Genomic DNA, 72089 nt, shown 5'->3' on the forward strand with positions numbered 1-72089 from the left:
TTGATCTGAACCATCGTTTCGAATTTTTAATGGATCTTTATTTCTCATGTTCAATAATTTTAACCCCATTTATTACAAATTTTGACCACATTTTTGTTTAGGTCAATCAACACTTTACACTTCTTTTTAGGTACCTTATAGTTCATGTTAGGTTTTGACTTTGTAATGTTAGCAAACCATGACAAAAACTAAGTCTCATTGAGTTAGAATGGTGTACTTTCAAGTCCAAGACAAAATAACACAAGTTCAGGGTGAAAAAAGTGAGATACAATTTGGTTCTCTCTATTGTTATTCGATTGCTGTTCAATTCCTCTCGATCGATCGAAAGTTGCATATCAGCAAAAAATCAGTAAACGTAAAAAGCCCGTAACTTGACCATTTCAAGCCCAAATTGTGATCCATTTTTTCCAGTATTTAAAATACATTATAAGCTAACCCTAAAGCTGGTTTTTAGAGTGTAAAGAGTGGATCTTGTGCCTCTAATTGTAGATCTAGGGTTTTTGTACCCAAAGCATTCTAAAGCCTTTTACTAACAAAATTCTTTGAAGAAACTCAAGATCCGGTATTGTAGAAGTTGCTGCTATAAGATCAACTATTGATAGTGATCTGAAACCTTTGAGTGGGATCTCAAAGTCATAAGCGTGGACACTTATGTGGTGAAAATCCAAGAGAGAAGAAGTCCGTGAATTTGAAGCTTGCACATGGTCGTGTCAATAAGTTACTACTAGAGGTGGCAATAGATTTAGAGTTAAATCTTATTGTAAAAACTTCAATTCTCTATAGTAGATTTGTTTTACCCTAAGGATAGCTAGTTAAATCCTCCCCAGGTTTTTACCTTGAAACTTTTGGTTTCATTGGTTTTCTTGGGTCATCATATCGTTGTGTTCTTTATTTTTCCGCTACTGTGCATGATATGATCTATCCTTGTTTAACCTATGTTAGGTTTTAGACCCCTTAACACAATATGTTTAACCTAATATTAAGTCAAGTTGATTAACAAGTTTGTTATTTAAGTCTAGGTTAAACAATTGTGAGTAAAACAAATATAATGTGGAAAGTAAAGAACACAAAAATCTGATGACCCAGGAAAACAAAATCGGTAAAAAACCTGGGAAGGATTTAACCTAAATATCCTTAAGGTAAAAATAGATCCACTATGAAAGAATTGAAGTTTGTACAATAAGATTTAGATCACAAACATCCTATTGCTACCTCGTGATAGGGCAAAAACGTATTGACCCCTTTGGTAAATCAATCAATTAATTAGATTCAATTACATTCAATAAGCGTGTTAGCACAAACAAATTACCAACTAAGTTAAATGCAGCGGAAAAAAAAAATTTAACACAGATGATTTATTTACGAATGGGGAAAACCATTAAGGCAAAACCCCACTAGGTGAATTTAAGATCACTACTCCCAAGAATCCACTATTATTAAAACAAGTAGTTACAAGCAAAAGGAATCCCAGTATCTAATTCCAACCTACAGTTGGACCCTTACCCTAATACCCAATTGGACTTATGATGTAGCGATAATCTCTTCGTTCAATGCACGAATCCCAGTACGTGACTAACCAATGATACACATATCCCAGTATGTGACTAACACACCAACTTGAGGAAGATGTTGGCTGCAAAGTTCTTTAGTTCATCCAACACTGAAGATCAAGAAGCTCCTTGGTCACAAAACTCTTAGCGCAAAGACACAGTAGCTTTTAGAGAGAATATGATGAATTAGGGCAAATTGTCTCCAGTCATAATATGCATGTAACAACAATTGCAACAACCTTTACATCACTTGAGACAGCCCTTAAAATAATCCTTATATATGTCTAAGGTTTTGAGAAAAGAAACCCTACAAAAATACACATGGATATGTGTGAAATCATATTTAAAAATTCTAATTTCGTAATTCTCAATAGATACAGCTTCTATCGTTGTTGTCGAGCTACATCATTAAACCTTGATAGAAATGATTCTATCAAGCTATCTGTCGAGCTTTAATGAACAACACTTTTTCACTTGTTTCTTAGATAGATTTGTATGGCTTCAATATTAAACTTGAACTCTTGTTCTTTGAATACTAAACTCATCCTAGATCTACCCAATTACAAGTAAAGTGCGTTTTGTCAAAGGATTAGCCAATTTACATAACATATGTCCCTAACAAATCCACATATGTCCTAACACCTCGTGTAAAAAACTTACTACCACGACCACGTGACAGCTCTGAGTCCACAAACTACTTCTTTCCTTGATCTGCAGCAACCACAAGTTCTCTTACTTGTGACTTTGAGACACCTCTCAAAGGTTTTGGATCTTCTTGAAAGTTCTTTGTGCAGCAACTAAATCACCTACCAATTCTTAATGTGAATCTTGATCTTGGTAGAACTATGCGTGTGTTCTAAGGTAAACACCTCTCAGATTTCACAAAAGATTAAACACACAACACAACAAAGACCTTTAAAACGTAGCTAGGGTTTTTCCTTTTATATTAGGAGTGAAACACTTAACCCTACACGTCATATAGGCTTGGGTTGCATTTGAAAATTTTGCAAAAAGTTTATGATCCACGATTCTTGATCAATCAAGTCTATTCTTCGATCGATCAAGCCTTGCAGAAATTGAACAGTAATTTCCTTCAATTACTCGATTTCAAACTTACATTAAACCAAACTTTAAGCAAGTCTAAACCTAGACTAAATGTTTTGATCATGGTTTGCCAACATATACAAAATGAGGTTCTAATACATTTAGTTCCTAAAGTCTTAAAACCTAACAACCTAGATCTCATAATTAACCTAAGTAATCATTTGGCTAAGTTATTAGGTTAAACAATCTACTTTAAGGGGTCTAAACAAACAAACAAGTGGTATCAAAGTGAGTTCACTCTGATTTGGATTAATGTCCTGAGTGAGATCCTTGATCCTTGCTATCATAGATAATTTTAAGTGTTTTACTGTATTTAGTTGTGATGTTTTGAATAAAAAGGACACTAATGTTTCCGTTGATTTTATTGATGCCTATGAAACTCTCCATAAGGAATTATTTAAATCTATGAAAATGGCTAAGAAATTCAAGGAAGAATTAAAATTGGCTAATCTTCAAAAAGAGGAATGGATTGTGAGATTAGATGAATCTAATAAAAAGAATGAATTTTTGAGAAATCAAATTTCCTCTCAAGATGAAAAGTTTGAAACAAAAGTTAACTGAGTTTGAAACTAAACTAAAAAAATTGTCTAGTACCAAACTTGATGTTGATAACAAATCTTTTTTTATTTCTGTTCCTCCTAAGCCTAAAGATGACAATGTTTATATTTCTCCTTTCAAGAGGAATCATAAAGAAAAGGTTTATGTTACTAGGTTAGACAAAGGTAAAAGTTCTGATGTAAATGTTGAAGTTTCTAAATCTAAGTATAAACCTACTGTTGGAGTGCATAAGAAATTTGTTTTTGTGCCTATCTGTCACCTTTGTGGTGTTGTTAGCCATATTACACGAAATTGTTATTTGTTGAGGCAAAAACCAAAATCTGATACTAGATTTGCTATTAGGAATACTGATGTTCCTAAATTTGTTTATGTCTGTCACTTTTGTGATGTGTCTAGCCACATTTGTCCTAACTGTCATAAATTGAATTTAAGCATTTTGTGTTTCAGTCTACGATATGTGATGATATTTCTCCTGTTGGGTCTCAAATAATATTATCAACAATATTAGCAATTCAAAATAATAATCACACACAAGAACACAAAATTTACGTGGAAAACCCATTCTCTTTGAAGGGAAAAACCACAACACAATTTCTGAATAATTTCACTATTATCAAATCAATTACAATAATTCTCGTGTAAGTCTCACGGCTAAAGAAAAATCCCTCTTATTTTTCTTTGCTCACACACATGCATACACTAATTATCTCTTTCAAAGACATCAACACTTTGTTCTATCCTTTCTATTTTCTTCTCCACACACAGCTTTCTCTTGGCTGTTTTCTTTTCTCTAAGCAGCTCACTCTTGGCTGCTCTCTCTCTTTTTTCTTAGACGGCTTCCTCTTTCTTTGCTTTTGCACATACTCTCTTTGTGTCTTCCCGAAGGTGGCAGTACCTTGCTCTCTCCTTCCTCTTGCGTTCCTCCCAAGTGAAAATCCTTTTTCTCTCTCTTGGTTTCAAGCTCTATTTTCCCTCTCCCCATAGGGAGGACCCTTGGGCCAAAGGTAAAGCCAAAGCCATCAAATTCTTTAGGGAGGACCCTTGGGCCAAAGGTAAAGCCAAAGCCATCAAATTCTTTGTAGCATTGTCTATTTATAAGACTCTTTTGCTATTCCCTCTTGGACTAAGAATACATTACCTCTTTAACAATGAATAGACTTCCTTCCATACCAAGGAATAGTCAATCCTTCTACAACAAGGAAACCCAAATTAATTTTTCCTTCTTCAACTAGGAAACCTAATTGACTTTCCAAGTCACAATTGGAATTTTAGGCAATTTCCCAACATCTCTTGCCATAAGTCTTGATAAATTATTTCATATGCTTTTGAAAAATTTAAGCTTGTTGACTTGTGAAAGGAAATTGCAGGATTTCAATCTCTCTCAGAACAAGTTTGTAATCCCTCCAATACACTCTGGTTCTCATTGTTTTTCACCTACAAAGCCAAAGACTCGTGCTGTATAAGTGAGAAAATATTTGCTAAGGTGAGTGTTGTTTACTTGTCCTTGATTTAATTCTTTCAATTATTTGTGGACATGTTTATTTTCTGTTTTTGGCTGTCTTGTTTTTTAGGTTGTTTTGATTTTTTTTTTAAAAATCCAAAAACATTGAAAATTTTCAAAAAGACAAAAATATTTTATTTTGTCTAATTTTATTTTTCTTGAGGATTACATGAATTATAATATCTCTCTCTTGATTTAGAACATACTTGATATTGTGGAGAAACATAGAAAGTGTGTGTGTTACATAACTAAGTGCATAAGCTATTTCTGATTTTGTATCAATATGTACTAGTTTGTACACGTAATCATGGGTTAATTAAGAAATTGATATTTCTTGTTTGTGTACCCTCTATAGCTTAGTTGAGAACTGTCATGCATTGATGTTGCATTTTATTCATTTGGCATAATGTGTAGTTTTTGTTTTTGGTCATTATGAAAATTTGAAAATCCAAAAACATTTTTTTTTTTTTTTTTTTTGTATTACCCATCACTAAGTGTGTAATTAAGGTTGGCCAATGAAATTTGCATTTCATGACTATGTACCTTGTTTAGCTTTTGTAAGGTTGAATTTATTCAACCTTATACTAGCTTTCTTCTGTGCTAAATTTGCTTGTAATTTAGCAATTAGATATCCTGTATTTAGGTGGGAATCATATAAGGGTTTTGCGAGTGATGACTCACCAAAATGTCACACGTGTGAAGCATGCAGGAAGCTGAAGGGTCACGGCAGCTAGAGCACTACAAGACAAAAAAGGACAGTCTAGCCAGTTAGTTATTTCACGACTGAAACTTGCAACTTGTCCCAGTCACGAGTGAGTCGCCAGAACATTCTGTTTTACAGAAAAATGACTTTTCACATTCCTTACATATCCTATTATAAATACCCTTATTCACACGAAATGTAGAGGGCTTCCAGAGAGAATTTTGAGAGAGAAACCCTAGAGAATAACAAGATTGACTCATCCACAATCTTATACCTTTAATTCTTAAATTTCTCTACTCTCACCCTCTTAATTGACATACTCTTAAGATGTTCATTAACCAAATCCTTATCTCACCATACCCATATCAGTGAGGAGGTTATTTGGTGCTTGGGAAGCAGTTCAAAGAGGACCAATTTATTTGGTTGACGCAATGGGATTATTGCGGGATCTGGAAAGCTAGCAAAGACACAGTTAGGCTTAATCTTGTTGGAGCAAGAAGCTTGGAGCGCTTAGGTGCATTGGGTAGATTAGGCTTTAAGGGTCTATTGTTATTCGTGTATCCCAACTTTATTCTCTAGTAGATCATTTTATAGCTTGGAGGGCGGCGGAGAGGTTTTTCGCTGAGTTCTTCAATTTCCTCTTTGATAACACGTGCTGGTGTTATCTTTGTATTTGCATCTCTCTGACCCTTACTCTTACCTTTTAATTGCTACTGTGTTGTGATTAATTATGGTTTAGAGTAGTTTGTTTATTTGGGTATTGCTTATACTTATCATTCTGCACATATATTGTTTGAGTATAAACTTGTGTTGGTAATTTTGAAATTGGGGATCTAAACATTCACTAGTGTTTTATACACCAAGTGAACATTCAACTTTGATGAGCTTATTTTTCTGCACTTTGCTAGTTTATGCTATGTAGTGCTTAAATTGTGTAAGCTATTTATGTTTTTTAAACACATACTCTTGATTTTGAAGTCACAATTTTTTTATTGTAAAGACTAAAAAATCCTAGGAGAAAGGCATAAATAACCATCTCACCACTGTTACTCTCCAATCATAAACACCTGTGTGCAAATTATAAAAGCCATGCTCAGTAAGGTGTAGCACTTGCACAGCAAAATTAAACGAGGTGTTGATTTCAAAAGAATAAGAAAATCAAAAGAAAAAGAAAGGCAAAAAGAAAAATAAAATGCTTTTACATGATTGCAAGCATGTTTTCTAGGAGACGTGGGAGTTAAATGATGTAATTTTTTAGGTGATAGTCACTTTCAAACTTATGTGATTGATGATGTAGAAAATTTGTTTAATTGCTATCTACATATCACCTTTTCTGTACTTTGTACACTTACCAGTTGCACATACTAGCAAATCTTTGCTAAATTTTGCACATATGATTGTGTGTTAATTAATCTGGCCATCCTTAACTGCCTATGATCTGATGTGTAAATGCAAATCTTTTTTATTTTGGTCGGGAATTTGAAGAAAAATGTGTTTAGAAGTTTAAATCATGTGGTTTTAACTCCTTGATTGGTTTTAATATTTGCATTTAAGAGACATCATGTTTTTAAAACTTCTCTAGATCATGTTCATCTGCGTAAAGTCATAAAAGCTGCTTTCAAATTGTTTTTCTGCATAAAATTTCCAGATTTTTAAAGTTTTAAAATTTACATTGTTCGACTGATCAAAAATCTCCCTCGACCAATCGAAAATGTTTAGGTTTTGAATCAAAACTCTCTGCCTCTCTCAATCGCTGCTTGATCGATTTTGACCGATCGAAACTGGAAAATTTGAAGTTTTTAGATTCTTGACCTATCTGTCTTTTCATGCATCATTTGTGATAGGATTCACATGCATTGCATTATTTTCTTTATCCATATTGCGTTTTTGCAATCATATCTCTCATTGTTTTTACACACAACACATATACACTTTGCTAATTTGGGTATTCAACTCAATCTAAAAATTGATTGATTAATTTTTGAGTTCTGTACATTATATAGTATAGGCTATTTTTCTTGATGTTTGAACTACTAAAAATGGGGAATATTTTTTTAAAGAGATATGATGGATAACCAATGTGCAAATATTTTCTCTACTCTTAAGGTTGATTTAAGTTCAAAATACCTTGACACATGAAAACATTGCATGCTAAATTTTTATATTATTAAGATCTATTTTGTATAGTCTTAACTAATTGTGCTTGGAATGTTTGCGTGCATCTGTTTATGGGTCACTTAGTATCAAGTTTGCATATATAGAAAGAGAGAATATTTGTTTTCATGTGTATCCTCATTTTTTTTTTTTTTTTATAGTTTTCCCCACCTCATAAATTTTCCCCAAAATTGTTTTTTCCAAAACTTGTTTTGCCTTTCCTTTTTTTATAGGGGGAGAATTTTTTTTTTTTTTTTAAAAACCGATGTTGTTCATAGGGGGAGTTGTTGCTCTTCATAGGGAGAGTTGCTCCTATTTTCTATAGAGCTGAATTCTTTTATGTTCCCTTAGTTCTCTATTTTCTCTTATCCTCTGTTGTGTATGTTTACTATCTACTCTTTATTTGATTTGTCTTTGTCAATATGTGACAAAAGGGGGAGATAAATAGACGAAATTTGGGAATCCTTGTTAGTTAAAAGGTTTTTAGTTGTTTTTATTTAGGGGAAGATGGAATTGTTTTTGAAAGGGGGAGAAATTAAAAAGTTTTTGATGTATCTAACTTAGGGGGAGATTTAGTTTGCATATATAGTATTTTATGTTATTTCATATTTGTTATTTGTTGTTTATCTGTCTTTATTTCTACACATGCGTTGATGTTCTCTCTTGAGTGTTTTAGGAAAGACAGGTACATTATGATCAAGACCTTCTACCTCTTCTAGCAACTTTTGGGTTAGAAGTCTTAGATTGGGATTTGTGATGTATTTGGACATTTTTTTGTATATAGTCATTATGTTGTATGTATGTTTTGTCACAGATTGTCAAAGGGGGAGATTATTAGGTTTTGAGTTTGTAGTGCTGGCAAACCATGACAAAAACTAAGTCTCATTGAGTTAGAATGATGTACTTTCAAGTCCAAGACAAAATAATCAAATTCAAGGTGGAAAAAGTGAGATACAATCTAGTTCTCTCGATTTCTATTCAATTGCTCTTGATTACTCTCAATCTAGCATTCGATTGCTATTCAATTCTTCTTGATCAATTGAAAGTCACATATCAGCAAAAAATTAGTAAATGTAAAAAGCCCATAACTTGACCGTTTCAAGCCCAAATTGCGATCCATTTTTCCAGTATTTAAAGGACACTATAAGCTAACCTAAGGGTGGTTTTTAGAGTGAAAAGAGTGCATCTTGTGCCTCCAATTGTAGATCTAGGGTTTTTTTACCCAAAGCTCTGTAAAGTCTTCTACCAGCAATATTCTTTGAAACTCAAGATCCGGTGTTATAGAAGTTGCTGCTACAAGATCAACTACTGATGGTGATCTGAAACTTTTGAGTGGGATCTCAAAGTCACAAGCGTGGGTGCTTGTGTGGTGCAAATCCAAGAGAGAAGGTCCATGAATTCGGAGTTAGCACGTAGTTGTGTCAGTAAGTTACTACTAGAGGTAACAATAGATTTAGGGTTAAATGTTATTGTAAAAACTTCAATTCTCTATAGTGGATTTGTTTTACCTTGAGGATAACTAGATCAAATCCTCTTCAGGTTTTTACCTTAAAACTGTTGGTTTCATTGATTTTTCTGAGTCATCATATCATTGTGTTTCCGCTGCTGTGCATGATATGATATGTTCTTGTTTAACCTAGATCTCATAATTAACCTAAGTAATCACTTAGCTAAGTTATTAGGTTAAACAATATGCTTTAAGGGGTCTAAACAAACAAAAAGTTCATGCAATTTATTGTCTTCTACCAATTTGACTGATATAGTACAATGTGCATCTAGCACTTTCTGCACTATCTCTTGGCATCTTCCAAGAAATTGTTAGTTTGGCAGACTCCCCCTCATACAAACCGATTCCATTGTCTGTTGACTAATCGATTAATTTATATGTTAAAGAGAGAAAAACTCATGGATTGATCTAAAGCTAGAACACAGACTAAATCATGTAGCCAAGACAGACAAAATAAATAAAAATTCTAAGTTTCTAACCCGACTTCACTTTTGACCACTTTTGCCATTGCTCCATCAACACTTTGCACTTTATCTTCTTTTGAAAAAACCTTAATATAACTTTTTTTATTAGTGTAAATATGTTAGTTAAAAATATTTTATATTTTTAAAAATACAGCATCATTTTAGTGTACATACGAAAGTTCATCACAGTAATTGAAAATATTCCCGGACAAACATATTAATAAACTGTATAGGCTAATCTATACAAAATGTTTGATTTCTTCAAACGTGTTTGACGAATTGTGGCTACTATATATCCAACTACTGTTCATCTCTAAACATCACAAAAGTGATATATAAAGCCTATAAGCATTCACATTGGGCATTATAAATGGTATATGTAGGGAAATTTTAGCATCAAAGTACAAAATAACCCCATTAGGCATTATTCAGTCTTGTACTTGTAAAAAGTTTTACAATAGTGTTACAGTGGACTTCTACCTACACAAGTTACTGTTCACCCATTGTAGAGTTTGAAAGTTCAAAAACGTGTACAAACACCCTTGAACGTTTAGACCCCCAAATTACAACTTAACCAATTCAAGCAATATGTCAAACAACAAGTGTGCGGAAACTTAACATAAGTTATAATATGGAATTGGTTAAAAACTATCTAAGTCAAAACAAAACACAATCCACAGCAGATAATAAAAATGCTAAGATAGAGAGGAAGGAAGATGTAAACACAAAGACAACACGCGATGTGTTATTGAAGAGGAAACCGAAGCCCTCGGCGTAAAACCTCTCCGCCACCCTCCAAGCGGTAAACAATCCACTAGAAAATACAGTTGGGATACATGGACAGCAATAGACCCTCCAAGCCTAATCTACCCAGTGCACCTAAGCCCTCCAAGCTTCTTGCTCCAACGAGGTTGCGCCGAACCTTTTTCTTTTCTAGCTTCCCGGATTCCGCTACTAGACCGTAGCATCAACCAATGAAGATTGGTTCCTTCCTAACTGCTTCCCAGAAATCCAAACAGCTCTCTCACAGTAATGATAATGGTGAGAATCGGGTTTAGTATAATGCCTCTCAAGGATTTGACAATGGAGAGGAAGAGAGTTGAGGAATTTGAAGAGACTCTAATGTATAGATTGTGGGTGAATCAATCTTGTTTTTCTTTAGGGTTTCTCTCTCAAAATTCTCTCTGGAAGCTCTCTCACAATCGTGGGTAAAAGGGGTATTTATACTGGAGTGGGAGAGGAATGTGAAACGTCAGGTTTTACAAAACAGGGGTGGCTCGCGGCTTGACCTCGCGGCTTGACTAAGTCGCGAGATCCAGTCGCGAGATAACCGTATGGCCAGTTGTCCTGTTTTGTCCTGTAATGCTCCAGCTTGCATGACTGTTCACCTTCCAGCATGCTTGGCATGTGTGCTGCGTCTGGCGGCTTGCAGTCGCGAGTCACCCGCGAGGCCCAGCCGCGAGTCTCTGTTTTCTTGCACACTCTTGAGCAATCTTCACTCTATCTCACTCACTACCCTTACATCAAACCCACCTAAATACAGGGTTACTAAATGCTGAATTACAAGCAAATTTGGCACGGAATAAAGTCAATTAGATGGTTGAATAAATTCAACCTTACAGAGTTAAATTTCATTTTTTTTATTGGGTGGTATTTTATTTTATTGAGAGAGAGAGATTGGATTTTATTATTTTATTGGGTAGTATATATTATTTTAATGAGTTAAATAGGAAAATAAAAGTTAAGATGTTGGGTGTATTGTAAAACAGTATGATATAATTGATAAAATAACTTTTGAGATAGTAAAATAAAATAGTACGAAAATTGCGGATGTGAATGCTCTAGCTAATTCCATAACTCAATTTTTTTCAGCATTCACATTGGGTCTTTCAAATACCATATGTTGGTATGTTTTAGCATCAAAGCTCCAAAAACTCCCATTACTTGGACTTGTAAATCCAAAAAAATTTATAATTGTGCTACAGTACCATCACAAATTTGTGATGGTACTATAGCACAGCTGTAAAATTAAATAATACCTTTTTAATGTGTAGTAAGAGAAATAGAGATTAGAGAGAGAAGTGAGAAATATTTTTATATTATTTTTATTTTACTTTATATTATTTTAATGTGTAATATGGTAAAATAAAAGTTAGGATGTTAGGTGTAGTGTAAAATGGTATGATATAAATGATAAAGTAACTTTTGAAATGGTAAAATAAATTTTTTTTTTTGTAGAAACCATATGTGAATGCTTTAGTCATCAAGGACTTCAACCATTGGATTGGGTATATCCGGAGTCAACTTGACTGGCTTTGGTCAATAAAAATGTAGTAGTCTTCCTCATGTGGCACTTTGTGCTCTATCTAGTCATCTTCCAAGAAATTGCTCCTTTATTTCGTTGTCTCTTGTTTGTATACCCTATGCATGGGGCACTTTCTGCTCTAATCTATCTCTTGTCTTCTTCCAAAAATTTGGAATTATATTTTGATCTTTTATCCATTTTTATTTAAACGATCAATTTATCGTACTGTTTAGAGAAAAAAACTCATGGGTTGATCTAAGCTAGAAGTACCAGTGACTCCTTTTAATTAATTCCAGTAGTTTTAATTTGATCCAATCTTGACCTTGGATTGAGATCCAATGCTATTGTGCCATCTAATAGGAAATCAATAATTCAAATTAAAAGTTGCAAAAGTCACTTTTAATCTCAACTCTTAAGTAAATTTTTTTTTTAACACTTAATTTTTTATCATTTTATTTTTACACTTATTTTTCCACCTTTCTCTCTCGTCACATGGTTAATTGCTTTTGCTAGTACATAAGATCTCAATCCCTTGGTCTTAATCTATTAATTTAAGTTCAAACCCAAACTCAATCATGTAGCCACGTCAGACCCAAAAATAAAAAATAAAAAACCCAAATTCACCTCCACGATTTTTTTTTTTTTTTGGAGAGTCACCTTCACGATTGAATACTTTTCAGCCTTGCATTATTGTAACTTTGGACCACTTTTGCCATTGTTCAATCAACACATTGCACTTTATCTTCTTTTGAGGTATTTCACACCACTTGTCCACTCTGGCTCTTGAGTCTTGATGCCTTCATGACTTAATCAATTCACCTGCTTATATAATTTTCAGCCTTATATTATTGTAACTTTTGACACTATTCAATTAAATAGTTTTCACTTTATCTTCTTTTTTAGAACTTTACATGCACTTGTCTTCATCGTCTCTTGCCGACTATGCTCTTGTGGCTAAGCTTGTTTGCAGCCTTGCAGGGACAGACCACAGCCACACTAAGGGGCCGTAGGCCCATGGCGCCCCTGAATTTTTTTTGTTTCTTTATTTTTGGGGGAGGATTTATTATTTATATTTCCCAAAAATAAAAATTATTCTCCTAAAAAGTAAAAAAATATAAAAAAAGTTTCATTTCAAATTCATTTTTATTTTTAATTGAATGTAAATTTTGAAAATTTAATAATGAGATTGTATATTCTTATTATATCCTTCTTACTTGTTAAATTTAAAAAAAATTAAAATAAAATATCAACAATGATGTCATTAATGACATATTTAGATTTCAAGTTTTGTGATAAAGAATTATACATAAAAAATAAATTTATTGATCGAATAATAAATAACACCAAATTTGAAAGAAATTTAATGTGCATGTTAAGAACATAAAGAATATGAAATCCAATTATTAGATTTTCAAAATTCACATTTAATAAAAAAAAATATAGAGAATATTTAAATGGTTTCTCTCCAAATTAATTTAAAAAAAACTTTGTTCAAAAAATATATAGAAAAAACCCAATAAAAAAAAGTTAGGCATCACATCTTGTAAGACCAAATCTGCCAGTAAGATGTGTTGATTTTAATTATTAATTAATTTTTTTCCATTTTTGTTTTTAGAAAAAAAAATTCCCTTTATTTAAATGAATTTTGTTGTTAAGTTGTTTGTGATCCAAAGTTAAAAAATTGATTTTTTAAAATTATTTATCCTTTGTAATTTTAATTAGGTTTTTAATTCCAAAATATTTCAAATATAAATATTGCACATCCAATCACATCATATGGTTAATAGCTTTGATCTCAGTCCTTGACCTTAATCTATTAATTAAGTTCAAACCCAAACTCAATAATGTAGCCAAGACAGACCAAAAATAAAAATCAAACCCAACTTCACGTTCACGCTTGAATACTTTTCAGCATTGCATTTTTGTAACTTTTGACCATTTTTGCCATTGTTCAATCAACACTTTGCACTTTATCTTCTTTTGAGGTATTTCACACCACTTGGCCACTTTGGCTTTGGAGTCATGATGCCTTCACGACTTCACTAGCTCGCCTGCTTAAATAATATTCAGCCTTGCATTATTGTAACTTTTGACCATTTTTGGCTTTATTAATCAAACAGTTTTTTAGCTATAAAATTAGTTATAATTTTAGGTTACAATTTTACTCAATTATAGTTATAATCTTAGATTACAATTTTATTCAAATTTTTTTATTGGAAGTAAATTTTAATAAAACTACCATTAGATTACATCTTCTTCTTATATTTTTCATGATTACAAAATTTCTATAAAATTAAAGATCAATAGCTATATCATCAATAAATTGTTTAAATTGTAAGTTTTTGTAGATTGAAATTACGCATAAAATATATGCTTATATATTATATAGTAAATAATATATGATTGACACAAAATTTGATATATATATATATATATATTGAGAACATAAAAACATGCAATTCAACTGTTAGATTTTAAAAATATTAAGTAATATTAATTTTATTGAGTAAGGTTGTAACCGTAGAGCACTAGCATCCGTGGATAGATACCAGTTTTTATTTTACACCTTAAAAACTTATTTTATCTATTTTACCATCTTATTTTACAACTGACTAATATCCCAATTTTCATTTTCACCTACAACATAATTAAATAATCTAACAACACCATAAAAGTGATGAGGAGAGAAAAAGAAGAGATATTTGCTAATAATATAAATATATATATATATATATTTTACATCCTAAGCTACAGTTGGTTCTCATATATGAGAACCAACTATTCTTGGATGGTAAAAGAAAATAAAAACCCACCCCCAGATGCCAGTGGCGGAGCCACATGTATGCTTGGGGAGCCTTGGCCCCTCAAAAATTTTTATTTTTTTTTTAATTTTACAATTTAGGTATATTTTATAAATATTTAAAGGTTATATGAAAAATAATAGGAGTTGGCCCCCCCAAAGAAAATATTGATCAAATAATCTAGTAATCTTTCTCAAAAAAAGAGAGTTTAGAGTCGATATACAATTGATAGAATGAAATAATTAGGTACTAAGTTTTTTAGTTCAATTTCAAAACTTATTAATGCATTCAAATCATTCAACAATGATAATATATGCAATTTGGTTGAAATTTCTTATTCTCAAGATTTTATAAAAAAAAAATAAAAAAAAATAAAAAAAAAAAAACTAATATGAGACTTCAATTATAACATTATGATTTTAATTTGTCTAACATGGATGAAGTTTTGCAAACAATTTATATATTAAAAAGGAAATTATGAATAATTTTGCTATAAAAGTAATAATTAATGAAGTTTATTACGTAAAGTATTTGTGGGGCCCAATAATTCATGGACCAGGCCCATTCGCCCTTAGAGAATCCAAAGGCCCGAGCCGAGAAGAACTACGGCCCAAACTCTACAATGCAGAGCACCAAACATTTTTGTGGTGCAGCCGAGGACAACTCAGTCCTCGGCAGATCCAAAACCTCACCAAAAGAAGAAGGATAAAACCGGTATAGGGCCAAGCTTAAAAGAGAATCTAAGAATATCCGGGAAAGCTGCTCTCATTGCCATTCAATGCGCTGCCCCTGACAGAGCCGTACTCTTTAGCTTTATCAAACCATCCCCAACAATTCCGGGATTGGACTGATGGGACAAATGTCAGTTTTTGTAAAGATTGACTCTACACGTGGACGAAGGACAGCGAATGCAAGCTAGTATAAAAGAAGAAAGTAAGTAAATATGAAAGAGAGTCCCATCCCACCTCGGAAAAAGAAAGACTACATGGGGGAGAACCTCTCAACAACACCGGACTTCACTGAAAAAAGTCCGTCGTTGGATAACCGGGATAAGGCCTCAATGGTCCTCGGATCAACTCCGAGGAGTCCCATCCCATAGGGTGCGACGCCTTAGGGCTTAAATGTTCAAGCCCAACTCCTTTTTTCTACATGAATTCCTCTAAAACCAAGACCGGGCATCGCCCCGTGACCAACGGCTAGCTTTTCAAGCCCACCCTCTACAAATCATATTGTGAAGGATCATTCATATGCGAGCCCAACATCATTATTGGGCCGCGAAGGAATTGTGTCCTTACAATTGGCGCCGTCTGTGGGAAAGCTTGCGCTTTGGCAAAGGTGGCGTTGGAGTCAACTCTCTAGCAAGCAGAAATTCTTGGGGTTTCCTCCGTCTCCGGCGACATACAGTTGCTGCTCCGGCACAAACTTCTGCTAAGGGCTACGCCTTGCAGTGCCAAGGGCGTGGGCATCTCTAGGGGCTTCCGGCCTCAAGCCACCTATTTCCGCCCTGGTATAGGGGCTTATTGTCGAAAAATAAACCAAAAAGAAAAAATAATAAATCTTACAAGTTTTGGACAGAACCAAGGCCTTGCATGGTCCTCGGACTCAAGCCTATGGGGAAACTAAGTACAAAAAAGAAATCTCACAAGTTTTGGACAGAACCAAGGCCTTGCATGGTCCTCGGACTCAAGCCTATGGGGAAACCAAGTACAAAAAATAAAAATTACAAGTTTTGGACAGAACCAAGGCCTTGCATGGTCCTCGGACTCAAGCCTATGGGGAAACCAAGTACAAAAAATAAAAATTACAAGTTTTGGACAGAACCAAGGCCTTGCATGGTCCTCGGACTCAAGCCTATGGGGAAACCAAGTACAAAAAAGAAAAATTACAAGTTTTGGACAGAACCAAGGCCTTGCATGGTCCTCGGACTCAAGCCTATGGGGAAACCAAGTACAAAAAAGAAACTTACAAGTTTTGGACAGAACCAAGGCCTTGCATGGTCCTCGGACTCAAGCCTATGGGGAAACCAAGTACAAAAAAGAAACCTCACAAGTTTTGGACAGAACCAAGGCCCTCGGACTCAAGCCTATGGTCCTCGGACTTGCATGGTCCTCGGACTCAAGCCTATGGGGAAACCAAGTACAAAAAATAAAATTACAAGTTTTGGACAGAACCAAGGCCTTGCATGGTCCTCGGACTCAAGCCTATGGGGAAACCAAGTACAAAAAAAAATTCAAGTTTTGGACAGAACCAAGGCCTTGCATGGTCCTCGGACTCAAGCCTATGGGGAAACCAAGTACAAAAAAGAAATCTTACAAGTTTTGGACAGAACCAAGGCCTTGCATGGTCCTCGGACTCAAGCCTATGGGGAAACCAAGTACAAAAAAGAAACCTCACAAGTTTTGGACAGAACCAAGGCCTTGCATGGTCCTCGGACTTAAGCCTATGGGGAAACCAAGTACAAAAAAGAAACCTCACAAGTTTTGGACAGAACCAAGGCCTTGCATGGTCCTCGGACTCAAGCCTATGGGGAAACCAAGTACAAAAAAGAAACCTCACAAGTTTTGGACATAACCAAGACCTTGCATGGTCCTCGGACTCAAGCCTATGGGGAAACCAAGTACAAAAAAGAAACCTCACAAGTTTAGGACAGAACCAAGGCCTTGCATGGTCCTCGGACTCAAGCCTATTGGGAAACCAAGTACATAAAACAAACCTCACAAGTTTCGGACAGAACCAAGGCCTTGCATGGTCCTCGGACTCAAGCCTATGGGGAAACCAAGGAGAACTTCCCGTTAACAGTTGGGCTAATCCCTAAACCGCACGGGTCCCCAACACCAAAGGGATTGATGCAATATAGTGCAATATATTACCCGAAAACACAATCGAAGTCCCTCACTATTCGGCTACACTCTCGGACAAGTTATTCAGAGTTCATCGACCTCGGTCATTTGTTTCGCACGCATCGCTCAGTGCCCGGCCGTTATTCCGGTTAGTTTCCAGAGTCTAATTTACTGATAATTACCATTACGATACTTGATAACATCGATAAGTTTAAAGACGAGCGTGTATTTAATGTTCATGCACTAAGTAGTTGCTGCAGAAAAGAAAAGTATTTAGAAAGGAATAAACTTATCTCTTATTAAGGCATAGAAATAGTACAGTGTACAATGAAAAGCTGAAATAAGCTTGTGCTAAAGCTAACTACATAAGTGAAAAGAAAAAATACAAGAGAATGAAGGTAAAGCCGAAGAAGAAGCACGGATGAGAGGTTGGCTACTGCTTCAAGACCTTGTTCTTCCTCAATGCTTTTACATGCCCATAACTCAGGCAGCAAAAGAACCCAGCTCGGAGCCTTGCACCGCTGAAGGAAAGGTGCAGGGAGCCGGAGGTTGAGGAGCCTTCACCAAAAATCTGCCTGCAACGAGGCAGAGGTGCTGATGGTGGAGAATCTTTCTTCTGACACACCAAAATTCTGGCGTGAACAGAACCTGCTTCGGATTTTGACTAAAAGAGGGAGGGATACCATCTTCCTCCCGTCAAGACGGAGGACTGGCTTGAATCTGTGCCATCCTTGTCCATACCGTATCACCTTGAGGATTCGGCACCTCTGAACCGTGCGGAGACCTTTCATCCCCACCCACGCCTCTAACATCTTGCTTTGAGGCAGTGGCACTAGAAAGAGAGATCGTGGATATGGAAGAAATATGGTTCTGAAGGGAACAGGAGAGTTCATGTGCAAGTAAAGTGATCCCCTATCCTATTTGTACCCAGAAGTGAACTGGTGGCATTTAATTCATGCAAGTTCCCAAGGAACGCTACGGATGAAGCAGACTTGGCTCAATTTCCAACTTCATCCTCAGCCGTAGGATTTGAAGATCCTCGAGAAGGCGCACCTCGAACACTGGGACACCAAAAAGTACCGCGTGACCAAAGAGTACGGAAATGCCTCTTAATTTGTGGGCCTAGTAAACTCGCGGCCCAGGCCCGTACAGCATAGGGGCCCAGGGACAGAACCAAGGCCTTGCATGGTCCTCGGACTCAAGCCTATGGGGAAACCAAGTACAAAAAATAAAAATTACAAGTTTTGGACAGAACCAAGGCCTTGCATGGTCCTCAGACTCAAGCCTATGGGGAAACCAAGTACAAAAATTCCTATTATTACAAGTTTTGGACAGAACCAAGGCCTTGTATGGTCCTCGGACTCAAGCCTATGGGGAAACCAAGTACAAAAATTCCGATTACTACAAGTTTTGGACGGAACCAAGGCGTTGTACATTCCTCGGACCCAAGCCTACGGGGAAACCAACTACTCGGATAAGAAAAGGTTTGAATTTCGCAAGATGGGCTACTTGATAAAAAGGTCAGGTCACTTCATCCGCGGCTTAAACACCCTAAAGGGTTAGGCCCAACGAAGGTGTAAGGAAGGTGCTAGAACGCCCCAGTATTCATTGGCCTAAGAGGGCTGTTCATCTGGTGGGTGATATGTCTTCAAATGGTTATTTCTCACACGGCATCAAGCTTTCAGTTCTCTCCTCGGCTAGCATGGGTAATTATTACTTTTCACTGGTCGGCCTTATTATGCCAAGCATTTTTATTAAAGTTATGGCGACATCTTTTTATTATCAAGTATTTTGGTCTTAGTTGACATTGATCTAGATGCTATATTATTGTGCCAAGCGGCGCTTGCAAATTTATAAAACAGAGACAAAACATGCAAAATGAAATAGAAACAACTTTTATTAATACGAAAAATTATTACAATGTACAAAAAGGGGCTTCAACAAGCCTATACAAAAGAGGGGCTGCCGAAACAGCACTAACATCCACAGTACAGATAAGCAAACGGTCAAGCGCCTTTTAAACTTGTCTTCAAAGTCTCTCCAATCTCCGCCTCATTGTTGCTCATACTAAGAGAAGAACTCGCTTCAAAAAAAAAAGAATGAAGAAGATGGAGGAGATGAATGAAGAAGATGGAGGACATGAGTAAGAGAAGGAGGAGAAGAAGAGGGGGAGAGATGAAGGGACAAAGAGAGGAGCAAAAGAGGGAGAATGACAGCACCAGGGCGGAACTGGTGCTGGGAAGACTATAAGAGGAAGGTGGAGGAGGGCACCAGTGAGCAAAGAGAGGGAGAAGCAGAAGCACTTCGCCCCTGCCTCAGCCCTGACTCCTAACACACTGGTGCCATGTTAGGTACGCTCGTGAGGAGCCGGGTGGTGCTGATATTGGGTGTTCTCGACTTAGTCACGCCGAGAATTCGACGTGACGAGCCCCTGCTTCGGATTTTGGCTGAAAGAGAGGCGGGACAGATCTTAAATCTGCGCCACCCTTGCCCTGATCGAGCCATTTCAAGTTTTATCAGAACATGGTGTTTTGAGGAGGGGCATGGCTCCTTCATCATTCGTTATGGTAGGCGTATACTGATATGGTGTATAACAAACGGGCTAAGTAGACGCTAAAGGAGGCTACGGGTTTCAGATCTCAGAAGGAAGGAAAGGAGTCTGCACGAAAGTGATGGCCTCCTGCTTGCCTTCTTATAGGAAGGGCCAAACGGAGGGTATTAAATGCATTCAAGTTTCCAAAAGAATCTGAAGAAAAAAGAGACGTCCGTTCCATTTCCCCACCTTATCAGATGAGCCGCCGGACATAAATGAGCCTCGTAAAGGGGATTCATTAAGGGCGCGTCTAGGACAGCCAAGCGGCAGGAGTAGATCACGAGCAGATTAAACGGAATCCCTTGAAAACCGGCTAACTTCCTGGACAGGTGGAGAACCGCTCACATAAATGCGGGGTTGAACTAAATAAGCTATATTAAGGGCCCGGGTTTGCCAAAACCCTCCTTTCCAACCTGAAAGTCGGATAGAAGGGTTTTGAGGGGCTATTGTGGGGCCCAATAATTCATGGACCAGGCCCATTCGCCCTTAGAGAATCTAAAGGCCCGAACCGAGAAGAACTACGGCCCAAGCTCTACAATGCAGAGCACCAAACATTTTTGTGGTGCAGCCGAGGACAACTCAGTCCTCGGCAGATCCAAAACCTCACCAAAAGAAGAAGGATAAAACCGGTATAGGGCCAAGCTTAAAAGAGAATCTAAGAATATCCGGGAAAGCTGCTCTCATTGCCATTCAATGCGCTGCCCCTGACAGAGTCGTACTCTTTAGCTTTATCAAACCATCCCCAACAATTCCGGGATTGGACTGATGGGACAAATGTCAGTTTTTGTAAAGATTGACTCTACACGTGGACGAAGGACAGCGAATGCAAGCTAGTATAAAAGAAGAAAGTAAGTAAATCTGAAAGAGAGTCCCATCCCACCTCGGAAAAAGAAAGACTACATGGGGGAGAACCTCTCAACAACACCGGACTTCACTGAAAAAAGTCCGTCGTTGGATAACCGGGATAAGGCCTCAATGGTCCTCGGATCAACTCCGAGGAGTCCCATCCCATAGGGTGCGACGCCTTAGGGCTTAAATGTTCAAGCCCAACTCCTTTTTTCTACATGAATTCCTCTAAAACCAAGACCGGGCATCGCCCCGTGACCAACGGCTAGCTTTTCAAGCCCACCCTCTACAAATCATATTGTGAAGGATCATTCATATGCGAGCCCAACATCATTATTGGGCCGCGAAGGAATTGTGTCCTTACAGTATTATTATTGAGCATGATTTTGATGGAAGATACTATATTCACTTTTTTTTTTTTGTTCTATATATTTGTATGTTGTATACCCAATTATATAATGTTTGTATACGTATTAGAGTTTAAGAAGATTATAAGTTTCTCTTATCAAGAAGATCTTGTGCCTAAGTGTGTATATATAGATATTAAAGTTGATAATTTTGTGTATATGTACATAACTTACTTTAGAATAAGAAAATTAAAATTTATATTTTCATACACACATATATATTATGTGGATTTCTTTAGGGGAGTGTCTATTTGTGATTTGAGTTTATCTTGACAGAATAGTTCGGCCCCCAAACTCAAAATTTCTGGCTCTGCCACTAGATGTAGCTACTTTTTACCTTGTTCGTTGCTAAAAGCGCAACTGGGATATTTTTACAACCCCAATATTAGTGCTCTGAGGCTCTAATCAATTTTGTAACTAAACTTCATACTTTTACTTTATCTTCTTTTTAAATGTCTGTTTGAGATCCGTTTATTTTGCTGAAATTGAAAATTTTTTGCTAAAAGTAATGTAAATAAAGGCAAAAGTTAGCTGAAATAATATAGTGAGACCTATAAATAATACCAAAAAGTGCAGTGAAACTCATAAATAATAGCAAAAATAAACTAAACAATAAAATAGGCTAACTTTTTAATTATTGCCAAACACACACTAAGAACTTTACATGCAATTGTCTGCATCTTCTCTTGCTTACAATGCCCTTGTGGCTATGCTTGTTTGCAGCAACGGCCCCACAACTACACTAAGGGGCCTTGGACCCATGGCGCCCCTTGAATTTTTTGTTTCTTTATTTTTGAGAGAGGATTTATTATTTATATTTCTCAAAAATATAAAGTTATTCCCTAAAAAATAAAAATAATTTTTTTTAAATTCATCTTTTATTTTTTATTAGATGTGAATTTTAAAAATATAACCATTACATTACATGTATTTATTATATTCTTTTTGCTTGTAGAATTTCAAAAAGTTCAAACATGAATAACTATATCATCAATGTCATGTTTAGATTCCAAGTTTTTGTGGTAAAGAATTACGCATAAAAAAGTACTTTTTTGATCAAATAATAAATAACACCCTATTTGAACGAAATTTGACATACATGTTAAAAATATAAAGAACATACAATTCAACAGTTAGATTTTTAAAATTCACATTTAATAAAAAAATAAAAGATAATTTTTTTAAAAATTATTATTGTTTTTTAGGGGAATAACTTTATATTTTTGAGAAATATAAATAATAAATCCTCTCTCAAAAATAAAGAAACTAAAAATTCAAGGGGCGCCATGGGTCCAAGGCCCCTTAGTGTAGCTGTGGGGCCATTGCTGCAAACAAGCATAGCCACAAGCGCATTGTAAGCAAGAGACGTTGCAGACAATTGCATGTAAAGTTCTTAGGGTGTGTTTGACAATAATTAAAAAGTTAGTTTATTTTACTATTTAGTTTATTTTTTATTAAACAATTATAGAGAGAAACCTTGTTCAAATAATACGTTGAAAGAAGAGAACCCAAATAAAAAAAAAGAAAAAGAAAAAAGAGTTAGGCATCACATTTACTCGACTGATTTGTAAGTCAAAATCTGCTAGTAAGATGTGTTGTTTTTAATTATTAATTAATTTTTTCCATAGGTTTTAAACAAATAGAGTTTAAAGGATTTCTCTCCAAACTAAGATAGAGAGAAACCTTGTTAAAAAAAAAAAACGTTGAAAGAAGAGAACCCAATAAAATAAAAAATAAAAAAAAAGAGTTAAGCATCACATTTACGTGACAGATTTGTAAGTCAAAATCTGCTAGTAAGATGTGTTGTTTTTAATTATTAATTAGTTTTTTCCATAGGTTTTTTAAGAAACGTTTGTTTGCTTTTTTTTTTTTTTTTTTATTCAAATGACTTTTGTTGTTAAGTTTTTTGTGATCCAAAGTTAAAAAATTTATTTTTTAATTATTTATCCTTGGAAAATATTAATCAGTTTTTAATTCAAAAATATATAATAGATAAATAGATAATTATAGAAATTTTATTTGTTTGGTAATTTATGGGAAGTATAACTATAATATTTGGCTTTTTCAAAAGAAAAATAAAAATAATCACAAAGTAATTTTGTTTATTTTCTTTTATTTATTTATTATTTTTGATGGGATGCATTTTTTTAAAAAAAAAGTATTTCCTTTTATTAATTGGTCAAAGAAATTTATTTAGAGTAATGCTACAACTATTTTTTTTTCTTTTTTTGAGAATCAATGTATCAATTTTGAAAGCATAATAAAAAAAGTATTATGTTGTTTATGTGGCACCAATCATATTTATTGTTACATCAATTTTTAAATATTTTGTAATAAAGTTGGAAGAAGGTTTGGTTTTTTAATTTATTTATTATGTTATTGATGTGGTAGTAATCACGTTTATTGCCACATTAGTTTGTAAATTTTTTATAAAAGAACAAAAATTATGTATGTTCTCCAATTAAATTCAAATTGTATTGACCAATAAAATACAAACATCGTTATATTTTTAAAAGGCAATTAATTTCAATATAACTATGTGTATGAATAAATGAATTTAATTGGGGAACCATACGTACAACTTAAGTAACTATATTTAAAGTTTTACCATTTGTAAAACTAGTAGTAGTAGCTTGATCATTTTTCTTGTTGATATTTTGTAGTTTTAGCCTTTTTTTTTTTTAAGTTACCCAAGTTAATTAAGATCCTAATTTTGTCTCTGCTTGTTTAGGAGTTTTAGGACCACAACTTTACCAAAATTTTAACGTGATAAATTGAGAGTTGTTGCCTATCAATCACTTCCACGTGGACTCATTATTTTTTCTTCACCGTTCAAAGATTATTACATCAAAATTATGACCAAAAAAATAAATTGTGGTCCTAGATTTTCTTTTGTTTGTTTGCAAATCGTCTTATTTAATGGAGTTTGGCTTCCCTCTGGTCCTTTTGTACATTAGAAGCAATACAAAACAAACACGCACCATAAAATAGCTACGTTCCAATCTTGTGTATCTTGTGCACAAGATGGAAGCCTCGGCGCCTCGCCTAGTTTAATAAACACTTTACATTTTATATTCTTTTTGGATAATTCACATGAACTTTTCTACATGGCTCTTGATGCTTGTGTGTTTAACTAAGCTTGTTCCTAAGTCATCTTATTTGCTTAAAATTAATTTTTTTTGTCCCTCCTTTAAATAAGTTGGCCAAACAATGTGCACATAGCACTTATTGGCTTATTGCTTTTCCCTTGCCATCATCTCAAGAAATTATTGGCACTCAACATGCTCATCCCCCTTTCACGTGAAGAGCTAAATCATGGATCCCATATAGAGTATTGATTCTCAAAAAATGTATCAAAAGTATTATATAAGAATAATTGCAGGGATACAGCCAATCATATGTCCAACTTTATAATTTGATTATGTTATATAATTGTGAGCAGTGGACATTTTTTCCTTTGTGCAACCCACGACTTTACATAAAACCGCTCACAATCGCACAACTTCGTAAGTTGTGAAATTAAGTATAGAAATTGTTGTGTTTGTAAGTGGACTCATTAGATATAGGCAGCAACACTTCAAGGCGTTGATGTTGTAGCATTTGGTGTGTGTGATCAGACGTGTGAGGGATTTAAAAAGCAAAGTTAAGGGTTTGATATGGTAGCATTTAGCGTTTGTGAGGAACTTAAAAAACAAAGTTTTGGTTTATGCGTTACTGTGAGAGCATCTTTCAGTGTGTTAGAGCATTTACAGTAGCCTCCTCAAATATTTAGCTAAACTAATCCAAAAAAACTCTACTTTTGCTAGCTTAGCTATCTATTATTTTCATACAAATACATTAGCCTCAATACTTTATCAACATTAAAATTCAATGTAGTGAGAATAGAGGCTCACTACATGTAAAAATGAGACTATTCTCTTTAAAAACTTTAGTTAATTTAGTGAGGCTAATGCACTCTTATTTTGGATCAGTTTAGATAAATTTTTGCTGAAATATTAAATTCGTGAAATCGATATAAATGCTCTAGGAATTTGGTTTAATTTATGTTTCCGACAGTTAGTGAGTATATGTGAAATTTTTATTATTGATAATGTATTTTTTTGGTTAGCGTTCCATGTTGATGCAAAAGACATCTCAAACTATGTAACATTGATGGAGGACCATCCAAGTTTTATAGAGCAAGCTATTTCTCATGATGTACTGATTTCATCTTATGAATAAAATTTTTATAATTTTCTTTAAAAAAAATTAATACCAATATCCTTAATAATCAGTCACTTCCCTAAGATGTTTAAAGGAATCCCTTTGTCATCCAAAGTAGAACTAGTTATTCTTTTTTCATGACATAAATCCCTAGGAAAATTAAACAACCTAGGTAGCATTACACCTTACCTTGGAACTAAGTTTTCAGGTTATTCTCAAAAAAGGTTTTCAGGTTGACCTCTGACTTGGTTGGATCTTGGCGAGACTCTTTGACAATATCCAAAATATTGTTTTAAAGACTATGACAGAAGATTAAAAATCTTAATTTTAAGAGAAGTGTTACATCCACAACATTTTCAAAACACTTTCAAATATTTTTTAAGTAAAACTAAAATTAAAATATAGTCCTTAAAAAATAATGAAATAGCATCGTACATTAGGTTATTATACTTAAATTGTGATCCAAAATCATTGTACAATTATTTTTATTTGATTATTAAAAATTACTATAATTCAAAAAAAAAATTTGAGAAAAAAAATATTTTAAGCATTTTTTTTTTCTTAAAGGAGAAGTATCCTAAAAATTATACTATGAATATTAAAAGATCGATTAATTATAAAAAAAAAAAGAGAAAAAATGGACATGGCCCTCACAAACAACAATTTAATTGAAACCAAATTAAAATCACATCTTCAATCCATTTTTTTTTCTTCTGATTTTTGTTCTAATTTTTAAATATCAGCATATCACATCTTCAATTCATTCTTTGGGTGATGCCATTCTAATTATAGTGGAAGAGCCATATGGAAATTCACATTATTTTGTAACCTAAAGAATGATAATTACACCGCAATGCCGCATGAAACAAATGTCACTAATTTGAATCTCTTATTCCATCTCTTTTTCTTGCTTATCCAAACAAAAATGTGATCAGAGAAAATATGCTCTCAACTATTGCATCTTTGGCTAGTTTCGGGTAAAATATGTAAGATTGATAACCCAAGGACAATACTGATAACTTTAAAGCTATTATACTTAATTTGTGTGTTAATTTTATTCCAAGACATCCACTGAAGCTAAAGTGTTCAAGTGCATCTCTCTCTCATAATATCTCATGTCCTTCTAAATTTCCATTTTTATATATGCTTAAAATTCCCTCTAAAGGCGATACAAGCTTGGTGTCAAAAGTGGAGGGTGTATGTAAGGTTTAATATTTGATTGCTTACTCAAGAAATAGTTTTTATTTTAGTTGTATAGTCATTAAATAATACAATGAATTCGTTTTAATTTGTTATTTTACATTAAAAAAATAGATTTTAAATAATAAAAAAACTAAAAGTTAAATAAATCTTTAACTTTATTTGAAGAAGTTGCCTTGTAACCCCACAATGTCTTAAGCGAGCCCTACAAAACTGGAAACTAATTCAACCCAACTAAGTATGCATTTGGATTGGGATCGAAAATTAAAATTATTTTACTATTCAGTTTATTTTTGCTACTATTTATGAGCCCCACTGCACTATTTGGTACTATTTATGAACTCCACTGTACTATTTCAATTAACTTTTACCTTTATCTATAATACTTTCAGCAATAAGTTTTCAGTTTCAAGAAAATAAGCAGTATCTAATCACATCCTAAGTCTTAATTTCTCCTCAATTATTACAAATTTTGACCATTTCTTCTCAATGAATTGTCTACCATCGATTCCATTGTCTATTGATAGTGGGCACTTTCTGCTTTATCTATTGTCATCTCATCTTCCAAGAAATTGCTCCTATTGCAGACTCCTTTTAGATGCCACTACTTGGAATAATAATATTTTGACCTTTAGTCCATTTTTTATGTTGATTAATCGATTAATTTATATGTTTAAGAGAGAAAAACTCATGGATTGATCTAAAGCTAGAACACAAACTCAATCATGTAGCTAAGACAGACAAAACAGATAAAAATTCTAACACGACTTCACTTTCAACCACTTTTGCCGTTGCTCAATCAACACTTTGCCCTTTATCCTGTTTTGAGGTATTTCACATCCACTTGTCACGTTTGAGTCTTGATGCCTTCATCATTCATGCCGATACGTTTAATGCTTATTTGTAAGAGCAATGTTTATTGCACACAAACTAATTTATACAGTCTTGCATGCACGTCCAAACTACAGAACTTGTGCAAGTCAAAATTTTCAATTGTGCGTCCCAAAACTGTGGATTAGTTTGTGTGCAATAGCATTTACCCTATTTGATCTTATTTGCTTTTAGAAGCCCCTTTCTTCACCATGATGCCTATTGCTAATGTACCAGGAAAGAAAATAGATAAGGCATCAGAATATGATGAAGTCACTGCCTATCCAATATTATTCCAATCAATTATCAGAAAATTATCAAGGATAAAAAAAAATATAATAATAAAATAAAAAAATAAAACTTAAAATAGTAAAATTGCTTACCAAAATCCATAACTTAATCTCAGGAAAAAAAAAAAAAAAAGCATCAAATTCAAGGCTCAAGTTGCTTTTCCTTATTGGCCTCTCCAATTTCTTGCACTAGTCTAAAGACAGAATTTTAAATTTTATGTTATTTTTATTTCTAAAGTTTGAGCATTCAGATAAAGATATATACGATGATAATCAATATGTAAGTCTAATCATAAATGCATACCTCATAATCTAGAAAAGTGTTGAAGTCATTGCTACGGAGACTTTAAGTAAGAAGCCACAACATAAGATTTGAAAAGTGAATAAATTGTCAATAATTCTGTACATTCAAGAAAGAATAGAACCATTTCTCATGACATAGATAGGAAATGGAAGCAGCCATGGCATGAAGTGTAAATGCTAGGAAAGCCTTGGCCTTACTTGATGCTCTGTCGATGGTGATGCCTAACATACCCAATCAACAATTGCAGATACATTCAAATTATGGTTCCAGTTGACCTACAACCATAAATTTTTGAGGAAAAAATAAAAAGAAAGAAAACTCAAGACAATAAAATTTATGTAGCTTGAGAATCACAGCAATCTTGAAGGAATCCAATCACGAGTATCAAGTTGTAACCCTCTTGTTCAATTTGTTTTGAATATCAAGTTGTACTTCCATATAGTGTACACTGTACAGTAAGCCAAACTTTAAGGGCATCTACAAATATAATCAAAATAGAATAAACAATTTATCACAGATTTTTACTCAAGTTCAGAACTAACTTCATATGAATTCAGAACATTAACAAATGTTGGTAAAGTTTCAAAATTTGAATAGATAAAGAGCACTTAACAATGAAGACAATACGATAATAACTAAAGATCCCTAAGCAGTGTATACATTGTTAGTAGACCAGATTAAACAATTGTTGGTAGAACAGAATACATACACACACAAATAATATCAAGAACTTAAGAATTGACTGTGCAAAAGAAAATACTAGATTTCTGCTGTAGGGAGGGAAATTTGAGGATCTAACTATGCTAAGCAGCAAAATATTATTGCATTATATGAGCACACTTTTTTCTTTTAAAAAAAAAATTAAGTATATTATTAAAACATAAGTGCATAAGCTAGTCTAAAAAAGTGAAATGTTAAACAAAAGGACCTTTGAGAAAAAATATCAATTTTAGATCTTTTGAGCTCAGAATAAGAACCAAGTGTTTATCAAGATATGTGGAACATGGGCAATCTTGAACCATCTAGCTGAAAAACATGACCTCTAGTTTTTTTGATCGGAAATAAGAGTTTTATTGATGATAAAAGAACAATGTGTTTACGATTGTAAACTCACTGCCCTTGAAACAAGTACAATCAAATCATAAGAAAAGTCTACTAGAGATAAGGAAATTAGACAAGGAACTACAATGCGTAAGACCCCAAATACGAGACCACTCAAACAAAGTCCTAGCAAGCAGGTTTTTCAACAGATCTATAGGTCTATCAATGTCCTCAAAAGTTCGGGCATTACGTTCCTTCCAAACTAACCACATAAGGCATGCTGGTACCATATTCCAAACATTTGAAGAGTAAGTTCCCAACCAATTCCTCCAAGCAAAAAGAAGAGAAACAATAGTATCCGACATCACCCACTGAACCCCAAACATAATAAGGACCTCACTCCACAAAGCATATGCAAACTTACAATGAAGCAAAAGGTGATCCACAATTTCCTCATCACACCTACATAGACAACACCAATTAACAAGAGGCAAGTTCTTCTTAACAAGGTTATCTATTGTAAGAATCCCACCCCTAGCAACAGTCTATAAAAAGAAAAATACCCTTTTAGGTACCTTAACACACCAAATGCTCTGCCAAGGGAAAGAAACAAAAGGGGCTTTCAATAAAGCAATATAAAAGGATCGCACATCAAAAACACCACTATGATTCAACTGTCAAATCAAGATATCTTCACCCTCCCCCCTAGGTATCCTGGCAAAGACATGTTCATAGAAAGAATAAAATCTCCGCAACTCCCATTCATTAAAGTTGCGACGGAAAAGGAAGTTCCAACTCCCACCTCCCCTGTCTGGTGCAAAAATAACCATGTCAGAAATCAGAGCTTCTTGAACCACAGCATAGGCAAACAATTTCGGGTATAATTCTTTCCAAGAAATAGGACCACTCCAAGGTTTGTGCCAAAACCGAATACGAGTACCCTCTCCTGTTGCATACACCACATGACCGAAGAAATTGTCTGCACCTTTCCTACTATTCTTCCATAACCCACAACTATGAGTCCCTCTAAGCACCAACCTCCACTACCCTCTCCATATTTGGTGGCTATTACCTGACGCCATAAATGGGTAGCTTCCATCCCAAACCGCCAAAGCCACTTCCCAAGTAGAGCTTGGTTAAAAAGCCCAATCTTCTAAATCCCCAAACCCCCTACCTCCACCGGCCAAACAACCTTATCCCAAGCAACAAGCGGATATCTAAAAACTTCATTAGATCTCCCCCAAAGGAAATTCCTCTGAATCCTCTCTAGTCTGTCTGCTATATGTTGTAGAATTGTAAACAACGATAGATAATAAGTTGGGAGACTCGACAAAGTACTCTTCAATAAAGTAAGCCTACCTCCTTTTGACAAATACAACCGCTTCCAACCAGAGAGCTTTTTCTCCACCCTTTCTAAAATAGGATTCCAAATCGAAGCATCCTTAAAATGAGCCCCAACATGACCTCCAGTTGAAAAATAAAGGATTACCATCATCTGTCATTTAGTGAGGCACCAGACCCTTACCCCTGCTAGTAGATATCTCAGCTTCTTGCAACTATTTAGAGACAGGTTATCAAATAAATGAAAGGTTCTCCAACTATAGTGGAAAGTCATCCACTCTTGTTAACTCTTTGATTTCAAAATATGTTACTTACGCTTGTTGAGAAAGATGAGGCAACACCTTGAGCTTAGGCCACCACCCACATAATGTTTGATTTGTGTGGAATCTAAAATGTCTAACATCCTTTAAACAAAAAAGGAAAAAAGAAGAGGGAGAGAGAGAGAGAGAGGGAAGCAAGTTCCTTTAACAAAACAACATATAATTTTTCTTTTTTTTTATGGATCCAGATTACACTACCAAAGTCAGATAACACCAAATGCAGAGTATGTAACTGAAAACTAATAATGAGTATGCATTTCAGTATTAAGCACATTTATTTTTGAAACCCTGAAAAGAATCTCCCCCCCACCCCCACCCCCCCCAAAAAAAAAAAAAAAAAAAAAAACCTCTAATTTGACAGCACATGAGAATCTTTAGTAATAGAGAAAACATAGTAAGATTTTACAGACTGTAATCCAGTCTCAGCTTTAGATTTTGAAATGAAACCTGATAATAGATCCTTTTGATTAGAAAATGGGGGGAAAAAAGAGTTCCAAAATAACATGTAAAAGATTAAATTAAGAAATGGATACATCATCCTGAAGAACTCCATATAGCATGTACAAGGTCATCAAAACTACCTATTGTTGTTGATTTGCCACTGAGGTTGAAAAAAGAAAAACGAAAGAGCAAATAATAAATGATAGAAGAGAAGAAGAGAGAACTCACAAATTTTATCTCTGGGCCACTCAACTACTTCTACCTCCTTTTCAAAGTGAACAGCAACAACATCCAGCTTTGGCTGTAATCTAAGGTTTTACAAGTGTACAAGTTATAATAAATCCTCAACCACTGACAAATGTTCCACGTAGCTTTCCCTAGAGAGGGATTGCACATCTATCTTCGCTGGATAGTAGTGAAACAAATCTGCCTCACAACTCTGGAAAGGCTTTAACATCATCACTATTAAATGAATTTAACTAGGGATATACATAAGTATCAATATAAAAAATATGAAATGACATTAAACTTACAAACTCACCTCATAATCAGAGTATTTGTCATAAGTAGGTGAGGAAAATTGTTCCTATCCTTACACTGCCCTGACTGAGTTCAGCAGAATATTTCCTATTCCTTATTTCCCTGCCTTGGATTTCATAAAGGAGAGCACATTATGGCTAGTATTGATGTAAAAGTCTATTTTTTTCATTTTAGAATAAGACGTAGGTGCTTGGTAATTTGTTATCCTTAATTTCCATTTTCCTATAGATATACTTTTCTGAACTTCTTAGAAAGCACTGACCATAAATTAAACATAATGCTAGAATTTTGAACTACAATTGAAAAGCTAGATTTCAAGAAAAGAGAGCAATTATTAGGACAATTATTAAGAGCATAAAGGAAAAACTCATTGACTAAAGCTCAAGTAATATTGGGAAAATATCAATAATTTTGTGTGTTATAATGGATTTTTTATTTTTATAAAAGAAAAAATTATCTTTCATTCATTATATTACGTTTGGGGAAGGGAAAAAAAAAATCCTTCACGCAAGAACGAGAGTTAAGAGAGCTCAAGGACCCAAACCTGTTCATGCATTAGTGGACCGCAGTTGAAATACAAGTACCAAGTTTTCCTACAGACAACATCATGCCCAAATTTTATGAAAAACTTGAAGAAAGGTGAATATATTAAGGAAGGAAAATCATATAGTTAACTTGTTAAAAAATGTTTGATATTTTATTCTAAAAAGGAAAAAAAAATACTAGTATTAGAGAAGAGAAAGAGTAGAAAGTCAGTTTTGGATGGAATTACCACCAGCTTTTTCTGATATCACATGAACTTCAAGATACTACTAAATGGATGACATAACAATCTGTCTGTTTTAGATGACAATAATGGAAACTAGGGGAGTTACCTTCGGCACATTCTTCCTTTGAATGATGACAATCTTGGACAATAATAGCTCCCATAATGTGGGCGCCATTGTATGGGAGCACATGCATCAGCTATGCCCAATCAAAATTGCTGTATGCAACTCCTAAATAGAATTTTCCGTTGTCTTCTAGGGGGGAATATTAATGCCGTCAGTAAGATAAAAACAATTTCACAAATGCTAAAGGAATCTTTCCTGACTATGTACAAAGCATTAGAATATATATATATATATATTGATTATTCTGAATAACCATCTCACATGAAAACTAAGCAGTAGTATATGAACCAAGTACAAAAGATTCCTTAGTTTGACATTATTCATGTATGTTGAGTACAAAGTATAAAGACTTAAGTTCTTCAAAATTTGAACACATAATGAAAAACAGACCTATCCAAGCATTCAGAAACCGGGAAAAAGCATGTATAGAAAAATGCCATCATTAGTATCAGTCTACAATCAAGCAAAAGAATAAGAATCTCCCTCTTTAAGCTGAAGAAATCCTAAACCTCTTATGAGTGTAAGCAACTTCTATACTATCAAAAAATCCCAAATGCCTAATTTAATGAGCTCGACTTTAAAGTTTAAAGTTTCTATATGGATACGCTTAATGTATACACCCTGTGTTCTCTATGATTGAATAGCTAAATAAAGAACACCTGATGTTGCTAGATTTGATATAGAGAGTAAACTCATCAACGATTTCAGAAAGAAAGAAAAAAAAAAGGAAAAAGAAGAGGTTGGTGATAACTTGCCAAAATTAGTTATCTTCACAGTTATTGAATTGCATCATTACAGTATGGTCTCAGTTGTAAAAGTTTGAGCAATATTAGATTTGATGAGTTCTTACCCTAGTTGATGATAGACTACCACCAACACTAATCATTCAAAAATCACGAAAATATATTGAATTGACATTTTCTTTTTTTTTTTGCGATGTAACAGGTTAGTAAACATAGTAGGAAAGGAAAAATGATAGGGAAGACGGGATCAATGGCATGAATAGGATTTTTTTTGATTGAATAAATACTTTTTTAGTTAGAAGAGAATATTTGAAAACGTACCAACTTTAACGATATTATTTAGCACTAAATGCATATCTTTAGATCACAGTTACCTGCATTTCATTTCATGTTTACTAACAGGTTAGTAAACATTGTAGGAAACGAAAAATGATAGGGAAGAGGGGGTCAATGGCATGAATAGTATTTTTTTTTTTTTTTTTTTTTGGATTGAATAAATACTTTATTAGTTAGAAGAGAATATTTGAAAACGTACCAACTTTAACGATATTATTCAGCACTAAAGGCATACGCTTAGATCACAGTTACCTGCATTTCATTTTTCATAAAATATTTTTAAACTTCCATGAACTAATGTGGGATGCATGTACTTAAACACGGCACCTAATGCTTGTGCACAGGTCTCCCGAACTGGAGCAACAACCTGATCTGATACATAATCACCAAATCTGCAATAAAATATAATAAAATAATTGAATTTACTGATATATGAATACTCAAACACAGATCAGAAATATATATAGTCTACTATTCCTAATAGATTAAGAGGAAACCAAATCACTCAAGTAAACAGTTCATATATAAATATACATATATCAAACCGTACCAGTCAAGAGACATAATAGATGAATTGCATATTCTTGAAGAAATTCACAGTTTTTTAGCCACAAATTCCTAGCTAGTTTAACAAAGTTCATCAGCTCACAATTTTTGGGAATATTTTTCAGTGTATCTGCTTTTCCAATGGAAACCTTATCCAGTTATCCTCAGCGTAACCCTTCATCTCTGCGGTATCAGCAGCATCTTTTCACAAATATCATGCATCATCAAGAAAAGATTCTGGCTCAGCCTTAACAAACGTAACATTCAACTGGCCATTATCCAGCCCAGAAGGCAAATTCCACCCATGATCAACCTTCATGCAGCTTCATGCAGACATCAAAATTGCCAACCTCACTGTAAGAGACAATATTGGCCATTGTGTTGAGGATGACACGTCTTCAAATTTAGGCCTCCTCAGATTTGGCTGAAGCCCATCTGATGAAACTTGCATATTCAAAACAATCAATCTATCTCTCTCTCTCTCTCTCTTCATTGTATTTGATATACCTTTATCTTCTACTTCAAAAAAAACTGCACCATCCCAGCTCAAGCCAGGCATAAACACCCCAGCAGAAGCACCTTGTTGAGTAAAAATTTCCCTCAAGGCCATGACACTACCATGGCGAACCTCCCAAACTATCAACATATATAGTCAGAGAAACTATCACTTGAAAATGAAAAGAAATATCAAAGAATAAGAAGCATAATGACCCTGATGAAAGATCTATCTTGTGAACCCACAACACCCTCCCCTCCTCCCCAACCCCAACCAAAAGCAAAACGGTAGAAGGGGCAAAAAATCGCTTGCCTGGATCAAAAATATCAAGGAGTTGCTCAAAAAAACTACAAAGGGCCACCGCCCATCTCCATCATGCTCCAAGCTGTCTTCGTCATTATTAACATCCAAAAATGGCTGCATAAGAAGCCAAAAGCAAAAGTTTGTACCTTATAATATGCACTAGCCAAAACATAGAATGGTAATAAAAAAAACAGTGCTTTGGCAACCAAAACGGAGAATGAATAATATAATACAATGTTGAAGCTCTAAACAACAAAACATGTAGCTGAAGATATCCACAATGCACAGAAAACCAAAACTGCAGATCTTCAAAAAGATCTTAATACTGACTGCTAAGAAAGCCATTTTATCCTTATAACATTAGAAGAATGCATGGCTACATGGTATTGGTTTTCTGAGTAACAGTAGAAATTTTATTATGTTTTTGGGCATTACACAGTTCCAGGCATATTTCCTATACTTGTATTTAATTTTCAGTGTCAAATGTAATTTTTTAATTTTCTGGTTTGTAGGAAGCGCTGTTCCAACAGTCCATTGGCTCTTATTTTGGTTTTATTTGAGTTTAATTTAGTTTGGGCTCACTAATGAAAGCCCATGGAGTCCAGCTCTTATTAGGAGTCAAGAAGTACAAGTTGCACTAGAATTAGGTATTAGTCATCTATTTATACGTATGTAATACTTTCTATTCATGAGGACGTTTCATAAATTTTCAGCAGCTATGAAGCTTTGTTTAAGGTTTGTGTGATACAACCTTTTCCAAGTTGTGATGCCAAGGAAATTCTAGATGTAATGTCTAGAAGTTTACATTTTTGTCCTTCCATTTCTATCAAATTTAAACCTAGCAAACACACATTGAATTATCACCTTTAAAATCCTAAAATCGAAAACTTCAAAACCCTAAACCACTAATCCATCAAATAGCTCCAAATAACCCAAAGAACAGCCCAATTACCGTTCAAGGGTTACAGCTCACATCCCTGTAAAAGCAACCCAGCCCTCAGGAAAGCCTGGTTTCATCCTCAAGACCTACTATTCTTTTTCGCCATTAGAAACCCTATATTCCTTGCAATTTTGCAGCCTTTTATCCCACCAAACCCTAACCCTAATTCCTCAAAATACAAGCTGACCAGAGTTTCCATACATCATTTGACTTTGTTTCCCATCGTCCTAAGTCAATGAGACGGAAAATATTACAGAGAATTACAAAGAGGTACACTCAAGCAACAAATTTACATAACAGTAGTTGACCAATAAATAACTCATGTTAAGAAAAAATTTTATTCTCTCAAACAGTAGTAGATGCATTTGTGGCAGATCATTTGTGTAGACGAAATCGGGATCTCCATTGCGATGTGCTTCTTACAAGGTCAATTCAAGATTAGGAATTGGAGAGCTTACAATCTTTCTTTTCTCTTCTATACTCCACTAATATTGGCCAGAATGGGGAAGATAGAATGGTGTGGTTGCCTGCCAGGAATGGTTCTTTTGAAGTTAAGTCATATTATAAAGTTCTACCAGCCAAAGGAAGTTGTTCTTTCCCTTGGAAAGTATTTGGAAGGTGAAAGCTCCTTCTAAGGTAGCTCTTTTCACTTGGACAGCCACTAGCAGAAGATCCTCACACTGGATAACTTGAGGAAGACGAATATTTGTGTTGATGCTACGTAAGAATAGTTGGAATCGGTGGATCACCTCCATCTTCATTGATCTTATGATTATAGTCTATGGACACTTAGGGTTTGCACGACTGGTGTTTCTTGGCTTATGCATAAACAAGTGGTGGAGTTGCTAGCTTGTTGGAATAGGGGTATTGGTTGGCATCAAACAGAAATTTTTTGGGAGGGGGGCTATTCTGCTGGGTAGTGCACTATTTGGAGAATGGAACCATCAAACTCTCAAGGGAGAGGAAAGTTACATCCTTCAGTTGAAATAATTCTTTTTGCTATCCTTGAGTTCAATGGATGACTGCTATGAGTGGTCTCTCTATTCCTTTCCTTTTGGATTTTTTAGATTTATGTAGTTTTTGATTAGCTTTTTGTTTCCCTTAGTACACTGCCTGTGTACCAGGGGAGCAGTGTTATCTACTTTTTCATTTTTTTTTTAATAAAGTTTTATTTACACCTAAAAAGTAGTAGTTTTCAGAAGATCTTTCTGCACAAAACTCTTCTTCATAATGGACTGAGAAAGTCTCGTGTGGTTTTCTGAAATTCTTTTTTTTTTCTTTGATTGGTAGTTTTCTGAAGATCTTTCTTCATAACACCTCTTGTCCATAATGGACTAACACAAGCAAGCACCATCTCATAACTTCAATTTCTCTTTCGTTCTTTTTTTTGCCATGTTGGGGAGAGGGGGAGCTACAACAAAATTGATAAGAGAAAAAAAAGGAAAGACAAAAAGTATACATGATGTATAAAAAAGGCTTACCTACACAATACCTACACAATACGCTGGTCTATATAATCCATAAGAAATGAAAAATTCATGCAGCCAAATGCAAGAACCCACTCAGACAAGGATCTCAAAAATAAAGACTTAAGCTTAAACCTGAACAGCTCAACACCACAATTTGTGCATGGAGAAGTAGCCAAATGCAAGAATCCACCCAACAATGATCTCAAAAATAAAGACTTAAGCTTGAACCTGAATAGCTCAACACCACTACATTGTGCGTAGAGAAGTAGCCTCCCAAACTGGGCCATTACCATGCTGTCCAAATATACCCTTCAAACAAAAAACTCACGATAAACAATAAATACATCACCAACTGAATCACAAATAGAGAAAAGGAAAAGACAAAATATCTAGTAATAGGGATCAATCATCCATATTAATCAACACAAATAACCCATCTGGATAAGAAGAAAGTGTAGACTTCTTTATTGGGTGTCATTATATCATCAAGTTATTTAAATTCAAATGCTTGAGGTCACATGGATACCCTCATGGTACAATTGCAACATAGTTGATTCTCACGGGTCAACATCAAGAATCTTTCTATAATGTTTTTGGATGTCTCCAATGCAAATGAGAGTAAAATTCTTTGGATTACATGCACTGTTAGATAAGGCTTGACCAAAACCTAATACCTAGAAGGCATATTACACTGGACACCAAATCAATTCGTTACTTAAAGGCTAATGAAGAATCAGCAACCATCATCGTACACACTACCCCATATGAAACTTGGTCTTATTCTTTGGGAAGATGTATATGCCTTCTATAATGCCTCTATCGCCATTAGTTAATGGGTGGACTTACTAGGTCTTATAAGTAGTATAAACTGCGAAATATTGCACCTATGGTACTACTCACCTACTGGCTTTTTCATGCACAAGCATTTCATAATTCAATCAACATTATGCAACAAGATACATATATGTGTGTGTGTGTGTGTGTGTGTGTGTGTTTTAAGAGTTCTAGTTATTTTTTATATTAGCAAGTTAATTGGGTAATTTTTCTCTTCCTTCTACTTCTCTCTTAACCCTTATTTTCATAGTTTACAACTCATACAACAGCAGAAACCCCACTAATGAAACTAAAATGCATGTAATTAGATGAACACACCTTCAAAATGCATGCCATAATCACACTTTCTAAATTGCTGCTGTGATAAATCTCACCCTAAAATGATTGTCACTTGCACTGAGAGTTGCACCCTTTAAGGTGGAACCGCTAGAAACATGCTTCACATCTAATCACTTAACCAGCTGGAAGCCATTAACAAAATTCAATATATGCTACAGTTTCACTATATCCTAGAAGCCATTGACAAAATCCATTAGTGGCTAAATACAATTTATTTATGTCAACCCTAGAATTCCTGTATATCCAGAATCAACAATCGCCTGTAATGAGGTTGTCACAGTATTCAAAGAAGCAAATTTTTATTTTTGATAATGTAGGAAACCTTTCTAAAGAAGAGCCCTTTGGACTCACCTCTAGCGAGTAAAACCTACAGGCAACTGACCATACCCACTAAAACCAGTTGTCAGGTGATCAGCATTCACCCAACAACTGGTTTTAGTGTACAAATGAAAGCTATCTATATCATCTCTTTAGGTGGCTAAGACCTTAAAACTTCTGCCTTGCCTCATAGGAGAGCATAAATTTCAGGTCTACCTCTCATTAAAAAGCATTAGGTGAAAGAAATAATGTCATTTATCCTATGATCTGGTACATGGCTTCAGAGGCCACCTTCAGCACTAAAGACCAAACTAATTCTTGTATATTTTTCATGATGGTTTACTGTCTCTTTCTTCAACAGACTCAACAACATAAGAATGCCTTGTAAAATTTAAATTCAAACATTTGAATCATTAGCACTAATCACCAGCCATAATACCTGGCATACACATCCAGTCTTTAGTAAAACATTTTCAATAGAAGATTAACTCCGAGAGAGAAAGGAGAAAACTTGTATATAGAAGGCATAAAGCAATACTTCTGCTTCAGCATGTCAAAAGTTGAGTTATTTGATGCTGAAACATCATGAATAAACAAAACATTATATGGATGATTAAAAGAACTTATACCCATTTACATATAGGAACCAACTTTGCAGAATGCATCTCCATTATCACTTGTCTAGGCATCAAAAAGACCTTTTTAACACTTGTGACAGTGTAGATGTACTAATGAGTGGCACAAGTCAGCATAACCTTTGAACAGCCATATGGTAATTTTATGCTTTCTTGGAGTAGACCCATTGAAATCATGTAATTTTTCCCTGAACCCGAAGAAAAGAGTGTGCTTTTGTTGATTAAGGAAGAAATTAATTCCTCTCAATTAAAAGCCTAACATTATATGATTTTCCACAGAAAAAATATGGCAAATCAAAATCTCAAAACCCAAATCATAATTCTAACAGTAACAGATAAAATACCTGAATTAGAGTTCCTCTGAATCTCTGGCCTCTGCTATGCACAGAAAATCTTCTCTTTCTGGTCTCCTCTCCCTCTCTCAGCAAGCCTCCCTCACTTCTTTCAAATTTCTAACTGTGCTTTGGGCGTCTATGAGTTTCTCTTAAGTTGAAAATGAAACGCACCGTTTAGACTCACCCAAACTTTTTTTTATTAAGAAACAAACTAACTGCTACATATACACTCCAATTACCTAAACTTGATTAAACCAAAAACACAATTCCTAACTCTCTTCACTCTTTTTATAGAGGTTTTGTGCAGAAGAGATTCACATGGGGATTCAAAATAGTAAGTTAGGAACGGTTTGAAAGAATTTAGAAAAGTAGCATCTCGAGTTTTTAAAACTCGAGATCCATACTGACTGGGAAAATGCCACATTGATCTCGAGTCTTTAAGACTCGAGTTTTATGCAAAAAATTTCACCTATAGTGGCGTTTTTAAGCCTTACAGTGACGTTTTAAAGCCCTATAGCGGCGTTTTCCTGCAAAAAATTTTTGTAAGTACCAGGTTTAGGGTGCCCTATAGTGGCGTTTTTAATCCCTATAGTGACGTTTTAAAGCCATATAGCGGCGTTTTTTGCAATTTATGGAAATCGAGTCTTTAAAACTCGATTTTCAGCGCATTTTTTTTTCTCCAATTCGACACTTAAAAACTCGAGTTCCAAATGGAACTCGAGTTTTAGATACTCGAGATGTTATTTTTCAAAATTGTTTTGAAATATGACAATTAACTAAATTTTTTAATATTTATTGTTATTTTAAAAAAAAATTCCTTTTTATATGTTAAAAGATCTTGTAATAGGATAGCAGATGCTATAGCTAAAAAAGCCAAATATGGTGAGCCAAATATGGTGATGTGTTTTAGGCTTGGTTGGAAGAATTACCACCTAACATCGCCCCCCTGGCTATTCTTGATATTCACTGAGACTTTTTGTATTTGGTTCTGTTTTCTATTAAAAGCCCAGACGTTGAGTCTGGTTTCTCAAAAAAAAAAAAAAAAAAAAACTAGGCAGCACATGCCTAACTCTTGAGTGAGATAATTAAGACAGAATTTTTATTTAAAGAAGCATGAAACTATTTACATAAAAAAATGTTTGTCTCTTATTCATATAAGAATTTTGATTGCTATTTAATATATGAATCTCTATTTAATATAAAAAAAATGTTGTGAAATGTTGTGAATGAGCACTTTTCTTTTCACAATACCTTTATTTTTAGTTGTAGTTAATTTTATTATGATATTTTATTATTTTATTTTGATTTATAAGAAATTAATACCCTGAAAATTGTGAAAATATTGTGATAGTTTTTTGTGTTAATATTATTATTATTATTATATACACACACAAACACGGTAACAGCTTGTATGTATATAAAAATAAATTAAAAAATAAAAAGTGAGTTCAAGTGTTCAACTTAGCTCACATGTATATAAAAATAAATTGAAAAATAAAAAGCGAGTTCAACTAGTGATGTTAGATATTACCCCCTAAAAAAAAAAAAAAATTAGGCTAGCTCATGAAATGGTGGGAATTGAACAAACCAAAAAAATTCTGTAACTTTTACTCACAATCATTTTATATATAGAAAATAGATAAGATCGCATGAATAAAAAGTGGTACTACTATTTAGGACAAAATTGTATTTTTTTGGAAATGTTATGAGATTTTGGTCCCTTAAATAAAACATTTAAAGTTTTAAACCCAAATAACAACAATCAAATTTAGAAAAATCAGCCCGAATAATAACAACAAAAGTTGAGTAACGCCCATTTTGCAGGTCTTAAAAAATGCTTTTAAAAGAAAAAATCCCTAAACTCATTTAGGTACCAATCAAATAGAGTCATAAGAGAGTATTGCATTTGCATCCTTCTTTCCCTATCGACTATTGAGAATAATTTGGACATCCTTCTTTCCCTATCGACTATTGAGAATAATTTGGAAATTGACCAAAGAGAAGTTCCCAAGAAGAATGAAAATTTAAAGACATAGTAGGTAGTCTGTTTATGAGGAACTTATAAGTTGCAAAAGCATAAGGCCAGAGATTTTAGAGGAACTTTGGATTCAGACAAAAGAGTTAAAGTTGTTTCCACAATATGTCTATGCTTTCACTCAGCCACCCCATTTTGTTGAGCTGTGCATAACAATGCCATACACTCTTTTTCCTATTAATATGGGATTTGTACTCTAATTAAGAATTATTGCACTTTTTTATTGACTTGTTTAGATAGAGGTATTAAAATGAGAAGGATTTGGATTTCAATTTTTTGTTTAAATGACTTAAATAGAGTATGAAATGACAAAAAAAAAAATTAATATTGACAACATTTATAAATGATTATAGTTTTAGTAATATCTATATTCCAAGTTAATTTACATTTCAATACAACCAAACAAGTCACAATTTTTCAATTGTATGAAAAGTTATCATACTAGGTTTCAATTAACTCAATTAGTAAAATCTTTTGTAGAATAGACTTCATTCTTTCATATCTAAAAAAAGAATTAAAAAAAAAAAAAAAATCAATGTAAGTTCAGGTTAACCTATGGGCCCACTCTGTCTCTCTTTCTTCACCTAAATATTAAAAATAATTATTTCTTGGGGAAAATATTACTAATAATTTAATCAATTAATTAGTAACTAGAAAATTGATTAATGCTTGCTTCATTTCCCTCATGGCAGCTCAAGTTGTGTTATCCCTGCTATGGTTGCCTTGAATGTTGTCTGTTATTAGAGCATTGGCATAAAGCGTGCCAAATGCCAAATTTTGGCATTTGGCACACCAAACACCAAAAACCATGCCTCATGAGGTGTGTCAAATGCCAAATTTATTTGGCATTTGTGTTTATAATTCTTTGAAGTTTTACTATTGAATTAAGCGAAGTTTCTCTTATACAAAGACTTCTTGTATGACAGTGACATAGACAGGTAAGTGAATTATGTGCTTGCAGCAATTTTTGGCCACCTTGATGAGCATCTACATTTGACTTCTTTGAATTATGCCTTTATCAATTCTGTATGAAAAGGCCTAGGTTATAATAATGAGCATTGTCATTATTCTGGAAAAAATAAAAGCACCACAATATCTAGGGACTAGGAAACCAAGTAAGAACCAGTATCTCTGACTCAAGTAACTACAACAATAGAGATGCTTTTTTTTTTTTTTTTTTGCAAAATTGTAGCCTGGCATTCATAAGTACTATTTAGTCTTTAAGAGACCTAATGTTTTTGAAAGAAAAGCACCAAGGGGGAAAGATACAGCATCATTTTAGTATACATATGAAAGTTCATCGCAGCAATTGCAAATATTCCAGGACTAACATATTCGTGAACTGTACAGAATAATCTATACACTAAAAATCTAGCTTTGCTAATACACCCTCCAAGTTCTGGAACAATAAGAGTGGACAAGATTGCTTCAGATGAGGGACTCCCTTAGTAATTAGGTCCAGCCAGAATGGTCCCATCTGATTGTATTGACATACGAATCACCATTTGAACCTCCAGAAATACATTCTGTTGACAGCAGATAGTCTTCCTTTTCTGCAGAATTGGTTCGTAGATAGAACAAAACAGCCACCTTCTTGGGCAATGTGGATCATTGTAGCTTGCCATATCTCCCTTGATTTGGCTGTAGGTTGAAAATAAATTTAAATGCCAACATATGGCAGCATAAGAATTAAACAAAAGACTGAAGAACAATGGTTTGTAAGGAAATTACTGGATATAAAGGGAATGCTGAACAATAACCCAGTTTAGACCTTACAAAAACACCTAATTGTGACAATGGTGATGAATCATGATAAATTATTCTATAGATATAGCAAATTATTTTACAGATAACAACACAAAAACACACAAGATTTCTTTGTAATCTAGAATGACAAAAGAAAAGACATTAAAATAACACTCACTAGGAGTTCTTTTATTAGTAACTATGACGAGACTATAAGTAAAAATGACAAAAGGTATACCTTCACCATATAACAACAGTCCTTAGAGAAGACATTCTATTGTCACAGCAGATGAGGTCACCTATTATCAAAGATTGGAGTCTTATATACAGGCAGCAATGATTTCTCTACTGACCACCACACTACACATTCTGATGCAATTGGCATTAGCTTTTGATGTTTTGCACTAAAGAGAGAGTATCCAACTCTTTCAACTACTCCCGTCTAGAAGTGGACTTCAAATTTACCCATTTAAGTAAAAATCTGTCAACTTTTCAAACCAGCATAAACAAACATTCAACATGAATTCAGTCACAACAAGAATAGAATTACGTTTTCCAGTAGGTTATATGTGTCACAAGTTGAAGCACTACAGTGAGTGATAGTAAAGCTTAAAGCTGGACAGTATTGACTAGGCACAAATTTGTTCAACCTTGATTAGCAATTAGCTAATATCCCTAATTCTTTTCTGGGTAGACTGCAAAACTAATTTATGTAAGCATTTTAGATTTAACATTCATGCCTGTATGGTCTACCTTTTTCCCTAAATTTGTGATGCCTCCCTCAATTTTTTCAAATCAGTTAGCAAATTCTCACAAAATAATCATTATCCTATGGCAAGAAAACTACTTATCTTATTTCAACTTATCACTGACAATGAGGCTTTAATTGTAGGGAATACAATTCAAATTGGATAAAAGCCCAGCTATGATAATTTAGATTTTTAGTCATAGACAATTTCATTGATAGAAGTTTTCAGTAATATTTCTAAGTAATACACATACTGTATTCATCAAAAAATTACAAACAAAATTCGGCTTATAGAGACTTATGTCCATTGCCTTATCTGCAATCTGTAGGCTATTACCCTCCATACGGTGGTATGAAGTGGTGCACTCAAACAGGTTGGCCTCTTAGTTAAGACAACAAGACTGACAATAAGTGAAGACTGTCAGAGAAATTTGAAAATCCATTAATTGAAGCTTACTATTACGTGCTCTTTGCAGAGATTTGTAGCCGTGATTATCTGTGAAATGATTTTAACAATCAATTGAGTGTGCAATATGGAAAGTCACCAAATGTATATCTTAGAGCATAACTTGATCACGGAGAAAAAACATGCATCAAATTTGAGTTTCAAGTTGCTTTTCTTAATTGGGCTCTTCAATTTCTTGCAGACGTCTGAAAACCGAATATCATAGTTTATGCCATTGATTAGTACTAAAGTTTGAACATTCAAAACAAGATATATATGATGATAATCAGTATGTAAGGCTAATCCTAGATGTGTACCTCATAATCTAGAAAACTGCTAAAGTCACTGCTATAAAGACTTTAAGTTAGGAAACCATAACATAGGATTTGAACAGCGGACGAATTGTCAGGAATCCTGCATATTCCAAAAAAGAAAGAGAGTAATTTCTGATATTTTTATATATAGGAGATAGAAGCGAACATGGTGAAAAGTATAAATGCTGGGAAAGCCTAGGGCCTAGGCCTTACTTGATGCATGGTTGAAGTGACACCAAATATACCCAATTGACACTTGCAGGTGCATTCAAGTTATGGTTCCAGCTGACCTACAACCAGAAGTCTTTTAGGAAAAAATAAAAAGAAAAAAAACTGAAGACAGTAAAATTAGCTTAGCTTGAGAATAAATGTAACTGCAATTATGAAGTAATCCAATGATGAGTAATACAGCTTACCCAACATTATAATTTGATCTCAAAAGAAAAAAGTTGTTAACCGTCTCGTTTAATTTGATTTGAATCTCAAGTTATACTTCCTTCTAGTGCACACTGTACAGCAAACCGGACTTTAAGGTCATCTACAAATCTATTTAAAATAGAATAAATAATTTGCCACCGAGTATTTCTCATTTTTAAAACTAACTTCAGATGAATTCATAACATTAATAAACTTTGGAGAAGCTTAAATATGACTAATGAAAGAGCCCTAATTAATCCAAAATTGGTTAGTGAAAACTTAACAGTGAGGACAATGTAGTAGTAACTAAAGAGCCCTAATCAATGCATTGTTGGTAGACCAGAATACACACACACAAATAATCTCAAGAAGTTTAGAATTGAATGTTCAACCAAAGTACTTGATTTTTGTTGTTGGATGGAAAATTCGAAGATCTAAGTATGCTATGCAGAAAAATATGCTACAGTATATGAGCACACAATTTTGAACAAGAATTATGGAAATAAAAATTAAGTGCATAAGCTAGTCCATTCAAAGTGATATTTAAACATAAGGACATTTGAGCAAAAATACCAATTTTAGATTCTCTGAGCTTAGCATAGGAATGAAAAGTTTATCTATATACTTGGAACATGGGCAATCTTGACCTATCAATGCTGAAGTACATAACCTCTAGTTGGGAAATGAAGGATTACCAGCATGGCAGCATCTGTTGGGGCACCACACCCTTGCTGGTAGATATCTCAGTTTCTTGGAACTGTTTATAGATATTTCATCAAATAAATAAAGGTTCTGCAACTATAGTGGAAAGTCATCCACTCTTGTTTACTCTTTTTGATTTCAAAATATCTTACTGGGGATTGTTGAAGTAGATGAGGCAACAACAACTAAGAATACAACAACTATTTTTTCTTTCTTATATGGATCCAGATTATTATAGAAAATTCAGATAACACCACAATGCAGGGTTTGTAACTGAAAATCAAAAACTAATAATGAGTACGCAATTCGGTATTAAGTGCATTTACTTCTGAAACCCTGAAAAGAATCTGACAAGGATATGGGAAGGTTTTGTTTTCCATTGACTGGTTATGACAATCTTTAGTAATGGAGAAAACTTAGATTTCACAATCTGTAATCCAGGAATAAATCCATGTATGTCATAGGGAACCATTCCTATGATTGTTGCATTGATTAGTTATTGCTGGAAGTATCTTATATTTTGGTACCCATTTTAATACTGTTAATTCTTGAATTTCTATTAATTACTCACTAGCATGATCATCCATCTTCTGAAAATTTTGTGAATTATACTATGGAAATGGGTATATACTGGGAAAGAAATAGCAGACCCTTCGGAATTTGGGTTTCAAAAATAGAGAAAAAGAGTAATCTATAAGAGAAGAGGAAGAGTAGGAGATAAACCTACCGCTTTGTTTCTGTATTATCGGAAAATGGGCAATCTTTTCTTGGGCCATTTTTTATTGACAGGAAAGGAGATACCAAAAAATCTGCAGTTCTTCTAATTTGGTGAGTCTTGAATATCAATCATTTGCAATGCTTGCAGAGAACTTTCTAATTATTCTCCTCTTTTGTGATAGAATGAGGAATAAATGAAAATTAAGGGAAATTGAAAAGAAGAACATAGAAATTTGATAGAAGAAAAGGAGGAGATCAGGTTTGGATGGACTTACCACATTATTTAAATACCTTAGCTCTTAAATATTTTGCAGCTGAAGAGAACAGAACAGAGCACTCCATATTTTTTTGGTTGATTCAATATGAGAAAACTTATGGCTGGGATCTGTCTTGGACCAATCTGCGCTGACGAATTCTAATATCAAAAATTCATGGGCGAAATTGATGTCAATTTAAAAGATCATGGACTAAATTGATACATAGCATAAAATCTAGGAGCCAAACATATAATTTACCATTGTATTTATCAAACCATTAAAAATTCTTCTATATTTTTTTATGGTAATTTGTTGATTTTTTTTTTTTTTTTTAAAATAAATACACACACAAAGGAGAGAAAAAATAATTTTAACACAAAGACACATCATAATTTCACTAAAAAACTATGGTTGTAATTTGTTGAAATTAATTCATCTAAATCGTTTTATGCTGAATTGTCTTGTTATATCATTTATTAATTGACTTTTGTGCATGCTTGTTAGTTTTGTATTGGTGTTCAATACTTGTGTGTATATTGTAGGAGTCGTATTTTTTTTTGAGAAAGAACTTGAGTATTTTTATTAATGTAAATGAGTTACATCCGAAAGTAAAACCGACACAATATGAGAAGGAACATCTTCCATCCATACTTGAAAATCTGGTATACCTATAGCATATCTCGCCAGATTATGAGCTACACTATTGCCGTTTCTCTTTACATGAGAATACAACACTCTTCGAAAATGATTTGAGTAAATTTTCACGTCCTCTACCAGCAAACCCAATGGGCATAGGTTCTGTTCTTGAGATTTCAAAGCTTGAATCAAATGTAATGCATCACCTTCGAGAATGACATTTTGGAACCCCAGCTCATGTGCAAATGACAAAGCTTTCCGGGCAGCCAACGCTTCTGTCACACCAGCCTCCTACACCTGAAAAATCCTCTCTGAACAAGAAGTCAATACAGCACCATAGTTATCCCTTATTACAAAACCAACACCAGAACTATTTGCATCATCAAAGACCGCTCCATCAAAGTTAACTTTCACAAAACCAGCCGGCGGTGCACTCCATCTATTTCCTCCATTTCCGTTACTCCTTACCTGTGTACCTGCTGCTTCTGTGTTGGTTTTACTATATTGATATGTAATGTAATTTTTTTTTTTTAAGAGTTGCAACATATGGTTTACTTTTGATAATAACTCTTTATTATCAGACCAAGATAACAATCAATTTTTTGTGTTTTGATGTGAATTTTCAACGTATAATATGTCATGTATTTTTTTTTTTTTTAATCAATTCTCATCTTACTAATTAGTTAATTATCCTCTCAAAAAAAAAGTTAATTAAAGTATTTTTAATATTTAGGTAAAAAATAGAGGGTTCATCTCATGTATATACTAGCTTCGTGTCATAATAATTAATTTCTCATGTTCACACGTGAGAAATTATGCTTGACAAATTTTCACCTCAATTATTACAAATTTTGACCACTTTCATCTCAATCAACGCGTTAACCTAGTTGAGAAGTGGAAATTAATGTTTAAAATGTTTAAAATCAGGAAGTGGACTAGCATGGTACCTTCACTGATCACTGATAACTTCTTCAATATTGACTGACATGGTCAATTCATGATTAAAATAAGGAAGTGGAAATTTTTTGTTTATAGGCTACTATGCCTTCAATAAAAACAATTAATTTTCAAAAAACATACCAAAAGATGTCTTTCATTCCCCAAAAAAAAAATCCTTTTCTATTTAAAAAGTCACTTTCTATTAAACAAACATAACCCAAGTTTATTTAAGAGAAAAAAACTCCTAATTTTCAAAGAATGTTCTATTATGATACCATATTGACAATTGACAATTTTAAGTTGATAGAGATCATACAATTTATTTAATTAGTTTTTTTTTTTGAGAGAAATTTATTTAGTTGGTTGAATAATCATTGTTCATATCAAATAATAAAACTTTTTCTAAAGACTCTCTTAATAGTCATCTGTGGTTACTCAGGACATACTTATAGCCTTTTTGGCTTTGTGCAACTTTCCTTTGTACCCTTACTCCTTCGGCTCACACTTATATGGCCTAAGGGGGAGGGAGATTTCTTCGATGTGGGACACAAAGGAAAGTTGCACAAAGCCAAAAAGGCTATAAATATGTCCTGAGTACTCGTAATAACTGATGGTACCCTTACTCCTTCGGCTCATGCTTATAAGGCCTAAGGGGGAGCGAGATTTCTTCGATGTGGGACACAAAGGAAAGTTGCAAAAAGCCAAAAAGGCTATAAGTATGTCCTGAGTACCCACATCATCAATTTTGAATTTTTTAATGAAGACAAAGAATTCTTTCCAATAATATGGCTATTCTACTTTCTAAGCATTAGTATTGGTAGTGCTAAAAAGCTATATTGTTATTTTTAGCACCATCAAAAACAAATTTATGGCTACATTGGTGGAGCCAAAGTCAAATAATTTGGCTCCACAACTACCGTGCACAGCTCATAGGTAAAAAAAAATATATATATTATTAAATTGTGTACACTACTTTATATTAAATATATTACTTTATTCATGTATTCACACTGCTTTGTAGTGAATATATTATTTTATTATAGTCGATATATTATTTTATTGTGTTATTTATATTATTTTATTGTATTGAAAAATAAAATAAAACTACTGATATTGGGTGTTTTGTAAGGTGAGAAGGTAAAATAGATAAAGTAGTTTTTTGTGGAGTCATATTGCTAAATTTATGGCTCCACCAATGTGGATGTCTTAGTAAGAAACCATTTGCAAATATGGGTTCAATCATTATTATTATTATTTTCTTAAAACACAAATACAGTACCTAGATTATTACATTAGGTATAGGGTTTCTCTCTAAACCCTAATAGTCAGTAGAAAAGGTGCCTACTCTAGAGTTGGGCTGTTTTCCTTCATTTGTTTAGTTGCATTGACAACGAGTGATAGGAGTGGAATTTTGAGGGCGTCAATGGAAGGTATCACTGCTTTGTGGGAGAAGTTCTCCCTTACGGAATCTGAAGGTGACAAGTATGAAGTGATTGAAGAAAAGGAGGTGGGGAAATTCTTTTTGGCTGCAAAGTTCTTTACAAAACAAACTTTAAATATGGAGGCTATAGCGAGAACTTTCAAGATTGTATGGAAGACTAGGAAAAGCTTTGAAGTGAGAGACATGGGTAATCATTTAGTTCTCTTCACTTTCGAAGATGAGACCGATGTGGTTAAGGTTTTATAGGGTGAACCTCGGCCTTTTGATAAATATCTCGTCGGCCTTCGAGCGATGGAGAAAAGTGAATCCATCAGCTCTCTTATGTTTGATCGCCCGAGCTTTTGGGTTCAAATTCATGACCTATCGGTGGGAAGTATGTCACGCGGGATAGCTAAGGATATCGGATCAGTGGTAGGCACCATTAAGGAGATGGAGTCTGATGAAGATAGTCAGGGAGGTTTTAACTTCATGCGGTTAAGGATCAACATTAATATCCTTCAACCACTATGTAGAGGAAGGAAGATATCTCTGGCCGGGGGAAAAGATGGTTGGGTAAGGTTTAAATATGAAAGGCTTCCTAATATTGGTTATTGGTGTGGAAGGCTTACCCACAGTGACAGGGAGTGTTCTCTATGGATTAGAAGCAGAGGTAAGCTTAAAGAAGGAGACCAGCAGTTCGATTCTTGGATACGGGCGACCACACCTAACCCTTTTCGCAAGACGGTGATTTGGGTGGAGGGTTATCATGTTGAGGAGACCGGAATTGGAAGAGGGGAAGGAGTAGAGGAGGAGTTAACTAATAGGGAGAAGGATAAGGAAATGGAGTTGGAGAAGGGTCCCATACCAAAGCTTATCACAGTGGTTCACCGGCAACAACCACACCACGACGGTCTGACAGAGAGGAGAGTTGACCCGGGGCAAATTCCTATGGTAAATGCTCCAATCTAGGATAGCATTAATGCATCCTCTTTAATTTCGAAAATTCTCTCCATGAATGCAGTAATGGATAGGGAGCGGGGAATCATCAATTATGGGGAAATATTTTAGGCGCAATTAGAGGACATTGATGCAGATTTGAACAAATTTGATGACGTGGCTAATGAAGGGTCGAAAAGTATTTCAAATAGGGGCTTGGGTCAGTACAACACTTCTCAAGTGGGCCTTGTTTTATGTTCTGATGGCCCATCCATTCAAGCAGGTCCTCAGGTAAGTCACGAACATAAACAAGTCCAGCTTGAGACCCAAAATGCCATTGTGGATCAATCAAATCGGGTGAAGCCACTAGATGACCCAAACGAAAAAAAATCCTACGGGACTTTAAAGAGAAGAGCTGAGGAAGCTTTTGAGAATGAGGCAAAGAGTGGCGGGAGGAAGAAGAAGTATGATGTGTGTAATACAAAAAGATCAGCGGAGGTTGGAGACCAGCCCCGCCGGGATCAATGAGTTCGTTAGCCTGGAATTGCCGGGGGCTTGGGAACCGCTGAGCAGTTCAAGAGCTTGTCGACATCGTACAAGCACAAGGTCCCAAGGTTGTCTTCTTATCTGAAACGTGGCTAAATCTGGAACAGATGAAGAAGAACAAATATGAGTTAGAGTTTGATGGTTTGTTTGTTGTTTCTAGTAAAGATAGGGGAGGCGGTTTGGCATTGTTGTGGAGATCAGAGATTTCAATTTGGGTGGATAGTTTCTCAAACTATCACATAGATGTGATTGTCAATGGGGGTAAAGAGGAGGCATGGAGGTTGACCGGGTTCTATGGTGAGCCCGAAACTAGTCGAAGATGTGAAGGTTGGAGTATGTTAAGGATGCTCAGTTCAAAGCCGAGCTTGCTGTGGTGCTGCATCAGTGACTTCAACGAGTTGCTTCAGGATGGGAAGAAGAAAGGAGGTGCTTCACGATCTCATAACTTGATGTAGGCCTTTTTTTGAGGCTACGGATGCTTGTGAATTTGTGGATTTAGGTTTCTTGGGTCCAGCGTTCACCTGGCATGGTAAGAGGGGAGGGGAATGGATTTGGGAGCGGCTGGATCGGGGCTTAGCTAACTATGATTGGCTAGCCAAATTCCCTACAGGCAGAGTAAAACACTTATCTTGCTTCACTTCTGATCATCGCCCAATTTTGTTAAGCCTTGATGCTGACGGAGGAAGGCAGCAGTGGAGCTGAAAGCACTTCAGGTTCGAATCAATTTGGCTTACTGATCCGAAGTGTGGCCATACAGTGGCTCGATCGTGGGCTTCAAACCATGATGGTTCGCTAATGTATCAAACTGTAAGGAAAATAAAAGAAGTGCAAAAAGAGCCCAAAGAAGTGGAGTATATCCCATTTCGGGAATGTGAAAAAGGAGATAAAAACTACAAAGGATTTTCTATGGAAAGCAGAGGAAGATGTGCTGACTGGGGGTAATCCTCAAGAGGTGGTGCGGCTGAAAGCAGAGTTGAATCTTTTACTGGATCGTGAGGAACAAATGTGGCGGCAGAGAGCACATGTAAAATGGATTCAAAGTGGTGATCGAAATTCGAAGTTCTTCCATGGTTCAGCAACACAACAGAAAAGGGGAAATTTTATCAAGGGATTGAAGGATGAGTCCGGGATTTGGCAGGGAGATGAGGAAGTTGTCTCCAGGTTGTTAACAGAGTATTGTACTCAGTTGTTCACCTCTTCAAACCCATAGCATTTAGACCGTGTGCTACATGGGGTTAAATCAATGTTGTCAGAGGAGATGAATGAGAAGCTAGTCAAGACTTACATAGCAAAGGAGGTGGAAATTGCAATAAAGGATATGGCCCCCCTAAAAGCTCTTGGACCACATGGGATGCCACCGCTTTTCTTCCAAACATATTGGTCAGACATAGGTATGGATATTACTCAGGCAGTCTTATCTAGTTTAAATTCTGGTTCTATTCTGAAAAGCATCAATCACACCTTTATTACTTTAATTCCCAAGGTTAAAAATCCTGAGAAAGTAACAGATTTTCGACCCATAAGTTTGTGTAATGTGATTTACAAGATTATTAGTAAGGTGATAGCAAATTGGCTTAAACCTTTACTAAACAATATTATTTCGGAAACACAAAGTGCTTTCATTGCTAATAGGATGATTACAGATAATGTGCTGATAGTCTTTGGATCTTTACACCACATGACAACAAGTTGCCTTGGGAAAAAGAGTTTTATGGCCCTTAAGCTCGACATGAGTAAAGCATACGATCGAGTGGAGTGGGCTTTTCTGGAGAAGATCATGACCAAAATGGGTTTCACAGCTTCCTGGATTTCGCTGATCATGGAATGTGTCACTTTAGTTTCCTACTCCATCCTAGTAAATGGTGAGCCGAAGGGTATGATCCACCCAATGAGGGGCATTAGACAAGGGGATCCTCTTTCCCCCTTCCTATTTCTTTTTTGTGCTGAGGCCTAAATGCCATTCTTGAACAAGCAGCAAATGCAGGGGAGATTCACGGATTTTCCATTTGTAGACGAGGTCCAAAGCTCACACATCTCTTCTTTGCAGACGACTGCTTATTATTCTGCAGATCCATTCTAGAAGAATGTGAGAAAATTAAGGAGTTGCTGACTGCATATGAGGTGGCTTCGGTTCAAATGATCAATAAGGATAAAACTACCTTATTTTTCAGCCACAACACAGATGACTTAGCACAGGTTGCCATTCAACAAGCCCTTGGAGTGCCAGTAATTCAACATTATGAGAAGTACCTAGGACTTCCCTCCTTTGTTGGGAGGAATAAGAAAGCATGCTTCACAGACATTAAGCAACGTATTTGGAAATGAATGCAAGGCTGGAAAGAAAGACTCTTATCCCAAGTTGGCAAGGAGATAATGATCAAAACAGTCATTCAATCGATATCGACCTATTCCATGAATGTTTTCAAGCTCCCAAGATTTTTATGCAAGGATATTGAGGCCATGATCCGAAAATTTTGGTGGGGCCAAGGTGATGCTAGGAAAATCCATTGGGTGAAATGGAGTACCCTTTGCACTTCAAAATTAGTCGGAGGAATGGGGTTTAGAGACTTGCAATTGTCCAATAATGCCCTTTTGGCTAAGCAGGTTTGGAGACTGTTTCACCATAAGGATTCTTTAGCTTACAGAGTGTTTCAAGCTAAATTTTTTCCGGGTGGGAACATTTTTGATGTGGTCATTCCATCTAGGTGCTCATATGCTTGGCGTAGTATCCTCCAAGCCAGAGATGTCATTTTGAAAGGTGCTGTATGGCGGGTTGGGGATGGAAGATCTATCAATATTTGGGAGCAAAGGTGGGTGCCAAATCTGAGTACTAGCAAGGTTGTCTCACCGAGAAGCAATTCGCATGTAACCTGGGTTAGTGAACTCTTTCTGCCAAACTCTAAATCTTGGAATGTGGAGCTGCTGAATAATACCTTTTATCCTTGGGAAGCTGAGGAAATTAGTAGGATTCATGTTAGTCCATATTGCCAAACCAACACTTATGTCTGGCCTCTCACCTCAAATGGGGATTACTCTGTCAAAAGTGCTTATAAAATGCTGGTTTTGGAGGTTACGGCGAGTGTTCAAGCCTCTTCCTCAACAGACAACTCGGCAAAGGTTTGGAAAGGTGTATGGTGAATCCGGACTCCAAACAAGATAAGACACTTCATGTGGAGGGCAGTCAAAGACTCTGCTCACTAAAGAAAACCTGCACAAGCGCCAGATCCCCTTGGATGAATCTTGTTCTCTCTGTGAGGAGTTTCAGGAGACTAATCTGCATGCACTGTGGTTATGTGATCATGCAAAATCAGTGTGGAAATCTGAGGTTGGTTTCTCTGTGTACTATAAGAAGCAATACAGATGCTTTGTCGACCTGTTTGAAGCGGTGCTTGAGAGAGGTTCAGTCTTTCATGTGGCTTGGTTTTCAATGGTGGCTTGAAGCTTATGGTAGAGAAGGAATAGATTGAGGGAAAAACAACCTACTTGGCCTCTTCATGAAATTTGTAAGTGAGCAAAGGATTTAGTGTTGGAGTTTTTTGAGATCCATGAACCCCAGCCACCTCCTAGACGATCGGATCTAGTGTGGTGGTGCCCTCCGCAGGCTGGTTTCTTCAAAGCAAATTTTGATGCTACAGTTTTTGATGGTTCTGGATCGGCAGGTATTGGGGTGGCAATCCGTGATCAATCGGGACATATTATTGTAGCACTAAGCCAGAAGATTAGACTACCTCACTCGGTGGACCTTGCAGAAGCTTTGGCGTGCAGTCGTGCAGTCCTGTTTGCCCAAGAGTTAAGCCTCTTCCAGGTAGAATTTGAAGGTGACAGCTTGCGGATTATCCAGGCCATCAATAATCCGGGTGCAAATTTGACTCTTTTTGGCCATGTAATTGAGGAAATTCGGTGCCTTTGTTCTAATTTACATAGATCAGTATTTAAGCATGTACAGAGGGGGGGTAATAAGCTTGCCCACGCCCTCACTAGAAGAGCGGTTATAACTGCTGATTTTGATGTGTGGGTGGAAGAACTACCCAGTGACTTGGTTGATGTATTCCAGTCGGGCTTTTCTCTTAGTTAAATAAAACTTTCTTACCTTTTCCTCAATAAAAAAAAAAAAAAGTATTTCAATTAAATTCAAAGACTTTGTAACATTGACCAATAGTATAAGAATAGTGTTTTTTTCCAATAATAATTAAATTTAAAACTCAAAAAAAAAAAATTAAATTCAAAACTACCCATTTGAATTCAATTAAGAAACCTAATAAATTACACATAAACTACTATAATTAAGGTTTACCTTTTTTAAAAAGAATTTTTATAAGAAAGTGGGGTCAGAGACTTTTCAAGACTACCTTGCTCCCTATCAATAAAACTTCCCAAAAATCTAATTTAACAAATAGTGTGATAAACAAAATTTTTACTCACAAATGGTGTCCCATAAGCATTTAATCCTTGGCTGTTTAGCTTCCTTAAAAAAAAAGGTGGGTTTCAACTAGTTCAACTAATAAAGTCTCTGATGGTTGAATAAAAGATCTGAGATTCAACCCCCACCTACACCAAAAACTGATTGGTGTCTTGGTCTGATATGATAAAGAACTATCATCAGGAGTGGACATCATAGGTTGAAACTCTCTCTCTCAAAAAAAAAAAAAAAAAAAACTTCCTTAAAAATGGCTTCCCTAAAAGGAAAACCAATATTTAAATATTCTAAAATTAAGGTTTGTTGATTTTAATGGAGGTAAAAGCAAAGCTGTGTTATTTTGTTACATAGCAGTTATTTTCTTATTCTTTATGAGTTCCTTCTTTTACATATGACATCAATAAGGATCCATTGGTCTCACAAGTGTTCCAAGCTCTCTTGTCAAACTTTGCATGGATCCAAATTGATGTGGAATCATCCTTTTTTCCCTTCAATTCACTGCTCCTCATTCTTTTCCCTTGGCTAGTCACCCTTCTTTTAGTGAGCTTGGTTCACATAGTAGAGGGAGACTTGGAATTGAACTTGATACTTGTCTTATTCACAAGCTTTGATTAAGTCTCAGTTTTAACTAGTTAATGGCTGCAAATAGCCTTACTGTTCTGAAATTGAAGTTTTGGTGGGAGCTATGTCTCTTCTGCTCACATGCTAGCAGCTTTGGGGCAGACTAGATTGCTTCTCTTCATGCCTTTTGGACCAGCCACATAACTATACTTATTTGTGTCCAAAAATTTGCCATAAATAACGAGGTTCAATCCTTTTTTTTTTTTTGTGTGTGTTTGATGAGAACAATCTGAAAATTTTTATAATATTTTGTTGGTTAGATAACATATGGACCTCCAAAAATTCAAAAGTGAAAATAGGGTGAATCACAAGGCCAAATGAAACAAAGCTCTCGTAGATAACTCCAGATTTTTCCAAACGTTGGTATGGCGGTGGAGAATTTTCTTTCCGATTTTGTGTTAGGAATTACCCTAAAATGGGGTGAGGGTACCTCATCATACGTATCACAGAAGGCATAACGTTTCTGCCGGCTAAGGTGATTTGTACATCAGAATGAACTGCAAATCCATCCATAACCTTTTTATTAGTCTAATCATTGTGGCCAAGAGTTAAAAAGCCAATGTCTAACAGGAAACACAATTTTATAGTGAAACAACATCTTGAAAATGATCACAAGTACAAAACAAAGCATTCCTGATAAATGTTATTTATATACAATGAGCTACAATGACAAATTTCTCAATATCAAGAAAAGGGATAGACACTGTAAAAGCTTTTGATCATGACCCATATACTTGGCCTGTAATCTTGAGAGTCCCAGTTTTGTCTTTCTAAGGGCAAGTTCTAGTTCTGACTTCTGAGTGAGTTTCAATGATGGTTGATGATGCCAAAGAAAGTATGAGACATAGAAAGACATGGTTGGAGAGGCTATATTGTTAGATGTGCTTGTGCAACACTGAGTAGAACTTGTGTATGCTATTTTTAGTTAGTGTTCTGTATAATCAATCTTAGAATTGCTCCAACTCATTCACAAGAATCAGAACTTACCCTTTTGTCAGAAGTTCTAACAAGCTAGCATGGTCATGTATATATCCAGCCACTCAGGTGGATCAAATGAAGTAAGGATATGCCTTATACCACACTGTTGTGCATCTTGCTTTCCCCCCCCCCCCCCCCCCTAAAAGATGAATGAATGTGAAGTCATCAGAATCTATCAACATAGTGAATCTTCAAACTATTGCACGTCAGTGTTATTTATAACTGATTTAATTATTAGAAATTTAAAGTCATATTTTTTAGTAATACAGTTAATGTTTAAACCAAATGTTACTAATTGAATAACAACAAATATAAGTCAAGTTACCAAGATATATGTCCAACACCTTATCTACTAACTGTAGGGAATTATCCTCCGAACCTTACTATGAACTGGGGCACCCAAACAAGTTGGCCTCTTAGTTAAGACAACAAGGCTGATGAGAAGAGAATACTACAATAGAAGACACATGGGAAATCCATTAATTGATGCCAGTAGTATTAAATGCTCTGGTAGAGACATGTAGAAGAGATTATCAATGAAATGAAATCAATGTGTATAAAATGGATAATCTTCATACGTATACCTCGGTGTACAGTTAAGTGTTGAAGTCATTGGAAAAAAGGGGTTTATGAGGCCATGATAACAACATAAGATTAGGTGGATGAACTGTTAGGAATTCTGTTTAGTAGAAAAGATCCGTGGTTTAGTATATAGATAGGTGATGGAAGTAACTATGGTGTAAAAGCTAGAAAACCTTTGCCTCACCTGACATATTTTTGGTTGTCAACAACTTATGCCAACTTCAATACTTAGAGAGAAATGCGGCAAAAGGAAGGAAAATTCATGGGCCAGTCCCATCATCTCCACCTTGTAGGAGCTAGGAGATCATCCCAAGACACCTTTGGCATCTAGGGGTAGTAGACCGACCAAAGAACCCTGTTCAATTAGTGGAACACATTAGCTATCCCTTCTAAGGTTGTTTAGTGAGGGCTAGAGAAGGGAAATCATTCATTCTTCAAACCAGCATTTTTAAGAACAACTATTGATTTTTAGGTATAAAAATAAACAATATACAAAAGAAAGAAAACTCAGAAACAACAATATGGCTAACCAAAACCCTTAACTTGATCTGAGGTAAAAAAAAAAAATGCATCAAAATCGAACATCAAGTTGCTCTTCTTTATTGGGCTCTTTATCTTCTGGCTCAGGTCTAAAGACATCATAGTTTACCATTAATTATTTCTAAAGCTTGATCATTCAAATCAAGATATATACGATGATAATCTGTATGTAAAATGGTTAATCCATCAAGTAAGTGTGATTTATATATGTGTTGAAGTCACCAATATGTCCAATTTATTATCACAAAATTTTCAAGATAAAAATAAACAAAAAAGAAGGAGAAAGAAAACTCAAAATAGTTAGTTATATGGCTTACCAAAATCCATAACTTGAACTTAGAAGAAAATGCATCAAAACAAGTGGTTCTTCTTTATTGAGCTCTTCAATTTCTTATAGAAGTCTAAAGACCGAATTTCATTGTTTGTGAAAGCTCGAAAATGTGTGAAAACACAAGAGTTGTTTAGACCCCCAAAATAAAGTTACGGCTCGATGGATTTTACTCTAACTTAAACTAAATGTGGAATAGAGTAAATGCGAGCGGATAAACAGATAAACTACTCTAACTCATAATCATTAAAACACAGCAGTAAAATGAAAGGTAAAAGAGTAGGGAAGAAGAATGCAAACACAAGATAACACGTCAATATATTATCGAAGCGGAAACTGAAGAACTTGGCGAAAAACCTCTCCACCGCCTTCCAAGCGGTAATCGATCCACTAGATAATCAGTTAGGATACACAAATAGCAAAAGACTCTCCAAGCCTAGTCTACCCAATGCACCTAAGCCCTCCAAACTCCTACTCCAACAAGGCTTCTCAGAACCGTGTCTTGTCTAGCTCTCCGGATCCCACAATACGCCTGATTGCATCTGCCAAAGCTTGGCTTCTTCTAATGCTTCCTAGCAGAACCAAAACCTCACTTGACACTCTGAAAGGGTGTGGTAAGTGTTTGGGTTATCAACCTCTCAATTGTATGGAAATGGAGAGGTAGGAGTTCAGGAAAATTCATAATGAATTGTGTAGAGAATTGGGGGTATAACAATCTCTAACTCTCAAGGTTTGTGGCTAGGGTTTTCTCTCAAAAGCACTCCTCAACATATGTAGGTAATAGGGGTATATATATTGTGAGTACAAAAAGTGTGTATCAGATATAACAGTTTAGCAAAACAAAATGTTTTGCGGGTATCTAGCAGGAAGGCCTTACTCATGAGACACTCACAAAAACTAGCTGTCTCCATCCTGTCCTAATTCTTCGCATTCCAGTCATGTGCAAGGCAAATGCTTCACTTCGAAGGAAGCTTACTCGCGAGCTACCCGCGAAAAGAGCTTTAGTCTTCAATTGCCTTGAGTCTTCACATACTCTCTCTCTCACACACAACCCTTAAAAATAAATTCCACATGAAATACATGGTACATAAGATTGAATAAAATTATAATCAAATTTGACACGAAATTAAAGTCAACAAAAACTAGTTGTAAATTACAACTTTACAGTTTGTGTCAGTGAATACTATAGTTTGAACATTCAAATCGAGATATATATGATGATAATCAGTATGTAAAGCTAAACACAAATGTGTACCCCATTATCTGGAAAAGTGTTGAAGTCACTACTACAAAGACTTTTAAGTTAGGAAACAATAACATAAGATTTGAAAAGTGGATGAATTATCAAGATTCCTGTATATTCAAGAAAGAAAAGAGTTATTTTTTATTTTATATATATAGGAGATGGAAGCAACCATGGTGTAAAATGTAAATGCTGGGAAAGCCTAGGCTTACTTGATGCATTGTGAATGGTGATACGTACAGTTAATCAACACTTGCAGATACATTCAAGTTATGGTTCCAGTTGATCTACATAGAAAATTTCAAGTAAAAAAAATTGAAAAAGAAAGAAAACTCAAGAAAATAAAATTAGTGTAGCTTAATAATAACTGCAATCTTGAAGTAATCCAATGATAAGTAATACATCTTACCCAACATTATAATTTGATCTCAAAAGAAAAAAGATGTTAACCTCTCATTCAATTTGATTCGAATCCGAAGTTGTTCTTATAGTGTACTATATAGTAAACTGGACTTGAAGTTCATCAACAAATCTAAGTAAAACAAAATATATAATTTGTCACCGATGATTTCTCAAGTTCAAAACTAACTTTATATGCATTCAGAACATGAAAAATCTTTGGTGAAGCTTGAAATTTGAATAACTAAAGAGCCCTAATCAATACATTGTTGTTAGACCAGAATAAACACACGCAGACAAATAATCTCAAGAAGTTTCAAACAAAATACTTCATTTTTTTTTTTTTTTTTTTTTTTTTTTTTTTTTTTTTGTTTTTGTAGGGAGTAAAATTTGAAGATATAAGTATGCTATGCAGCAAAATATGTTACACTATATGAGCACACTACTAACACGAGTTTGAAACAAAAATTCCAAGGATATTATTAAAAAGTGTTAGGATATATGTGATTTAGTTGTTAGGAACATATGTTACTATTTTATGTAATTGGCTAATCCTTTGAAAAAACACACTTTCCTTGTATTTGGGTAGATCTAGGATGTGTTTAATACTTCAAGAAACTTTGTTTCAAAATCAAATGTTAAAGCCATGCAAGTTTGTCTAAGATTCAAGCTGAAAAAGTGTCTATTATTAAAGCTTGATAGCTAGCATCTATCGAACTTGAAGAGCTATTCCAGCCTCGTGGCTCGACAGCAGCTCGACAGGTAGCTATCTGTCGAGGTTTAAGAAAAACAGATTTTTCTATTTTGTTTTCTTCCAATCCATGATTATGTGTTTGAGCTTTCTTTTCTCACAACCCTAGACATATAAAATGATTATTTTAAGGGTAGTTAAAGGTGACACAAGTTGCACAAGTGTTGAGCAAAGTTTGTTCAAGCAAATAGTGATCGCAAACACGGTTTTGCCCTAGTTTATCTTTCTTGTGAAGAAGCTGCTGTATTTGTACATCGTAGGGTTTTGTGACTAAGGAGCTTCTCGATTTTCATCGTGTGATAAACTGAAGAACTTTGCAGCCAACAACCTTCTCTAGTTGGTGATTAAAGTTGTTGTGCTTATATACTGTAGGGTTTTATGACTAAGGAGCTTCTCGATCTTCATCGTGTGATGAATTGAAGAACTTTACAACCAACAACCTACTCTAGTTGGTGATTGAAGTCGCGTACTGGGATCCGCGCAATTGGTTAGTTACGTACTGGGAGCCGTGCATTGAAAATGAGATATTGTCACTACAGAACAAGTCTAATTGGGTATTGGGGTAAGAGTTCAATTGTAGGTTGGTATAAGGTACTGAAATTCCTTTACTTGTAACCTCTTGTTTTGATAATAGTAGATTATCGAGAGTGGTGACCTTAAAATCACCCGGTGGGATTTTTGCCGTGTTAGTTTTCCCCATTCGAAAACAAATCACCATGTCAATTTATTTTCCGCTGCATACTTAGTTTATTGATTAATTAATAAACTTGACTAATTAATCAATTAATTAATCACAAGGGGTCAATATTTTTTTTGGCCTATCAAAAAGAAAAAGGTGCATAAGCTAGTCTATTTTTAAGCGAAAAATTTGAGCTTAGAATTGGAACCAAGAGTTTATCTAGATATTGGGAACATGGGTAACCTTGAACTATCTATGCTGAAGTAAATGATCTCTAGTTAAGAAATGAAAGATTACCAGCATCTTTTATTTTCCCTATTGGTAGATATCTTAGCTTCTAGCAACCATTCAGTGGCAGCTCATCAAATAAATGAAAGGTTCTCCAACTATAGCGGAAAGTCATTCACTCTTTGATTTCAAAATATGTTAATTATGCTTGTTTAAGTAGATGAGGCAGCAACTAGAGCTTAGGCCACACTCACTTAATGTTTGATTTGTGTGCAGCCTGAAATGTCAGACATCCTTTTATGTTTGTTTCTTTGACTACTAATAGAGAAAAAATGAACTATGGAGAATATAGGAATTCCAATAAGGACATAATAACAATAATATGTTTTTTACGTAATAAAAATGGGTTATGCTAAAAAGTGCTTTTAGGGCAATAGTTAGCTATTCTTTTTAGGAAAGTTTTGATACCACTTTTATGGGAAACTAGTCGCAGACTCGCGCGTTACGCGTGATAATATTTTTAGGATAATCTCATTAAATTTAATTTTTGCAGTTTAGACTAATTTAATAAATAGTAATGTATTTCATAATCATATTTTCATTTACTATAGGAACAATCACAAATGTAATATATATAATTTTTTTGTACCAAAATGAAAATAATACAATTTTTCTCAAGAATTCAATAGCTAGCAAAAAAATTAATTTTTTAATAAAAATTATTTATAATATTTTGTGTATCATTAAAAAGTATATAAAATTTGAAAATTATTTTTTTTAGTTTTAAAAAAAAATTTCAAATCCAATTGTATCTATGGTACAATCAAAAACACCAAAAAATTTATTTCAAAAATCAACAAAAATTACAATTCAAAAAAAGAAAGGGAAAAATAAAAATCACATTAAAGTCAAACCTCTTCTTCCGAATATGTAAAATATTTCAAACGTGATGTGATCAAGCCAAATATCCAATGCATAATCAAATTCAAAATTTTTAATAAGATTTTGAAGTGATGCAATAGAAATATGTCATTATTTCCAAGAAAAAAAGTGTTGGTTATAACTTTATATATAATGATTGTAACCAACTGTACAAAGGGGAAATTTAAAGAATTTTTTTTTTGTAAAAATAAGACCTAATCCAACATTTAAAAATGAGTAGATAAATAAATAATTTTAAACACAAAATTGAATTTTTTTTCCTTAAAAATCTAAAAGAATACACAAATGAGATAAGGAATATGAGCAATACAAAATATTTGTAAATGCTTAAAACAATTACTCAAACATCTAAAAATATCATATAATAAAGACATAACAATTTGCTGCTAATTTGTTAAACAAAATATTTACAAATAATGAAAGAAAATTGCACAAATATCATTTTCTTCAATTGCAGTAATTGTTCTTCAGCATATTGTCAAAACTATCTAGCCGTTTTCCAAATAAACTAAAACCTGACAACAACACAAAATATGGACATATTATAATATGATTTTTTCCTAAATCTGGTCAACAATATTAAAACTATTTTGTATTGTAAATAAAATGATAAAAAAAAAAAAAATACTTGCATCAAGTAACACATATAAATTAGTCAATAATAAGAAAATAGGAGTACAAACCTCATAAAAAAATCCAACAAAAAATGTGAGAGAGAGAGAGAGAGGAGAGGGAAGGGGGGAGGGCGGAATGGCCACCTCTGAAATCTTTTGTCAACAAAATTTTCTTTTAATTTATTTTTTGGTAATATTATGAGAAAATTTTACATAATCCAACCTGGGTAATGATTTAGACTCCAAATTTGAAAATTACGGCTTAAATCACTTTTAAGCTAATCCAACAATTAACACTGAATTTAAGTGATTAACCAATTATAAAGTACATGTACATCAAAATTAGCATGGATAAACATGTAAAACACAAACAATTAGCAACCCACATAAAATTTAAAGACTCTGTGGTACCACTGCTAGGAACAATCCACTAAAATGTGGAGCAATCTTGTATTCGCAAGCAAGCACTGATTATACCTTTAAGCCTCATGGCTAAATATGGGTGTGCTCCACTGATTCCCAAAAGTCCAACAACACTCAATTGTAGTGATGGAAAGTCCGCCGAAGTTGTCTCTCAACCAAAATTTCAAATGCCTGATACGTGCGACTCCAACTCGCTCGACCAAAACTTCTTTTCTTCAGCAACTTCCGTTTTAGCTCTTGAACCCTTGACCCAGTTGCTAATTCAGGGTTTGATTAGTTTGTATCCTCTGAAGCTTTAATTTGTTTGTGTAGTGTCTCTCTCTGCTAATCATCCACTTTCACATGCACGAAAATTGTTTGATAAAATACCGGACTGAGAGTGTTTTGTTCTTTTTCTAGATTTTGATTTTGTACAATGTCCAGGTTTAATAAGTGGACATGTATACTTCTTCCTACAGTATACTAATGATTTGGTAATGGCCAAATTTAGCACGTGGTTTTATGTTTTTGTTAATGTTTGATGTACTTTTTATTGTAGAAAAGCTAAGGTTTTCCCCCTTTTGTTGAGTATATAGGTACTCATTAGCATTAACTCAAGCTTGATCTACATTACAGATCAATTATAGTATTCATGGTACACTAAGGACAGAGCATGCTCAATGTCTTACAAGCATCTACACTCAACAATACATATTCCATGTCTTAGAGATAACCAATACGCAAAATCCATTTGCAATCCATGAACCCAGGACATATTCTATAGGAATTAAGTTCTTGGTCTCAGCTTCTTAAAATATTTTCTTTGAATTGTCTATATAAAATATTTTTGAAAAATTATGTTAATCTATAATTTTATAAAGAACACTCTTCCAACATTTAATTTCCAGATCAGACTTGAAATTTACGTAGTCTTATTTAAATCTAACCCACATATGTAAGAGGTTTGTGATGTTGCCATGTTTCGTGTCCATATGATGCCTTCATCCCTCTCTATATATGTGCCTAATTTGATATCTTACTGGGCACATTACTAATGCCATAAGCACAAGTGCAATGAGAGTTAGTTGATCGTTGACATAGCTTTTGTCTAGCTGAAAAGTAGTTTTCTTTTTCTTAACATGCCTTTATTTGAATGCCTTTCTACTTGAAGTTTCTGCTTTTTATTTGCTTTTGAGAAGCCTTGAGTAGAGTTAGATACTGCAGTTGCTTTGATTTTAGTGATGGCATTGACTTGACATGTGATTATCTCTGTCCAACATTTAGTTGATCTATTCTAAAATTCTTTATTCACCTTTGTCTTTAGATTTCAGAGCAGATTGAAGATGCTACTGTTTACTTTGATGCTGGATCTACAGAAACTTTCCAATTTAAGGGGGGAGTACGTGCTACTTGTAGTTTCTCTTGATGCTGTAAGCTAATAGTGTCATGTGTCTCCTGACATGTCTTTTATTGCCTCTTTCAACCAGATAAGGATTAGTTTAAATAACTTCACATGTGAACATACTTCATAAACAGGTATGTCTGTATCAATATGTGTGTGCGTGCATGCTTGCATTTGTGGTAGATATGGTAGCAAACCATCTCAGAGATTACCTAGATTGTTGCTCAGATCTTAAGCATGTTGTAATTTGTATTTGCTTCAACTCTAGGTAATTGATTGGAACTCAATCTGATGCTGCAACGAAAATAGTGTTCATCTCATCTCATCATAGATTTGTTAAGCAAGATTTTTATCTGAATACCACCTGATATCTCATCCCTCTACCACTTGGGCCAAGGCCCAATTGCTACATCTTGCTTTTTTCTTTTTTCTTTTTTCTTTTTTTTTTCTTTTTTTTTGAGTGAACTGTAGTTACTTTTTTCTTTTTTTGGATAAGTTAGTCAACTATAAGTATTACGCTACTATTTTTCAATATATAAGAGAATCTATTGCTGTCACCATTGCACGCATTACTAAGACTATTCTAGATTTAACTTCATGTTCCTGGATACTTAATTTTTGATAGGGTGCAAAATTTACCCGTCTGTTGTTGTTTGTGAGCTTTTATTGTTGACGTATAAATTTCATTTTAAGTTTCTTTTTTATGCTAAATTCCTTTACAAAGTTCCCATTTTTGGTGTAAATCCATATGTATGTTTCTGTTCCTATTTGGGTTTCTTGGACATGATTTATGTTTATGTATATTGCATTGCTTGCCTTATACATGGATTCTTAATATGATGTTGTAGTTACCATGGATTCTAGACACTGTTTCTGGTATATTTTGTATAATTTAACCAATGGTGTATCGATTATCGAATTCCTCCTTATTTAATGTGTGTATACATCTGATAACCATTGTTTGTTGTATTAGAAATATTGGAATTTATATTACCTATATGGGAAAATTTTTAATCTTGAAATTGTGGAATGTTTTTGGTAGATTACCCAAAAAAAAAATGGTTCATAACAGTTTTTTGTTGGTTTGTAAAATGATTGGTAGAGTTCTATCACCTCAGAAGACAGATTTGGTTGTTTTTGCCATATAAATATATTTAAACTGAGGAGAAAAGGTAAATTTCGTTTTAAAGTTCAACATATAGATCTGTTCTCATGTAACATTGAATCGTTTATGTAGTGATTCGTTTCACTTTGTAAATCTGGTCATTCCCAGAGGAGATTGAGACACTCTCACTGAGCTGAGGAGTCCATTTTTATTTTGTAGTTGCAAAATAAGTCCACCAGAAGTTGCAAATTTGTTTATGTAAATTGAAAGTGGCCTCTCTGTTTTTTTTTTTTTGGTCATTGGACACAATATATATGTAGAGACAGAGTAATGCATAGTGATTAGTTCTTTTAGTAGGGGAGTGGCTAAATTGGACTCTGATTCAGCATCTCATTAGCAGAGTTCATGCCTTCTTGTTGATTTGTTGACTTCTTTACCTCCTCACAAATCAAATCTACACAATCCTGGAGTGACCTTGAGTACCAAGGGAAAACACTTCACTCTTCTCTATGCTTATTAAGATACTATTGGAATTCATTCTAAAATGGAACTCAATAAACCAAATTTATTATTATAAGGTTTGAAAACTCATTGGTCTGTGTGGTCCGTAATTGTTGTTTATATTTTCACAAGAAGTTCTTTTATTTTTTATTTTACAAACTTTGGGCATTACATTTTTATTGCTAAATATGACTGTGTGAACTTACGTAATTTTAAATCAAAGGATTTTTTTTCTTGCTTTGTGCGTGAGTGATCTTAATATTATTCTTGCTATATATTAACTTACATAATGTCATTGATAATTTGAAATGAAGGGTTTAGGACCATGAAGAGATCAAACAAGAGGCAGTTCCAAAGCCACTACATGAATCTTCAGAGAACGAGACTAGTAAAGTTAAGCATAGATAATTTATATAGCTTTTACACAAAAGCATAGATTATATGTTCAATTAACGGATAAAATTAAAAAAAAAAAAAAATTGCACACGTCTAACTCTTGCTATGAGCATGAGGTGACGGTGTTATTTCTTTTTTCTTACCATAATCCAGATTTAAAAAAATATTGACATGTATAAACAGTCGTGCCATGAATTAGTTTGCTCCTCCCCACACCCCCCCCCCCCCGCCCCATTATGCTTTATTATTGATTGACTAAGATCTACAACATATTTTGGGGAGAAACATTTTTGTAATAATTGATTCTTATATTTTAATCTAGTGATTATAAAATAAAATAAGAAATTGTGAAAACTTCATTTAATAGTTCTTATGTTATAAAATGAAAAAAAAAAGCTTTTATAAAATGCTCAATAACAGGGACGGAGCCAGAACTTGAAGTTAGGGGGGGGCAGTTTTGCTGTTAGTTGCGTGCGGTGGCTCTAGCTTTCGGCTTAGTTGCTTAACAGCTAATGAGTTTTTTTTTTTTTTGTTTTTTTTATGTGTGCATCCAGATATGGACAAAATTATTTTGTTTAAAATTTTTTAAAGGGTCAAGTTGTTTGTTTTAGGTAAAATTGATTGATTGATTTTTAACTTTACTATTGGTAATTTTTGTTGTTGAATAATTTTTTTGGGCTTGTTTATTTTACTTTAGATTTTAGATCTGGTCTTTAAAAGAAGGAAAATGCTAGAATTACAAACTTTTTTTTAGAAATTATTAATGTGGTGAGTGGTTATTAGTAAGTAAAAATGAGATGTAAGTGATAGGTCTAGTTGCAAACCAATAAAAGTTTACTACCACAACAGTTTGTAAAAATGTTATAGAAAACTTTGTGGCTAGAGAAGTACTCCTAAAAGAATCAATGATAATATTAAGGGGGGAAAAGTGTGATTTTATAGAACAAAATTGCTAAAATTGGTTACTATGTATATAGTAATTAAAAAAAAAAAAAAAAAATTAGGGGGGGCAATCCAAGTCTCCCTCCATCCCTGCTCAATAACTCTCCAAAAAAGGTCCATAATGTTAGCTTCCATATGAAATAATCAAAGATCAATTGCATGTTTAAATTAAAATTAAATATTCTCCAGCTTTTTATTTGCATACTCATCTCACTATATTATTAATTGTATAATACATTATGTTTCCTTGAAAAAAATTTAAAATAAAAAATATGGACTGCCTAACTTATACAATATATATTATACTATATCAACTAATCTCCATCAGATAATAATACATTATTTTGAGTTGGGTTTGAGATTGACACTTATAGCTTATAAGTCTCATCTTTATATCTCCTTTTTCACTTAAATGACCCATCTCATGGGTCTGCAGCTATCAAGTTCATGCAACTAACAAGTCAACCATAGTTTTTTTGTTTTTTGTTTTAAAGGAAACAAACTTGACTGTTGATTGAAACACAACTCCAATATTAATCACAATCACGTAGAAGAGTATTATTATGATTTCGCCATACATAAGATATAACCATACATACTCATTAAACTGTTAAATTTAGAAGCAAAGAATTACCCTTGGATTGTGTTATGTTGGAAAAGAAAATAATGCCTTGGGCAAAAAGAGAGATTTATATACCTGAACCTGTTTGCAGATAAATACATTTCAGCCCCCCCAAGGCCCCAGTTGGATAACAGCCATCGAATAACCTAAATTTTGTGAAGTAAACTAGGAAAATGATTGTATACTGGGAAAGAAAAAAGAGAAAAAGAGAAGAGGAGAGAGACTTACCAAATTGTTTCTGGATTATGGAAAACTAGGCAATCTTGTCTTGGGTTATTTTTCTTTGACTAGAGAGAAGATAATAAAAAATCTGCCATTTTTCTCTAATTTGGAGAACCTCTTGAATATTGATCATCTGCAGCTATTGAATGAGAAATAAATGGAAAAACAAATTAGGCCTAGAAAAAATAGAAGGATTAAAGAGATTTGATAAATAATGGAATATGGGCATTCTTGGACCAATTTAAGAGAGAGAAAGAAACCTTTTTTTTTTTTTTTTTTGGAGAAGAAGAGACAAAAAGAAACTGGGTGATCTTAAATGAGAGTATAATAGAAGAGAAAAGGATTTGCAGATGTATGGTGCGTATATGAGGAACCTAATTCTAAATGGGAGAGGTGATTCGGCCTAGACTTGGACCAATTGAGCCCAGCTTTATGCAAATGAGGCTGCAATCGCCTTGCTTCATGGACCAATAAGGCATAAGCATGTACCATGAGCCAAGCTAAAAGGCTAGACTAAGAATTTGGACAAGAGAAGAAAGAATTAGTCTGGGCAATGAGTTGTACAAATTACTACCCAACCCAATTTCATTCCTATCTTTTGCCTTTTATCATGTGCCCAAGTTCAATACAATCTGATAAATGTTTCTTTGACTACAAATGGAGAAAATTTGAACTATGGAGAATTTAGGAATTCCAGTAAGGACATAATAACAATATATTTGTCCCAGAAAATGAAAGATCCTCTGTGGAAAGCGACTTCTTTCTTCTTTTTCTTTTTTTCTTTTTTTGAGAAAAAATCTAGTAGCGTGGAATACCGTTTTATATAATTATACATAAAAAGTTCAGTATTTCATAATTAATGTCATCCTATTTAGCCAACTTCATAAAAGATATATTTAAAAAAAAAAAAACAAATTAAGGTACATAAACTCTTTTACATAATTACACATATTAAAAGTTAATGAAATCTCATACATATTAATGTTTTTAAAATTAAAAAAATAATCTCATACATGATTAAACTTACCAAAAAATATTATAAAAACTCATAAAAGTGGGTTTTTTCTTTAAAAAAAAAAAGTAAAAAAGCCACAAAGCAATTACAATTCTTAAATGCATATTCTGCCCAAAATGCCAGAATTTCATTGAAATGGCCGATATAGGCCAGAATTTGAACCAAGATAAAATAGAGGTTTAGTGTATCAGTTTATATATGAGAACATGATATTCCAACTGGAACAGCTAGAATAGAATGTAATTTAAAATATTGGTTCAAATAAAAAGTATCTAAATTTAAACCAGTCACTATCTTTTAGTTCTATGAAAAATCAACATAGTAGTAGGTTTCAGTTAGCTTAACTAATAAAATTTCTTCTTATTGAATATACTACAACAAAATGTAACTGCAGTGACGAATTTTAGTGACGACTACAACAAAATGTAACTGCAGTGACGAATTTTAGTGACGAAAATTTTTTCGTCACTAAAAAGTACCATATAGTGATGAAATTTATATTTCATCGCTATGTATAAAAAAATTAGTATTTATATAAGAAATCTAAGACTCAAACCCCAACTATATCATAAACTAAGTGGTGTCTTAATTTAATAATACAAATAAATCAATATAGAGTAGAATCCATAAGATGAAATTCTATTTTATCTAATATATATATATATATATCTCAATATGAGTTTTGGTTAACCCATGAGCCATCTCTCTCTCTCTCTCCTTAGATATTAAAACAAATAAATTTTCTTGGGGAAAATATTAATAATAATTTAATCAACTAATTAGTAACATAAAAATTGATGAATGCTTGCCACATCCCTCATGGTAGCTCAAGTTGCGTTCATCCTTGCTCAGTTTGCATTAGAATGATGTCTGTTATTAGGAATAAGTTGTGTTTATAATTCTTTGAAGTTTTACTATTAATTAAACAAAGTTTCTCTCATTCGAAATGTTAGGTTCTAAGTACTTAGGAACTAATGTATTAGAACTCTAATTTATATTGCTGGCAAACCATGATCAAAACAGTTTTTAGTCTTGTTTAGACTTGCTCAAAATATAGGTCTTTCATGTAAAGTTAGAATCGAGTTAACTACAGAATTGAGTTTGCAATTCTGACTGGCTCGATCGATCGAAAGTCGAGCAGAATGTTTTTTCTATAGAATTTCCAACTCAGCCCTAAGCCCATATGATGTGTAGGGTTTTATGTTTTGCCCTAGGTATAAAAGGGAAACCCT

At 34.3% G+C, this 72089-nt stretch overlaps 1 protein-coding gene and 3 long non-coding RNA genes across 15 annotated transcripts; 1 reads left to right on the top strand and 3 right to left on the bottom strand.

The window, feature by feature from the left end:
• Window positions 1-28171: 28171 nt before the first annotated feature.
• On the bottom strand, window positions 28172-33987 carry LOC115962666. 4 transcript variants are annotated; one of them, XR_004085564.1, is made up of 6 exons: window positions 33841-33987; window positions 32759-32902; window positions 32428-32476; window positions 31885-31989; window positions 31572-31651; window positions 28172-28475 (listed from the first exon to the last, which is right to left on the bottom strand). It is a non-coding gene; the product is annotated as an uncharacterized LOC115962666 (long non-coding RNA). The 4 variants fall into 4 exon arrangements; XR_004085565.1 differs by having other exon boundaries at window positions 31885-31985; window positions 32759-33987; XR_004085562.1 differs by having other exon boundaries at window positions 32759-33987.
• A 1170-nt stretch (window positions 33988-35157) lies between these two features.
• LOC115962668 lies at window positions 35158-40353 on the bottom strand. The gene is made up of 3 exons (XR_004085567.1): window positions 40080-40353; window positions 37838-37918; window positions 35158-35314 (listed from the first exon to the last, which is right to left on the bottom strand). It is a non-coding gene; the product is annotated as an uncharacterized LOC115962668 (long non-coding RNA).
• A 3006-nt stretch (window positions 40354-43359) lies between these two features.
• On the bottom strand, window positions 43360-47563 carry LOC115962663. Of its 9 annotated transcripts, XR_004085546.1 has the most exons (7): window positions 47470-47558; window positions 47205-47364; window positions 46471-46532; window positions 45775-45904; window positions 45572-45648; window positions 45362-45458; window positions 44618-45250 (listed from the first exon to the last, which is right to left on the bottom strand). It is a non-coding gene; the product is annotated as an uncharacterized LOC115962663 (long non-coding RNA). The 9 variants fall into 9 exon arrangements; XR_004085545.1 differs by having other exon boundaries at window positions 45775-46532; window positions 47470-47563; XR_004085548.1 differs by lacking the exon at window positions 46471-46532 and having other exon boundaries at window positions 47470-47556.
• Window positions 47564-54481: 6918 nt separating this feature from the next.
• LOC115965064 lies at window positions 54482-56003 on the top strand. The gene is made up of 2 exons (XM_031084268.1): window positions 54482-55045; window positions 55485-56003. Exons 1-2 carry the CDS (start codon window positions 54482-54484, stop codon window positions 56001-56003), a joined length of 1083 nt encoding a protein of 360 aa, XP_030940128.1.
• The last annotated feature ends 16086 nt before the right edge of the window (window positions 56004-72089 follow it).

The sequence above is a fragment of the Quercus lobata genome, chromosome 10 (assembly GCF_001633185.2).
Source record: "Quercus lobata isolate SW786 chromosome 10, ValleyOak3.0 Primary Assembly, whole genome shotgun sequence".
NCBI classification, from domain to species: domain Eukaryota; kingdom Viridiplantae; phylum Streptophyta; class Magnoliopsida; order Fagales; family Fagaceae; genus Quercus; species Quercus lobata.

What these genes read in the sequence shown, in the direction of transcription:
- LOC115965064 (XM_031084268.1), top strand. Translation starts at nt 54,482, where the DNA reads ATGGGGTTTAGAGACTTGCAATTGTCCAATAATGCCCTTTTGGCTAAG. An exon ending in CAACAGACAACTCGGCAAAG is followed by an intron (nt 55,046 to 55,484) that starts GTTTGGAAAGGT and finishes CATGAACCCCAG; the next exon opens with CCACCTCCTAGACGATCGGA.